Here is a 71,255-nt window from a genome sequence, read left to right as displayed (position 1 = left end):
TCCCTAACCCTCCTTTGTTTTCTAAGAGTTTGTATTTGACTTCAACTGGGTGGCCATTTTAAATTCCCAGGTTTTTTTTTCTTTAATTTTTTTCTTTTACCAGTGGTGGGGTAAACTCTGGTCACAGCATCAGTCCCTTGTATGGGTGGGTCTCCCAGTCCAACTGTGGCATTGTGTCTTCTGTGCAGTGTAGTTTTCCTGTCTGGATGTGAAGCCAGAATTCTGGTCACTGCTGCATGGGATTCTTTGGTTTTGTTGCTCAGGCTGTTTACAGGAACTGTACTGTATGCAGGCAAAAGCACAAACATTTTCACAGGCAGTCTCCGGGGCTCCTTTGAACTTCAAGGGCCACCTCTCATCCCAACTTCTGACACCATATGTAAGAGACGTGTGCAGAGGTACGCAATGGAGACCGTTTAAAGTGAAACTTAAATTAGGCTTTATTGCGCCTGTCTCTTTAACACAGCCAAATTCTTTCAAAATAAGTAAAAGATAACCTACTCCACTTTGAAGAATATCTACACATGAAGTCCAGCCCTCTTTAACTGGGTGGTTAGCTAAGCTATTTACCAGCCTAAATATATATACAGATATATAACAGTCCCATAAGAAAGTCTTATCTGTTTCTTGTAGCTGTAGGGGAAGGCCGCTCTGCTCTCCTGGGTCAGGACCCTTGTGTGCTAAGGCAATGTCTGTCCAGGTATACAGGTCTGGTCCCCTTTGTCTTGCTGTCAGCCTGCAGTCTCTTTGCAGCTCAAGACATCTGTTCTTCCTGGGTCAGCCCCAATTGTGAGACTAAGGAATCCTCTCCCTGTGTCTCACATGACACTATTTCACAGAGCTGTGAATAGGCAGGTGGAGTTGGTTGATTGCACACCAGCAATTAACCAGCAGACTGCTGGATAAGAGGCAATATCTGAACAGGGATAAGTCCCTGTTACATGGTCCTACTGTAGGTCTTCCCTCGTTGCGGCACCACAACCCCAAGATCGATTGGACAAGCAGTCAAGTGACAGCCTGGGGACAACATTGCCATGGATCTTGTCTGCCGGTGTCTCGCACCATCTCCGAGGTTTGGCTACCCACGGAGACTTTCTCATCATGCTTTCCAGGTCCCTACCCGGACTTTGCTGATGTATTCGACAAAAAGCAGGGAAATGAGTTACTACCATACCCGACCTTATGATTGTGCCATCGATCTGCTCCCAGGAGCCATCCCTCCTCAAGGTTGCACTTACCCCCTTTCAGAATCAGAAACCAGGGCAATGTGGGAATACATTTCGGGGAACCTCCAGCGAGGGTTTATTTGCAAATCAAGTTCCCCCGCTGTTGCAGGTTTCTTCTTCATTTCCACAAAGGACGCTTCTCTCAGGCCATGTATTGATTTATAGAGGCCTAAATAAAATCACTGTAAAAAAATCGGTATCCTCTTCCCCTCATCCCTGAACTTTTCGACCGCTTACACAAGGCTATGATCTTCAAACTGTATCTTCGAGGAGCTTACAATTTAATTAGGATCAGAAAAGGTGATGAGTGGAAGACAGCCTTTAATACCAGTGACGGTCACTACGAATACTTGGTCATGCCATTCGGGTTATACAACTGGCCGTATTTCAACATTTCATCAATGAGATTTTCCGGGATCTACTTGGTATATCTGGACAATATCCTTATTTTTTCCAGTTTCTTTGTCCAAACATCGGGCACAAGTTAGACAGGTACTCCAAAGACTTTGGGCTCACTCCTTTTTTGCAAAGCTGGAGAAGTGTCATTTTCAACAGAGAAAAATTCCTTCCTTGGATACTTCATCTCTTCCCTTGGATTTGAGATGGATCGTGCAAAAGTATTGACAGTGCTGGATTGGCCCCTACTGACAGGCCTCAAACCAACTCAACGATTTCTTGGGTTTGCCAACTATTACGGCGTTTCATCGGGAACTTCTCCAAGGTAGTTGCACCTATTACGGCTCTTACTAAGAAAAGGGCGAATCCCAAGATATGGCGCTCTGATGCTTTTCTGGCTTTCGAGACACTCAAGTCCGCCTTTTCTTCCTCACCTGTACTGATCCATCCAGATCCTACGAAACCCTTCGTGCTTGAAGTGGACGCATCTGATCTGGTAGCCGGAGCTGCTCTTTCTCAAAAGAAGGATTTTCATGGGTAACTCCACCCCTGTGCCTTCTTTTCTAAAAAAAAATACTCTGCCGCAGGAAGGAATTATGATGTTGGAAATCGGGAACTACTGGCTATGAAAATGGCTCTAGAAGAATGGAGACATTTACTTGAGGGGACAACTTCTCCCATAACAATTCTGACGGACCACAAAAACATCGAATACTTTGAAGGAGCAAAGAGACTCAGGACGCGTCAGGCGAGGTGGGCTCTCTTCTTCACTCGGTTCAACATTGTGATCTCTTATCATCCAGGATCTAAAAGCAGGGGACCATCATTCCATCTTCTCAGATCATCTCTACAGTTTCATCTTCACTACTGCAACAGATTTCACTGGCTCAGGCAGAGGATCCCAGTCAACATCCACTCGTTCGTCCAAACTATTTGTCCCCCCCTCAATTTCGAAGTGAGGTATTGCAATGGGGTCATAACTCCAAGACGGCTGGTTACCCGGGAGTCAGGAAGACGTGATTTCCTTGAATGGATCTTTTGGTGGCCACAGATCCACAAAGATGTGAAGGAGTTTTTGGTAGCTTGCATTGTATGCACACAGACTAAGGCCCTACAGTCTTCGCCCGTGCGGAGACGTGAGAAGGCTGTGATGTCACCTGCATGAAGCGGGTACATTTTGTGTCCATGGTAGACGCGCCATGGGGGGCATGCTTAGGGGCGTCACGGAGCTGGTTCACCCTCATTGGGCGAACCACTCACGTGACCTGCCTGTCGCGCCAAGAAATCAGTTTTCACTGATTTCTTGCGCATTGCGTTCCCCCTCCTGCAGGCGCCCGCACGCATCTACCCGGTCTATGCGCATGATCAATGCCTTTAGTCAATGTTATCATTTCCCCCCAATGTGACCAATAAGGAATAGAAAATAGCACACAATCTATTCCAACGCGTTTCGTAGCTGTTGCTACTTCATCAGGGAGATGATGAGCTACGAAACACATTGGAATACATTGTGTATTATTTGCTATTCCTTATTGGTCATCTTGACCATTTTCTAAGCTACATTTCTATCACTTTATTATAGCTGGTTAGCAGTATCAGGTATCACTTGCCTTTTTGGCTGCCGGCTGTCCAAGCAACGCTGTTGCCTTGAGCTATTCTATCTCCGCTGTTGAGGAAGTGCAGGCAATTTTGTCCACACCCCTCCATGCTCAGCTGACGGAGACGTGTAGATCTCACTGCGGAGGACAGGAAGCGGGTGCATTTCCTACCGGAGCTGATCTTCATCTGCCGCACTGTGAGTGCCTTCCCCGACGGAGTGATCGTGAGTGCGGGTCATGGGAGGCTGAACTTGCGCCTCTTTCCTCCAAATTTAACGGGACTGTTAATAATACTCAGCTATGCCATCTATATACAGTATGTGTGGACATATAATCCTCTGCTAAAGCTTGGCGTTCTTCTCCAGAAACCTTAATCCATCTGGTGGTATCTATGGGAGTCTGGTAACAATGTATCACTGCCATTTCTAATTGTAGCACTTGCCTAGGCGCTGTTTTATTATGTGTTTATGTTATAGCATTGTAAGAGATGTGTGCAGAGGTATGCAAAGGAGACCGTTTTTAAGGTGAAATTAAAATAAGGCTTTATTGCGCCTATTCCTTCATTACAGCAAAACATATGAAAACAACAAACGCCTATCCCTGTTTAAGGGCTAACCTACTTCCCCAGTCCATATCTCCAGGGCTGGAGGGATAATCCCATTACCACCCTATTCCCCAAAGTCTCAAGAGAGATACCTTAAAGCAGGTGGCCCTTCATGTCAGTCTCTGGTAGGTTCCTGGGTCCCCTGTGTCCAGGAATATAGGTCTTTGGGTGTCTTGATCTCAGCACAGCCTTTCTGCTCAAGACCTCTTTCCTCTTGTCAGCTCCCTTGTGTACTGAGGAAAATCTCCCCCCTGTTTCTGGGAACAGGCTTTTTCACAGAGCTGTGATTAGGCAGGTGAATGGTTGATTGCAGGTGTGCAATTAACCAGCACACTGCTGGATTAGAGGCAAGCCTGTTAACAGGGATAAGACCCTGTCACAAGCATACTAAATAATCATTTTTGAAGTTTGCGCCCTGGTATATTCCTTACATTGTATTGTATACTTTATTTCTGTACATCATACAAACATCATATAAATAAGTTTAAAATAGCATACATTTCACTTCTGTATTTTTATAATGTGTGTTGGATAATAGAATCATATCAATAATTATAATATAGTCATTTGTATACAGTAAACAAGATACAGCTCAACCCCGTTATAGCGCGATACGCTATAACGCAGGTCCAATTATAACGCGGTATGAGCATGGACCCCGAATTAAAAATAAAAATAAAAATTGCACACTCACTGCAACAGCACACACTGCAAACACTCACAGCACTCACAGCACACTGCATACACTCACAGCAACAGCACACACTGCAAACACTCACAGCACACTGCACACACTCACAGCAACAGCACACACACTGCAAACACTCACAGCACACTGCACACACACAGCACACTGCACACACTCACAGCACACTGCATACACTCACAGCATACACTCACTGAACACTGAACACACTCACAGCACACACAGCACACACAGCCCCAGCACACAGCACACACCACACAACACCACACACACAGCCCCCCCACTTCCTTTGGTGTCACAGCCCACCTTTGGGACTGCTGGGTGGGGTAGGAATGGTGCAGGGCTGGCGGATCAGTGCAAGGCTGGGGGGGGCACCTGCCACTGTGATGCTGGGCTAAGGGAGAGCCCCCCCTCTGCTGTCATTGTTGCTGTGGGGGAGGGGGGTTGCTGCTGTGGGGGGGTGCTGCTGTGTGGGGGGGCCTGCCACTGCAACGCTGGGCTCAGGGATTCTGCTGCCGTTGCTGCTGTGGGGGGGTGGGTGCTGCTGTGGGGGGGGGTGCTGCTGTAGGGGTGGGTGCTGCTGTGGGGGGGGGGTTGCTGCCGCTGTGATGCTAGGTTCAGGGAGACCCTCCCCTCTCCTGCCTGTATCTCTGCTGCTGTGGGGGAGGATTGAAGGGAGCTGATCCCTGGCCGGGAACTCAAAAACAGCTAGACATCCCATGAGCTCTCTTCACCCTCGCAGCTTCTCTGCACAGATCAACTGCTGTTGTTGTGCTGCTGTGGGGGGGGGTGCTGCTGTGGTTTGGGGGGGGGTGCGTGCTGCTGTCTGTGTTGCTGTGGGGGCAGATTCTGCTGCCGTTGCTGCTGTGGGGGGGGGGAGTGCTGCTGTAAGGGTGGGTGCTGCTATGGGGGGGGGCTGCTGCCGCTGCGACGCTGGGTTCAGGGAGAGCCTCCCTCTCCCTGCCTGTTTCTCTGCTGCTGTGGGGGAGGATTGAAAGGAGCTGATCCCTAGCCGGGAACTCAAAAACAGCTGACATCCCGTGAGCTCTCCTCCTCCTCGCAGGTACTCTGCACAGATCAACTGCTGCAGATGCTGGGTATGGTTAAGTGCTGCTGGGAGTGGGGGATGTAGGGGGCTTTCCACTGTGACGCTGGGCTATGGGAGAGTTATCTCAGCTCTCCCCCTTCGGCAGCGTGGAGTCCCTGATCACGGCGGCCATTTTTTTTTAAAATTAGCGCGACCCCATTTATAACGCGGTCTGAACTGGTGGCCCCCGAGGACCGCGTTATGACGGGGTTCAGCTGTATGTTAACAACTGTACTGTAATATAGTATTTATTTGTGTACTGTATACTGTATAAAGCATAATACAATTAAATTGAAGATAGTGGGCCTCATGCAGTAAGCCCCGATAAGGCTTTTTCGGCATTTTATAGCCGTTTTTTGCCCTCCTGATTCAGTAAGCCCCGATAAGTGGGAATTATCGGCAACTTTTCTTCCGAAAAAAAAAATTCGCCACCCGGCTGCCAATAAGCCACTTATCGGGACTTTTTTTTCCCGCCTGAATTCAGTAAGCCCCGATCAGCTTTTCGGTGCTGATCGGCAGGCCAGATTGGAGATTTTATGGCCAATCCAGCCCGCCAACTAAAGTTGGCAACTTGCTGAAGGAGAAGCATCGGCAAGGGCGACACTTAGGAAAAATCAGCCCTTTTTCCTGCCTGTGATTGATGCTGGGGGTCTCCGGAGCTGATACCAGCACCGGAGCCCCCCGGCATGCATCCGAGGCAGGAAAAAGGCATTTAAAAGCCACTTCATTACCTTAGCGGCTAACCGCTAAGGCAATGAAGGGGTTAACCCACCGTGCCAGCGTTATTGTGGGTAGCGGGGATGGGTGAGGGGGGTATTTGGCCCTGGGTGTGAGTTTAGGACTTGCGGGGGGATGCGGGGGCACTTAACCCCTTCACGACCGTAGCGGTTAATACCGCTACGGTCCTGAAGGGGTTAAGGCCTCCCGCTACCCACCCGCAAGCCCTAAACAACCACCGTTGGGGCTAATGCCCCCTTCACACACCCCCACTACCCACAATAATAAAAAACACACCCCAGCCCCACAATAACGAAATAAATAAATAATTAAATAATTATATATATATATATATATATATATATATATATATATATATATATATATACCCAACAACACCTATACCCCCCTAACATACAGTATAGTAATGGGCAGAATGACTATTATCCACAAATGGATAATAGTGCAGTTGTCCATTTAAAATACATACACAACAATAAAGACATTAAATACATTTAGCACTCACCCATGTCCCACTGCCACGATGAAGGCCATCCTCATCTTCATCCTGCCCATGCCCCATCCGCTTCTGCAAAACAAACACAAGAATTACAACATCCAAATTAATGTCCCCTAACCCCTTAATCACCATAGCGGTTATTAACCGCTACAGTTATTAAGGGGTTAAGCCACCATCACCCACATACCCTCCCCCACAAAGCCCCCCAACCACCCTCACCCAATACCCACAGGGGAGTCCTACCAAATACCCTTGGGCCTAATACCCCCTCCCCCAGCACATACAGTACAATAATGTGCCAAATAACTATTATCCACATAGGGATAATACATTATTTGGCCATTATTAAACACATTCAATACCGTTAAAATGTAAAGAAAATTGTACTAACCTCATCAATAAGAAGTCTCCGTCGCCAGCATCATCCTTGGGGTCCGTTGCCAACATTATAAATAGCCACAACATTTGAATATCATTAACATAACACTGAACCCCTTAATCACCTTATCGGGTACTAACCTGAAAGGTAATTAAGGGGTGAAGCCATCCTGCAATGCCTACAACAGTTATGCATAACATCCTCAGTGAAATAAATACCCATTGCCTAACCAAATTCCATTTAATCATTCAATCTGTAGGCTCACATGCCTCATAAAACATTGCATTTACAGTGTATACATGTAGCATAACATGTAAACTGCATGTACACGCTGCAAATCAATGTTAACAATACAATAATGCCACTCAAATCGCCATACATCACAAGAAGTATATTATTTAATCCAATAAACTCACCATCAATGAATTACCACACATCACTTACATCCCTAAACAATTAAAATACCATCCATACCAATTACACAATGAACTAAAGCTATCCTAACAGAGAACAACTTCAAAACATATAAAAAAGTACACCAACAATTACAATATACTAAAGCAAGGCTTTCCATATCCTACTGTACGGCCTGGAAGCCCAAAACTTACATCTGTCTAAAAATAAAATACATTTAGCACACATCAATGCATAGCCACAATGATTAACAATACAGAATAAGAAGCTTTAACAACACTATCATTTCTTACCCTGTATATATATCTGTACACATACATACAGACATACATACAGTGGGAAGAAATGATATGCATTATAAAAAATGAAAACATGAAAAAGCAACAAAAAAAACAGTTACATTAAGAATATTTCTTTATTTAACTTACCATTACTTGCCCCCACCGACTCCCGTTGATCAGCTTACTCACGAACCAATCCACGACACCATCCACGACACCATCCACGACACAATCCAGGAACAAATCCACGAACCAAACCAGGAACCAATCCAAGAACAAGTGCAGGAACCAATCCAGGAACCAAGCCACGAAGAAATCCACGAAACAATCCCCGACACGATCCAGGAACAGGAAACCATAAAAGAAAAAAACATAACAAATTAAACATTAAAATAATAAAACATGACAATCAAGGGTTGTACTAGTTTTATTCTTAGTGAATCTGTATTAAAATACCTTGTTCCGGGGTCTTCTTGACGTCCGGTGCCACGCCCTGGTCTTCAATCTTCAGGAGGAGGTCCGTCCTCCTCGGCGTCTGCCTTCAAGGAAACGTCATGAAATGACACATGGCCGGACTCACATGGTACTTGAACCAATCAGAGTAGGGATGGAGTTCCCACGCTCTGATTGGCTGGCTTACCATGTGAGTCCGGCCATGTGTCATTTCATGACGTTTTCTTAAAGGCAATAGCAGCAAAGCCATTCTGATTGGCTGTGCTGGCATTGCCTTTAAGTGACGTCATCAAATTTTTTTACATCGGCCAAAACACATGGTTTTCACGGCCCAATCAGGGCCGTGGGAACCATATGACGACAAATGTGACGTCATAGGCCTTTAAAACCTATGTCGTCTCATTTTGAAGGCAGACGCCGAGGAGGACGGACCTCCTCCTGAAGATTGAAGACCAGGGCGTGGCACCGGACGTCAAGAAGACCCCGGAACAAGGTATTTTATTACAGATTCACTAAGAATAAAACTAGTACAACCCTTGATTGTCATGTTTTAATATTTTAATGTTTAATTTGTTATGTTTTTTTCTTTTATGGTTTCCTGTTCCTGGATCGTGTCGGGGATTGTTTCGTAGATTTCTTCGTGGCTTGGTTCCTGGATTGGTTCCTGCACTTGTTCTTGGATTGGTTCCTGGTTTGGTTCGTGGATTTGTTCCTGGATTGTGTCGTGGATGGTGTCGTGGATGGTGTCGTGGATTGGTTCGTGAGTAAGCTGATCAACGGGAGTCGGTGGGGGCAAGTAATGGTAAGTTAAATAAAGAAATGTTCTTAATGTAACTGTTTTTTTTGTTGCTTTTTCATGTTTTCATTTTTTATAATGCATATCATTTCTTCCCACTGTATGTATGTCTGTATGTATGTGTACAGATATATATACAGGGTAAGAAATGATAGTGTTGTTAAAGCTTCTTATTCTGTATTGTTAATCATTGTGGCTATGCATTGATGTGTGCTAAATGTATTTTATTTTTAGACAGATGTAAGTTTTGGGCTTCCAGGCCGTACAGTAGGATATGGAAAGCCTTGCTTTAGTATATTGTAATTGTTGGTGTACTTTTTTATATGTTTTGAAGTTGTTCTCTGTTAGGATAGCTTTAGTTCATTGTGTAATTGGTATGGATGGTATTTTAATTGTTTAGGGATGTAAGTGATGTGTGGTAATTCATTGATGGTGAGTTTATTGGATTAAATAATATACTTCTTGTGATGTATGGCGATTTGAGTGGCATTATTGTATTGTTAACATTGATTTGCAGCGTGTACATGCAGTTTACATGTTATGCTACATGTATACACTGTAAATGCAATGTTTTATGAGGCATGTGAGCCTACAGATTGAATGATTAAATGGAATTTGGTTAGGCAATGGGTATTTATTTCACTGAGGATGTTATGCATAACTGTTGTAGGCATTGCAGGATGGCTTCACCCCTTAATTACCTTTCAGGTTAGTACCCGATAAGGTGATTAAAGGGTTCAGTGTTATGTTAATGATATTCAAATGTTGTGGCTATTTATAATGTTGGCAACGGACCCCAAGGATGATGCTGGCGACGGAGACTTCTTATTGATGAGGTTAGTACAATTTTCTTTACATTTTAACGGTATTGAATGTGTTTAATAATGGCCAAATAATGTATTATCCCTATGTGGATAATAGTTATTTGGCACATTATTGTACTGTATGTGCTGGGGGAGGGGGTATTAGGCCCAAGGGTATTTGGTAGGACTCCCCTGTGGGTATTGGGTGAGGGTGGTTGGGGGGCTTTGTGGGGGAGGGTATGTGGGTGATGGTGGCTTAACCCCTTAATAACTGTAGCGGTTAATAACCGCTATGGTGATTAAGGGGTTAGGGGACATTAATTTGGATGTTGTAATTCTTGTGTTTGTTTTGCATAAGCGGATGGGGCATGGGCAGGATGAAGATGAGGATGGCCTTCATCGTGGCAGTGGGACATGGGTGAGTGCTATATGTATTTAATGTCTTTATTGTTGTGTATGTATTTTAAATGGACAACTGCACTATTATCCATTTGTGGATAATAGTCATTCTGCCCATTACTATACTGTATGTTGTGTATTGCTGCTATGTTTATTGGGGGCATTTGTCCCCAATAAACATGCTACTATGCGTTAACCCCTTCATTGCCTTAGCGGCTATCCGCTATGGTAATGAAGCAGCATTAATGTATTTTAATAATATTGTGCGGAAGCAGGAGGCCCCCTGAGCTGAAGCGCATTTATTTGTGGCTCAGAGACCCCATGCCTCCCGAGTTACAGGCCCCGGTTTGGGCCATCGGTTACAGTGTGGACGCCATGTTTATTGCGGGGACGCTATAAACATGGCGGCGACACTGCCACCCGATGACCCATACCGGGGCCTGTAACTCGGGAAGCAGGGGGTCCCTGCTCCACAAAGCAATGCGGTTCAGCTCAGGGAACCCCCTGCTCACTGTACAGTATAATTAAAAAGACATTCATGCTGCTTCATTACCGTTGCACATAGCCGCCAAGGTAAGGAACGAGTCTTTATTGATGTGTGTGTGTTTTATTTATACTGTACATGTGCAGAGGGTCTCCGGAGCAGAACCGCGTTGGTTTGAGGTCCGGGGACCCCCTGCCCCCCGAGATACAGGCCCCTTTATGGGGTGCCGGTATCCCTCTGGTTTGTTTACAGGTCGCGGTCACGTGATCGGGACCTTGAAACGCCGAGGGATACCGGCACCTCATAAAGGGGCCTGTATCTCTGGGGGCAGGGGGTCCCCGGACCTCAAACCAACGCGGTTCAGCTCTGAAGACCCCCTGCACATGTACACTATGAGTAAAAGTTGTTTTTAAATACTTTTTTTGTTGCCGATGTTTGCGCTGAGAGAGCGGCTTGTCTCTCTCAGCTGCAAACATCTATCGGCACCAAAGGCCTATCGGAAGGCTTATCGGGAGCCAGGCTGTATCGCCACAGGTCATCGGCAGCTTTGCTTTCGCAGTGCTTCGGCAGGGATCGGAAGGATTCGGCCCTTACTGAATACTGCGAGGGCAAATCGGCAAAAAATGGCCTGTTAGCCACCAATCCGCAACCCTTACCGAAAATGTTGGAACGGGCCTTACTGCATGAGGCCCAGTGTGTCTATTGGTATACTTTGCACAGAGCACCAACTATAATACAGTAATCATTTGTATACTGTCTTTTTGGGAAGCACTTTGAGGGGGAAATGCATTAAATAAATCAGGGGAGGCCAGCTCTAGTTCTTAAGGGCCACCAAAAGGGCAGGTTTTTAGGATATCCCTGCTTCAGAAAAGGTAGCTCTATCACAATGATTGAGTCACTGATTGAGGCACCTGTGCTGAAGCAGGGATATCCTTAATTAAAACCTGACCTGTTGGGGTCCTTGAGGACTGGAGTTGGCCACCCCTGATATAAAGACAATAGGGAAGCCCTAATTTTAGCCTGGCTCTTGCACTCTGTGTATAGCACTGACCGAGGAGTCTGGAAACATATCTCTGCAGCACTCACTATACACAGAGCTTCCTAGGCTAGCAGGAACTATTGCAGATTGTATTCAACTATCATTTGTGTAATCTAAGTCGCTACACTGTGTGCCCATACAGGGTTATGCTACCTTAGGAACCGATATCTATGCTACTGGCCCCATATACCTACCGGCATAGCTGTGCACTATCCTGAGCACACACCCTTTGCAGACACCATAGAGGTTATTAAAGGCTACATCAGCACAGCTACGGTGCATACTTACCTATACCTTTACTTACAATCACACAGTGTGGACCCTAGTCATTTGGATTATACTTACACGGGAGGCTGGGTGTATACGTGGTGTGTCAATATACTATACACGTCACACCTCATACATTAACGGCAACTGTGTATCAGAATATCTATCAGGACAATTGATTCAGTGTTCTACAGTACATGCTACTTTGTCTGTTATACCTGTATGCATCCACTACACAGATCCCATCTGTGACTGTGATTTAGTGTACTATCAGTATATTCTGACAGTTCACACATATTATAGGATCCTGAGCCTGTACGGCTGTTAGCATTGGGATCCAATACGTACCCTCAGTATGTCATTTTAACACCCATTATATTATATATGTGTAAGAATAATAAAATTGATATTTTAATTCCTACATAAATCTCTGGAGGTTGAGCTTGAGTGCTAAAGCAGGGTTTCTCGTCTCTCATTTGCATCACCCCTGATATAAATAATTATAATTTTACAAGTCAAATATAATCTAGGTTACAATACCTTGTCCATTTTAATGAGGAATGTGTCAATGTAATGCCTAGGGCTGCTTGGGTCCAGCGTCCGTCTGCTCATCTCCACTCTCTTTTCTATTATTGCTAAGAGGATCTCAAAGTCACGGAATATTTGGCGATGTTTACCGGGAAGATGCTTCATGAGACCTGGGAGCATTTCATACAGCTATGAAGAATAACATGGAAATACAGGGTCAAGCTTCTAAAGTACAACAACTGCACATCGCTGTGCTATGTATCTGCTTCTCATAGGAACCTTCATTAAAGGATAAGGTGACTAAAGGCACAATTCCTCCCAGGACCGATATGGAGCAATGGCAGTGACATGTTTAGACTGTCAAATTCCTTACAAAAGGTTGTTTTCCCTTCGGCTACGTGGGACTGCATCTAGAACATATCTATGTAGTTGTCTTCCTTTAAAAAGATCCAATTCCTTCCTCAATGAAAATGTTCACTTATTTTCATCTTCTGCAGAAATGAATTAAATTCATATTTTCTAGAATTATAGTATAGACTAGTTGAGAGCCCCGGCGTTGCCCGGGATGTTTGTGGTGTGGGTGTGGCATTTGGGTGAGGAGTGGTCAACGCGGCCCATGTGCGGTGGTAGTGCTGCTGTGGCTGTACTGATGGTGATTGTATCGGTGTGCTGATTTGGGAGGGTTTGGTGCTGATGTGGGGGTGCGGATGTGGTTGTGCCGATGGGGGAGGTGCAAAGGTGCCGATGTGTGGGTGCTGATGGTGTTGATGGGGCTGAGAATGGCGGGGAGCCGAGAATGCCAGTGTGCTGGGGGGGGGGGCATGGGATAGCGGTGTGCTGATGTGGTGGTGCTGGGGATAGTGTGTGTGTGTGTGTGTGTATACACGTGTGTGTGTGTGTGTGTATACATGTGTGTGTATACACGTGTGTGTGTGTGTATACATGTGTGTGTGTATACATTATGTGTATGTATACGTGTGTGTGTATACGTGTGTGTGTATGTCTACATGTGTGTGTGTGTATGTCTCCATGTGTGTGTGTACGTGTACATGTGTGTGAGTGTACGTGTGTGTGTGTGTGTGTGTCTACGTGCGTGTGTGTCTACGTGTGTGTATGTGTCTACGTGTATGTGTCTATGTGTGTGTGTGTGTGTGTGTATACGTGTGTGTGTGTGTGTGTCTACGTGTGTGTGTCTACGTGTGCCTGTGTGTGTACACGTGTGTGTTTGTACGTGAGTCTACATGTGTGTGTGTATACGTGTGTCTACGTGTGTGTGTATGCGTGCGCCTACGTGTGTGTGTGTATACGTGTGTGTACGTGTGTATACGTGTGTGTATATACGTGTGTATACGTGTGTGTATACGTGTGTGTATGCGTGTGCGTGTGCGTGTGCGGCTGAGAGACCCGGCGTTGCCCGTGAGTTAAATTTCCCGCTAGGAGGAGGGGGAGAGCGGACGGAAGGAGCGGGAGGACGGACGGGAGGGCGGACGGAGGGCGGACGGAGAGCGGACGGAGAGCGGACGGGAGTGCGGACGGAAGGGCGGACGGGAGAGCGGACGGGAGAGCGGACGGAGAGCGGACGGGAGGGCGGACGGAGAGCGGACGGGAGGGCGGACGGGAGGGCGGACGGAGAGCGGACGGGAGGGCGGAGAGCGGACGGGAGGAGGAGGAGGGGGGGAGAGCGGACGGGAGGAGGAGGAGGGGGGGAGAGCGGACGGGAGGAGGAGGAGGGGGGGAGAGCGGACGGGAGGAGGAGGAGGGGGGGAGAGCGGACGGGAGGAGGAGGGGGGGAGAGCGGACGGGAGGAGGAGGGGGGGAGAGCGGGCGGGAGGCGGAGGGGGGGAGAGCGGGCGGGAGGAGGAGGGGGGGGAGAGCGGACGGGAGGAGGGGGGGAGGGGAGAGCGGACGGGAGGAGGGGGGGGAGGGGAGAGCGGACGGGAGGAGGGGGGGGAGGGGAGAGCGGACGGGAGGAGGAGGGGGGGTGGAGAGCGGACGGGAGGAGGAGGGGGGGGTGAGAGCGGACGGGAGGAGGAGGGGGGGGAGAGAGCGGACGGGAGGAGGAGGGGAGGGGGGAAAGAGCGGACGGGAGGAGGGGGGGGGGGAGAGAGCGGACGGGAGGAGGAGGGGGGGGAGAGCAGACGGGAGGAGGAGGGGGGGGGAGAGCGGACGGGAGGAGGAGGGGGGGGGAGAGCGGACGGGAGGAGGAGGGGGGGGAGAGAGCGGACGGGAGGAGGAGGGGGGGGGGAGAGAGCGGACGGGAGGAGGAGGGGGGGGGGAGAGAGCAGACGGGAGGAGGAGGGGGGGGAGAGCGGACGGGAGGAGGAGGGGGGGGAGAGCGGACGGGAGGAGGAGGGGGGGGGAGAGCGGACGGGAGGAGGAGGGGGGGAGAGCGGATGGGAGGAGGAGGGGGGGGAGAGCGGACGGGAGGAGGAGGGGGGGAGAGCGGACGGGAGGAGGGGGGGGAGAGCGGACGGGAGGAGGGGGGGGAGAGCGGACGGGAGGAGGAGGGGGGGGAGAGCGGACGGGAGGAGGAGGGAGGGGGAGAGCGGACGGGAGAGGGGGGGGAGAGCGGACGGGAGAGGGGGGGGAGAGCGGACGGGAGGAGGGGGGGGGAGAGCGGACGGGAGGAGGGGAAGGGGAGAGCGGACGGGAGGAGGGGGGGGAGAGTGGACGGGAGGAGGGGGGGGGAGAGCGGACGGGAGGAGGGGGGGGGAGAGCGGACGGGAGGAGGGGGGGGGAGAGCGGACGGGAGGAGGGGGGGGAGAGCGGACGGGAGGAGGGAGGGGGAGAGCGGACCGGAGGAGGGGGGGGAGAGCGGACGGGAGGAGGGGGGGTTGAGAGCGGACGGGAGGAGGGGGGGGGGGAGAGCGGACGGGAGGAGGGGGGGGGAGAGCGGACGGGAGGAGGGGGGGGGAGAGCGGACGGGAGGAGGGGGTGGGAGAGCGGACGGGAGGAGGGGGGGGGAGAGCGGACGGGAGGAGGGGGGGGGGAGAGCGGACGGGAGGAGGGGGGGGGAGAGCGGACGGGAGGAGGGGGGGAGAGCGGACGGGAGGAGGGGGGGGGGAGAGCGGACGGGAGGAGGGGGGGGAGAGCAGACGGGAGGGGGGGGAGAGTGCGGACGGGAGGAGGAGGAGGGGGGGGGGGGAGAGTGGACAGGAGGGGGGTGGGTTGGTTAAAATTTCCGGCTCTCTCCTCTCCACTCCCCCTGTATGTTTCTCCGCTCCCCCCCTCTCTCTCCCCTCCTGCCCCCCCCCCATGTGACACAGACACACACACACAGTGACACACACAGTGAGAGACACACACACAGTGTCACACACACACAGTGAGACACACACACAGTGTCACACACACACACACACACACACACACACACACACACACACACATATACACACACACACATATACACACACACACACACACACACACACACACAGTGAGAGACACACACAGTGTCACACACACACACAGTGAGACACACACACAGTGAGACACACACACACACAGTGACACACACACACACAGTGACACACACACAGTGACACACACACACACACACACACACACACACACGTCACCTCTCCTTCGGGGCGCCGCCATCTTAGGTGCCGCGTGTCCCCCCGCCGGGGAGGGAGGTGAGTGCGGGAGGGAGTAGAGCGTGAGTGAGGGAGTAGAGCGGGAGGGAGGTGAGTGCGGGAGGGAGTGGAGCGGCTTCCGGGCGCCTCTTAGGTGCCGCGTGTGCCAACCCCCACCAGGGAGGGAGTGGAGCGGGAGGGAGTGGAGTGGGAGGTGAGTGGAGTGGGAGGTGAGTGGAGCGGGAGGTGAGTGGAGCGGCTTCCGGGCGCCTCTTAGGTGGGCGCGTGTCCCCCCGCCGGGGAGGGACTGGGAGGGAATGGAGTGGGAGGTGAGTGGAGCGGGAGGGAATGGAGTGAGAGGGAGGTGAGTGGAGCGGGAGGGAGTGGAGCGGCTTCCGGGCGCCGCCGGGGAGGGAGTGGAGCGGGAGGGAATGGAGTGGGGGGGAGGTGAGTGTGATGGGGGGGGGGAGAGGACAGAGGTGTGTGTGTGTGTGTGTGTGTGTGTGTGTGTGTGTGTGTGTGTGTGTGTGTGTGTGTGTGTGTGTGTGTGTGTGTGTGTGTGTGTGTGTGTGTGTGTGTGTGTGTGTGTGACACTGTGTGTGTGTGACACTGTGTGTGTGTGACACTGTGTGTTTTTTTTTTTTTTTTTTTTGTGGACCTTTGGCCCGTCACTCCGCCTCAGGCCAATGCGAGGTGTGGGGGGCGGGCCAAGGGGGTGGTGTGAGTGTGTGAGGCCAATGAGAGGTGTGCGGGGGCGGGCGGCCCAAGGGACCAATGAGATTGCCGCTAGGGACACCGGACATCCAGGCAGGCAAACATACAGTGCTTTCACTAATATAGTATAAGATACAGTAGGTACATTTAAGAAATAATTGTCAAAGTAATTAACACATGGAGTATTGATCCAGGGAGATATCTGATTAATCAGGATAAAACATTTGCAGAGTTTTGATGCAGGGAGACTTTTGATTGATCAGGATAAAACATATGCAGAATATTGATCCATAAATGTGATTAATCAGGGTACCACATAGACAGAGCATTAATTATTTTATTTCTTTATATTCCTCCGGATTAGAATTTAACGTAACTTGAACTGGATGGTCATGGATGTTTTTGCAACCTAATTACTATGTTTTTATGTTATCACTAATCACAGTATAAATATCTCATCACCATTAAAAACTGTGATTAACAAACTTTTTACATTTGAGGCACGTTTTCTGTTGGTTAATTGCCAACAAGCAAATATATATAGTACATTACAATTCTGCCCCCACAAAATAGCACTTACCTGCCCGCAGGCAGAGCTTATGAGCTCAAATGACTCATGAATCACATGTACCATAGACAGTAGGTCCTTGTTGTCATATTCAAAGCGGTCACCGAACATGATCGAGCTCATGATGTTACAAGAGGCAAGGCTGAGATGAACACTTGGGTTGAACATTGTCCCTGGAAAAGATGTAGAGGATTAATCCAATAACAGTGCCTCAAAAACCTATGTTTAAAAGTAGCTATATTTTTATCATGTATATTGCCGTGTTCATGATGTAGGCATAACAAGATCCTCCATAACTCAGAGTTATCAATAATCTAAAACATGAGTATACAGTATAATCGGGGTTGTATAATGAAAGTTGGAGTATGCTCAAGTGTTAAGCTTGTATCCTGGCTGGCTCATTACTGAAAAGGTAAATGTTACACTCACATAAAGTAAGTGAGAAAACAAGCTCAGTCAGGGACAAAGCACATCCGATCTGCAGAAAATCTGTATACTTGTTTACTTTCCTCAGCAGGAAAGATGAGGGGAATGGGGGGAGGGGGTGGAATAGAAAAGAAACACAGTAGTACAATCGAGTAATACTCAGGATGTATTGGAAGTGAAATAAGACTCACAAACAAACAAACAAAGTGTTCAGTGGCTTTGGGTGTTATAACCTCAGAAATAGGCACACGGTCTATTCCTCTTCCAGTGTCTCTGCACAATCCTGCTTTCAGTAACTTAGGTCCCGAACCTGGTCCTGAACAAGGCAGCTGGGCAGAAGGATCCTCTCCCTTTCTTCTGTGGGGAGATGCTAGTTGCTTATTGTGACGGTGAGGGGGTAACCAGGCTTTATAATAAAGGTAAAGCCTACTTGTTTGCCCCTGAACTGTGTTTTGGGGGTCCTAGAGTGTCAGCTCTTGAACCCGTGTATTGTGCATGCATTACTGTACATGTAATAAAAAATGCGACACTTGCCATTTTTCATTTTTCACCCTTTCCAGGAGTGCTAGCAAGTGGTGACGGCCAGGCTGTGAGTTTCAGGGTAGGATTGACCGAGTAACATTTCAGATTGCGTCTATTTAGCGGGGTTCCAAAGTTACCGGAGACCCCAAAAACATACCCAGGGATCAGGTTAGATTCCCAGCTATGTTGAAGCGCAGTGCTCCGGTCAAAACTCTACCATGAAAGCGTTGTTGCAACTCATCACTAGGGGGTCCTGCTTCAGCATAGACCAGAAAAGGTAAATGGGGCATGAAGGGGTTAATGTGTCCCTGCAACATACACCGGTGTCCCCAGTGTAATGAGGGGGTGCCCAGTGTTTGCCCAGACCCCCTAAACCTAGTATAAAGGTTTGGGGTTTACGCCAGTCAAGAATAAGGCTGAGAGGGTTTTTATTAAGATAAGCCCGTGGGAGTTTTAAAAGTCAAGTTAAAATGTTTAAAGATCCAGTTGGCTGTGGGTAAGAAATAAAGACTAGTGTAAGGTCTAGGTCCATAGATGAAAGGGACACTTTTTGCCAGGGGTGTGAAAGCCATTTAAATAAGATGGTTGTGTAAATACAGGCCATCCTGGCAAACTGTCACCTCCCTAGACAGAGAGGCCCCAGCCCTGCAGGAGCTTAGCATGACAAATAAGCAAGATGGCGGTTTTGTCGCACATGCCCAGTGCCATTCTGAAGCCATAGGTGCCAGCTTTCACAAACCTGGCAAAGTGTGTGAGTGGCTTGAGATGAAGTTCCCTCTATACGGATTGACTGTAATACTGCAGGAATGACTTTGAAAAGTTATAAAAAAAGTGAGCAGCCAGCCCAGAGAGCAGGTTTTTTCCCCAGTGATTCAATGTGATTCCATGGTTTTGCCAAGATTTCCAAGTTCTCAAGATCCTAAATCCTAGGAGTTCTAAGTGACTCCAAGCCCATAGAAGCCTTGCGGAGACAGCAAGGAAACAGCTACAGGACTTTAAGCAGAAAAGTTCCTAAGTCAGACTTTCAGTACCCTTTGGAGTGGAAAGTGCAGGAGCTGCTGGAGGCTCATGCCGATTTGGGCTCCAGAACCTGTTGGGCTAAGTCCCGGTCAACCAACGGACTATTTACAGACGTTATTTCAACTAGAAAAGTCAGTGTTTCAACCCCAAACCTCCAGTAAGTGTATTTTTCTTCTGCCTATTCAATGTGTGTTTGCCTGTTCCTACGGAATAAAATACAGTTTATTTTACTTCTTGGCTTTGCTCAGTGATATGAACCCGGTTTTAAATGTGTAAGTGCCTGGTCCCCAGTGACACTTAGGCCGCGCTTAAAGTTATGGCGATGGCGCGCAGCTCCAAAACCAGTACCTGAAGTCCGTCGCGGGTGCCCAGAGTGGGGTGACCGTGACGACACTGCGTAGCGACGTGGAGACCAAAAGCATAGAAGACAAATGATTTTATGATACACAGCGATGGATGCATCACGTGACTGGTGGCAAGCCAATCACATCTCCATCTTGCCTTTTGTGCCTCCCCCCTTGCTGACGTCAGCGTGTGACGTCACATTGTCACGAGAAAGTAATGCACTGCTTACTATAATCGCAGCCTTAGAACAGAGCTTGCTACCTCCGAAGTCACTCGTCAGTGACGGTGCCTCACTTCTGAAACCCGGATATCTCCGCAATGTCAGAGGCAGAGGCAGGGAAATGAGAACGCACTGGAGGGATGCCATGGGTCACACAATGCAGTCAATCCACAATGCAGTTAATCCTACGCGTTTCTCTGTATGCATTACCTTCCTCAGGGATTATGGGATTATGAGAAACTTCAGATGATTTATATGATTTGGAATCAATTATGTAATGAGCATAAAAACATTAATATTAATAATAAATTCCAATAGTATATTACATATAAATATGACATAATATTCAATAATATTTAACCACTGTGTTCTTAATCTCTACCACCATTTTATGGTCATTCTACCTTGTTACACATGCCTAAATATTAGTTTTTTTGTATAACGTTTTAAATAATTTTTTATTTACATTTTTATTGTTTTGATTTAATTGATTGGCTGTGTAACATCTTTAGTGTCACATATAAAGTGTCTGTGGAGTTAATACTGGAGTTAGAATTTGAGGTGAAGAATACATGAAGATCTGGACTCTGCACAACAACAACAACAACTCTGCATCTGTGAGAACTTGACTTTCTAAATGCTCTGATAATTTGTACTCTTCATATCCTCCAACACCTGGGCATTCTCTCCTCCTGCAGCTCACTATACCACCCCTATTGCTTTTTCTGTTTACTGTTTTCTCACTCCTTTGTAAACGTTTCTGTTCCCCCCAACTTCCCTACTCCCCTCCTATCAACATTTCTTAATATCTCCTCTCCTCCACCTATGCCTGTGCCCATACCCTGTACCATTATTTATACACTTCTCTCCCAACAACTTCGTTACCCCTCAATATAAAGCACCCACACAAATCCTCTATTCACACCCTCATTCTATCTACTCCTTCCTGCTTCTGGGGATCTCTCCTAATCCCAGACCCAGCCATATACACACCTGCTACTTCTTCCCCTGCAAATGGTGTTAAACTATCTGAGTTAATACTGACTAACATTAAACCCTGCCTCACAAATCAAGCATCCCAATAGCCTGCACTCGTGGCTATTGTCCCACACCCACAGTCACTCCTGCCAACCATTGTGGACAAGCAATGCTGCCTTGAGCACTTATTTCCTCCCCTGCTGTCTCCATAAATCTCTCATCATAGTACCACTTAGATGGTAAAATCTTCAGGGCAGGGGTTTCCTTTCCTATTGTCTGATTTTGCTGCGCTCATTGTATTATTATAATTCCCTGTATTATTATAATTCCCCTAAAAAACGGTATTTTTTGTGAAGCGCTTAGTACACTTTTGGCGGTATTTAAATAAAGAGACACATACATACATTTATTTCAAATCATATAAATGGTCTGAATTCTCTCACAATCCAATAATCCCTGAGGAAGATCACGCCTAGAGCGAAACACATAGGATTGACTTCATTGTGTGACCCATGGCATCCCTCCAGTGCATTCTCATTTCCATGCCTCCGACTCTGATGGAGACAACCGGGTCCCAGACACGAGGCTCCGTCACTGAAAAGTGACGTCGGAGGTAGCAAGCTCCATTCTAAGGTCGCGCTTATAGTGTCGGTGATGGCGACAGCGACGTTGCATCAAAACAAATGTATTGCTTTACAATTAAGCCATGTTTGAAGTAGCAATGTTTCAAGTAGCTGGCAATGTTGGAGTTTAAAAGGGAGTTGGGAAGAGTATTGGACTACTGGATTGGTCATCTTTTTCTTCTATTTTCAGGTAAAAACTATATTTGAATTCTGTCTCTAAATCATCCCCAGCTGCCTATTTTAGTCAATTCAACTTGTTACAACTATCTGGTAAAAACTATATTTGAATTCTGTATCTAAATCAATCACCCCTTGATGTGTGTCTTAATTAAATTCAGCTTTGTCACTTAAGCAGGACAACACCCGGTTTAAAAAAACATCTGTTTGTAATGTGCCTCACATGTATTAATTAAGTTGTCTGGGCTGAATTTAATTTCAGTCAGGTGACATTTTAGACCTATAAATCTAAAAGCCCAGCAGCCTTATGCTGTTTTCAGCGATGTTTGAAGTAGCCAGGTTTCAAGTACCTTGTAAAGTTGTTTTTAAAAGGGAGTTCAAAAGGAGTGGACAACACCTACTGGCCCTGAATCCTGGATTTGATCTATGCTGGAAAGGAGGACATTATCTAGCCCAGACTGCACCTCAGCACTTTACTATTGCTGTGATGCCGCATTTACTATTTCTAGTTTCTCTGACCTCACTTGTTTTCAAATTATGCACTTCTTTTACCAGCCTCATGTCTCCAACTCTTTTCATATATCTCCATCTCTCCTGTCTTCACCACTTCTCAGTTCACATGAACTACTTTCTTACCTGCGACCTCTGTCACTACACAGCTATACCCCTGCCTTAAAACACACCCCTTGGATGTGTAACATCAAAGTGTAACATTTAAGTATGTGTGAGCTGGATTCCACTATCAATTGCTACAGATTTTAAAATGTATTAACATTGGTACTGTATGTGTGAGCTGGATTCTATCAATTGGCAAGATCCTAAAATGTAATTAACAATTTGGTGTGAGTTGATTAGGCAGACCCCTCCCTTAATTATTAGTCAATGTGGCTGTGTTTTAGAATACTTAAGGCAGGATACCTTGCCTGTTAGCCATATGGCTGTGTAACATCAAAGTGTAAGATTTAAGTGTGTGGCAGAGTTAATCTTGGAGTAGAAATTGGAGTTGAAGATTGGAGGAAGATCTGAACTCTGAACAACATCTTTACAACAGTGAGAACTTTAGTTTCTAAAAGCTGTGATTAATTGTACTATTACTATCCTCCAATAACTGGGCAGTCTCTCCTCCTGTATCTCACTATGCCCTCCTTATTGCTTTTTCTGTTTACTGTTTCCTCATTCCTTGGTGAATGTCCCTGTTATCTCCAACTTCCCCACTACCCACTGCACCATTATTTATACATCTCTCTCCCAACAATCCTAAATAAAAAACACCCACACAAATCCTCTATTCACACCCTCTATCTACTCCTTCCTGCTGCTGGGGATATCCCCTAAGCCTGAAGCCAGACATACACACCTGATCTCACCCACGCCTCCCTGCCATCTCTTCCCCAGTAAATTGTGTTAACCTTTTCATTTAACACTGACTAACCTTAACACTTGCCCCACTAATCAAGCATCCCAATAGCCTGCACTCATGGCTATTGTCCCACAGTCACTTATACCACCCATTGTGGCCAAGCACACCCATCTACAGCACTTATCCCCTACCTGCTGTCTCTGTAAGTTTCCCCTCAAATCTCTTCAGTTGTAAGCTCTTTGTGGCAGGGATTTCCTTTCCCATTGTCTGATTTTTGCTGCACTTATTGTATTTTTTAAATTTCCTGTACTGTATTCTTTGTGAAGCGCTGAGTACACTTTTGGCACTATATAAATAAAGACATACAATACAATACCCCTACAAAATCAGCCTCACACATTCTATTTCTATCCATGCTTCTCCTCCTTGCTTCTGGGGATATCTCTCATAATCCTGGTCCCTGCCTTATTTCTACATGCTCTCATCCTCGCCTGCCAAATTCAACTTCTACTCCTTCTAGTGTCAACCCCTCCAACCTCATACCCATCCCCTACCACCCTTCCTCCTCTCTCCCTTTCTCCTGTGCCCTTTGGAATACTCGCTTCCTTTCTAACAAGTTCCTCTCTCTGCATGATTTCTTTCTCTCTCACTCTCTGCTCCTATTTGCTATAACTGAGACCTGGCTTACTCAGTCTGACTTTGCTCTGGAAGCTGCCCTCTCTTATGGTGGCCTTTCCTTCTCCTACACTCTGCGCCCTGATGGCAGGGGTGGAGGCGTGGGGCTCCTCCTCTCCTCTCTCTGCCGTTACTGTACCCTTCTTATTCATCCCTCTCTTGCTTTTCCCTCCTTTGAGGCTCACACTGTCCAGATCTTCTCTCCCTGTTCACGTGGCGGTCATCTATCGCCCACCTGCATCTACTCATCCCCCTTCTGCCTTTCTCTCTCAATTTGAATCCTGGCTCTCTTTTTTTCTCTCCTCATGCTCCCCTGTTCTTCTCCTTGGGGACTTCAACTTCCACACTGATGACACCTCTCTCCCATGGGCTACCCGCTTTCTCTCGCTATCCTCTTCTTTGGTCTTCAACAGTGGACTGCAGCCAGCACCCACAAGGATGGCCACTACCTAGACCTGGTTTTCACTATAAACTTTTCTCTCTCTGATTTCTCCATTTCCCCCTTTCCTCTCTCTGACCATCACCTCATCTCATTTTCTCTCTCTATCTTCTCCCCTTCTCCATCTCCATCTCCCCCTCATTTCTGCAGAAACCCGTACTCTATTAAGCTACCAGCCTTTGATTCATAGTTACATAGTTACATAGTTACATAGTTACATAGTAGATGAGGTTGAAAAAAGACGTACGTCCATCAAGTTCAACCTATGCTAAATTTAGACAACAGATACTTTATTCTATATCTATACTTACTTATTGATCCAGAGGAAGGCAAACAAAAAACCCCATTAAGGGGAAAAATTAATTCCTTCCTGACTCCAATAATTGGCAGTCGGATTAATCCCTGGATCAACATCCTTCCCATGTATACTTATTTGGTATATCCCTGTATACCTTTCCCATCTAAAAAGATGTCCATCCTTTTTTTGAACAAATCTATTGTATCTGCCATCACAGTTTCCATGGGTAATGAATTCCACATTTTAACTGCCCTTACTGTAAAGAGGTAAATGGAGTATAGGCGGTCACTGCGTGAATGGAACTCAGTCAAGAAATGGATTAAAATCAGCTTTATTAAACGATGGTGCTGTACATCACAGAGAGACCTCTGACGCATTTCACCCCGTCGTGGGACTTTATCAAAGAGTGCTTTACTGTAAAGAACCCTTTCCTTTGTTGCTGGTGAAATTTCCTTTCCTCCAACCTTAAGGGATGGCCCCGAGTCCTTTGTACTGCCCGTGGGATGAATAGTTCTTTTGAAAGCTCCTTGTATTGTCCCTGAATATATTTGTATATAGTTATCATATCCCCTCTTAGACACCTCTTTTCTAATGTAAATAAATCTAATTTAGCTAGCCTCTCCTCATAAGTTAGAATGTCCATCCCCTTTATTAATTTGGTGGCTCTTCTCTGCACTCTCTCTAGTTCCATAATGTCTTTTCTAAGGATTGGTGCCCAAAATTGTACTCCATATTCAAGGTGTGGTCTTACTAATGCTTTGTAAAGGGGCATAATTCTGTTTACTTCCCTTCCATCCATTGCCCGTTTGATGCAAGATAAGATCTTGTTTGCCTTTGCAGCTACTGTATGACATTGGGCACTATTGCTAAGCCTGCTGTCTACAAGCACTCCTAAATCCTTCTCCATTTATATCTCATTTAATTTGTAAGTCACCTTTTTATTCTTGCATCCCAAATGCATAACCTTACATTTATCTGTATTAAACCTCATTTGCCATTTACCTGCCCACGTTTCCAGTCTCTCCAAGTCCTTCTGAAGAGAAATTACATCCTGCTCTGATTCTATTACCTTACACAATTTAGTATCATCAGCAAAGATGGAGACTTTGCTCTCGATCCCAACCTCAAGGTCATTAATAAACAAGTTAAAAAGCAGGGGTCCCAGTACCGATCCTTGAGGTACTCCACTCACGACTTTGTCACACACTCATTTGTCTTACAGTATATGTTATACGTGTATATTCTGTCTTCTTCTTTGTAATTGGTTTTGTTTAAAAATTCAGTAAACATTGAGTCTAAAAAAACAATAAACTGTTGGGGGTCTTGAGGACTGGTGTTGAGCACCCCTTTTCCATAGGTTCATTTTGCATAAGACGGTCCATGCTGGAAGATAACTTACAGCCCATTCATTTGAATCGGCTGTAAAGGACCATATATACTACTGTACGTGGTCTTATAGAAAAGCACTGCTTAGAGAATATGGCCCACTATGAATTACAATCTTTGTATATGCGACGCAATGCCAGCTCTAATTATTAGCCATTTATCTTAGAAACAGACTAGTTTTGTCACGAGAACTGCAGCTACAGTATTTTTTTGCATTGATATTTAATATTGAATACGGTGAAAACTCCAGATTTGTATTGCTACTAACAGTGTTCTTTTGGGGAGATACTACACTTGATTGGGTCCCATTGTGTCTGCAAAAATTCTACATGCAGTGTTGTATAATTTGCAAAAAATATATATTTTAATTATGTTAGGTGACAACACCGCTATTGAGGTTTGGGATATGCCCCATATCATATATTGTTGCAATATTATTGAAAGCCAAACCACTGTAAGAGTATTATTTTTACATACAACAGTATAGTTCATAGATTAAATGATAGTGTACAGAGCTTCCCAAAAACAGAGCTTTCTTCTTCAAGTGTAGAATAAACATTGAGATTTAGAAAGCTCTGGGTGAGATATCACAACTGGGAATAAATCTACAGTTCTTCAGGACCAATACTACTAGAACTTTGAAATATGTACATACCTGTAGGATAAATGAGTTTGGGTTCTACAACGTTACAATATATTTTTAAGGGATTTCATGGAGTCACTATACGGATGTGAAGGGTTCACAGGTCTTGAAGGGTTGAAGACCACAGGCTTACACTATACCTTTTGACAACCTTTGAACAATGTACCAACCTTTGGTCTTTCTCAAATCAGATATGAGATACTGAATCTCCTCTTTGATTCGATCCTCAATCCCTCTCTTCCCCATGCCGAAATCCCTCAATGTGACAAGAGTGAAACGGCGCAACTGCCTCCAGCGTTCCATGTTGTTGGTGAAGGCAACCCCTAGAAAAGTATGAACCCCAAGTTACAATTCAATATGTTTTCTACTTGATAGGACAGGATATTAACCTCTTGTAGGAGCACTGCTCATGCTTCACTTAGTCAAATTGATTCAAGAGCTACACAGTCTACAAGAGAGGCCACGTCAGGTACAACATATGAAAGCTTCTATAATGATGGGAATATGAATGGCTCAGTGGAAATGTTGCTGTCATGAAGCGGATGATACTGGTTCAAATCCCAGTGTCAGCTCGTACGGACCTTACAGCTCACGTTTGCTCCCTGTACATAAGACATCAAAATGGGATTAATAAATGACAAACTTGTGGCCTAATCATTAATCTGCAATAAATGCATTTATGGGTGAAAACATCTGTTTTTGCATGGTCTTGCATATTGGTATTCTGTAAAGCAGGTATCGCCTACGTTAATCTATTTGGAGGTATGTGAGTAAATGGACCCCCACCTAAATTGGTGTATCTCGCTCTCCAGCAAAAGCCTTATTTTGAGTACCTCAGGAAAGTGGGATTTTCAGACGGTACTGCAGCAAATTGGGCAAACGTGCATGCAAATGAAATGGTAGAGGGAGTGGCTCAGTGAGTAAAGAGACTGACCGGCACTGAGAGTTTGAAGCAGGGGAACCTGGTTCAATTCCCGGTGTCGGCTCCTTGTGATCTTGGGCAAGTCACTTTATCTCCCTGTGCCTCAGGCCCCAAAAACATAGATTATGTGATGTGATGTTATGTGATTATGTGATGCTCCACGGGGCAGGGACCTGTGCCTGCAAAATGTCTCTGTAAAGCGCTACGTAAAACTAGCAGCGCTATACAAGAACATGCTATTATTATTATTATGTCAAACCGTGGGATTTTATGCACAGAAGATTATTAATCAGTACAGTGAAAAAGGTACAATGTGATTGCAGGTAGATTTTGCCCTCATAGTTTCACTATTATTACCCTTTAAGAATTGATTTATTTTCTAGGACATTTCTCTTAAAAACTACATCAGGAATCAAATTGTTTACAAATGTGCAGCATGTACAGTAGGTTCTTTCTGACTAACGATGCTCTTTTAGATGATGGTTTTACAGTGTTCTAAATTGTTTTAGATTGGGGTATATTTTAATGGGCAAACATACAATTTATTTATAGATGTAGTTGGTTTTTATATTGCCTTATAACCTCACAAGTTTCTACTTCATGTGTGTAGTCAGGACCACTCTTACCTCCAGGATGCGGGAAGGGGACGGCTGTGTGGTTGCTGCACGGAGATTGTGAGCTGGTGAGTGGGGCTCAGGGGCTGCAGACCCTGGTACTGAGGTGGGATAGCATGAAACTGCACTCCCACAACAGCGCAGGCATGCCTGGAGGGTGGATAGTCAAGATCGCCGGGTCTGGGCTGGAGAGAGTGGGTTAGTCTTAATACTTGCCGAGGTCATAGGTGCCAGGAGAGTAGACAGTGTCTGGAGTGCCGTGGTCTGGGGTTGGAGCCAGTAGGAAGGTAGTTGGTCCGATAGCCATGGTCAGGGATGGAGAATAGCGGATGGTTAGAGGCAAGCCGGGGTCAGTAATCCAGAGAGAGGTCCTAAAGTCAAGCCGGGTCAGTACACAGAACAGATAAGCAGCAGAGGGTTAAAGCACAACAGGAACAAGGCAGGGACGTGGGAACACAAGGCTACCATGAACTACGCTCAGCCAAAGAATGGAAGGAAAGGCTGAGCATATATAGGAGAGCTGGACAAATGGGACCGAGGGGAGGAGTGGAGGCGCGGCCTCTGTGGAAGCAGGGATAGGCTGCAAGGTGCAGGAGACAGGTGGGAGAGAGATTAGTGTTGACACAGCTGGGGAGCGGTAGACGCGCGTTATGTGTACGCGCCGCACAGGACGGCCGCAAGCTACCAGCGGAGGGGCATAGCCAGCATCCGTGTGATCCTTGAAAGCCCTCCGTGGGCACGCTTGCTCTGTAAGGTGTGCAGGAGGCTGTACAGCAGGAAGCAAGGAGGAAAAACACCGCAGTGGGCATGATTCTTTACAGTACCCCCCGCTTGAGGAGCGGCCTCAGGACAACTCCAATATGGCTTGTGGGAGTACCTGGCGTGAAAGCGCCTAGCAAACTGGGAGCATGTATTTGGTGATGGGGTATCCAGGACCTCTCTTCGGGTCCAAACCCTTTCCAGTGGACCAAGTACATGACTGATCTCCTCGATCTTCTAGAGTCGATGATGTACTGTATCTCATACTCTTCTTGTCCTTATACGATCACTGGCTTAGGAGTAGAAGAAGTGTTAGGAAATTGAGAACTCTGAAAAACAGGCTTGAGGAGAGAAACATGAAAGACTGAAGGTATTTTCATAGGAGGCAGTTGTAACCGGTACGCGACCGGATTGATTTGCTCAAAAATGGAAAATGGGGGCCTGTTTGAGGGTCAGTGTCTTCAGCCTGATATTTTTGGAAGACAGCCACACCCTTTCTCCTGGTTTGAAGTTGGACACCTTGCACCGATGACGGTTCACTTGAACGTTTTGTCTACGAGTTGCTTCCACAAGAGTCCTCTGAATCCTCCTCCATGATTCTTGTAAAGAATTGATTCTGTTTTCCGCTACTGGGACCCCGGAGGGAGAAGAGGAAATGGGAAGCTGTGCCAGGTGAAACCCATAATTGATGAAGAATGGTGATTCTTGTGTAGATTTGTTCCTTAAAGAATTGTGGGCAAACTCTGCCCATGGGAGAAGGTCCACCCAATCATCTTGGGCGTCGGAAATGAAGCACCGTAAATAATGTTCCAAAGTTTGGTTAGTTCATTTGGTCTATCCATTGGTCTGGGGATGATACCCTGAAGAAAAATATCAGGATGACCGGCAAACTTAGATGAATGACCCGAGTCTAGAATCTTCTTTCGAAATTGAGGAGCAGCATATAGACAACCATTCGGCACCTCAAGACCATCGGGAAAGCGTGTTTGAGTAGCCAAAATGTCATCCAGGACATCAAAAGATTTTGGCGAAAATAACGTATTTGGAAGGAAGGATAGTCTCCGATATATCTTCAGACTTGGCTTCGACCACAAACTGACGGGACAGTGCATAAGCTTTCAAGATTTTAGACCCGGGAATATAAGAAATAAGATACTTGAATCTAAAGAAGAAGAGAGACCAACGGGCCTGACGAGCTCCAAGACGACGGGCGTTTTCTATGTACAGCAAGTTTTTATGATCTGTGAGAATTGAAATGGGATTTTCAGTACCTTCCAAGAGGTGCCTCCATTATTGTAGTGCGAGTTTGATAGCGAGGAGCTCTCTGATGCCAACATCATAATTCTGTTCCGCCGAGGAAAACTTCTTAGAAAAAAAACCGCAGGGGTGAAGCTTGGCCTGAGGGGATTGCCTTTGAGAAAGAATAGCGCCTGTGCCAACGTCAGATGCATCTACCTCAAGAGTAAAAGTCGTTTGGGATCTGGGTGACAGAATAGAGTCAAAAGCTTCTTTGACAGATTTGAAGGCTTGAAGTGCCGCAGGTGGCCAGGAATAGGTGTTTGCTCTTTTCTTTGTCAAGGCCGTGATAGGAGCTACAGTAGAAGAACATTTTTTTTATGAATTTGTGATAATAATGAGCAAATCCTAAGAATCGTTGAATTGATTTCAAAGAGGTCGGCTGTGGCCATTCTAGCACTGCCTTGAGTTTGGCAGGGTCCATGGAGAATCCGGTGTCTGAAATAATATAGCCCAGGAAAGAAATGGAATTCTGGTGAAATAGGCACTTCTCTAGTTTGGCGTATAGGAGATCCTCCCGAAGGCGAGGAAGACCAGCTTAGTGTGATGTATGTTTTCTGAGAGAGATTTAGAGAAGATGAGAATGTTGTCAAGATAGACTATGACAAAAAGATTGAGAAGATCTTGAAAAATCTCTTTTACGAATTCATGGAATATTGCTGGACCATTACAAAGGCCAAAGGGCATGACTAAATATTCGTAATGCCCAACACAACTGTTGACGGCCGTCTTCTACTCATCGCCTTGGCGTATACGGACAAGATTATATGCTCCTCGAAGGTCCAATTTGGAAAAGATAGTGGACCCTTGTAAGCGATCAAAAAGCTCAGAGATGAGTGGTAGGGTAACGGTTCTTCACAGTTATCTTATTAAGCCCCCTGTAGTCTACACAAGGGTAGAGAGACCCGTCTTTCTTTATAACAAAGAAAAAGCCAGCCCCAGCTGGGGATGAAGAATTCTGAATAAATCCCCTCTTCATGTTTTCTTGAATGTATTCGGACATAGCTTTGGTCTCAGGAAGAGAAAGAGGGTAAGATCTGGCTTTGGGAAGAACTGAGCCTGGCAAAAGATCAATCGGGCAATCAAACGGCTGATGAGGGGGAAGAACTTCGGAGCGAACCTTGTGAAAGACATCTTTGAATTCAGCATAAACTTCAGGAAGAGTAATTTTGTCTTCTTCAGGAGTCTTTAAACCGCATATTTGTTGTCTCGGACTGATACAAGACTTGGTACATTGAGGGCTCAACTTTATGGGTCCTTTGTTGGTCCAATCCAACTATGGGTTGTGTCGTTAAAGCCAGAGGAGGCCCAAGATTACCTCAATGGATGGTGTATAAATTACGTCCAGAACGATCTCCTCCTTATTGCCGTCTTCAGTTATGAGAGAGAGTTCGCAAGTTTTCAGAGAGATGAAGGCTGGCTGGAGGGGGTGTCCGTTGATGTCTTCCAACCCGACAGGCACAGATTTATAGAGAAGCGGGATCCTGTTCCTTAAAGCAAAGTCTTGGTCAATAAATTAACTCCTGAACCGGAGTCAATGAAGGCGGATGTAGAGACCTGGAACTTGTCACCCTTGAGCAGAATGGGGAGCACCCACAGCAGTGGAGGCCCGCCTGGATGGTGGATAGTCAAGATCGCCGGGTCTGGGCTGGAGAGAGTGGGTTAGTCTTAATACTTGTCGATGTCGTAGGTAGGTGCCAGGAGAGTAGTCAGTGTCCGGGGCTACATTTGGAGGCGCTGCTGAGATCCAGACCTGGGATGCCCTATTTAAATTTAAGATATTCTCATCCAGAGTGAAAATGTCCTTACCCTCAAGCCACAGTGTTCACAAGTGGTCCCTATGATGCCAAATGACGCCCAGCCACTTGGTTGCCATTAGCCAGGTTCCGGCATCCCTAACCTTGCCTGACCTGCGCGCCACCTTGAGACAGAAACCGGGGTTTGCTAAAGCCAATATCATAGATATCAAATGGGATGCATCCAAACAGTGGAGTAAACTGTTACCTGACTGTCAAAAGGATGTCCCAAAGGACACTGCGCCCCAATTTCTGCTACTCCCCAAAGCTCCACCAGGGGGAATCCCGCTCATATACCCCAAACGCTGCGCGCAAACTGAAATGCTTAGATTCCTTCCCAGCATAGCCGAATGTCGGTTCTCTTCACCTGCTTCCTCCCCAGAGAACTCTCGCCAGAGCCAGGATAACAGTCTGAAGTCCGAAGCAAGCCACCTCAGTGCCCGCAGTACAGATGGCCCACGGTTACTTGTAGGAGCCCTGCAGAACTGACCAACTGTTACGCCGGTGCTGCCTGCAGACAGACCCGTCCCTTGGGCTGAATGGGGAGGTAGGAATATATGAACCCGCAGCAAAGGGAGCGTGTCCGGAGTGTGGTATTAAGCATTGCCAGGCCAGATGTAAGTAATGTAGACAATACTTGCCGGTACCGGGTATAGGAGTAGAATAGTGATTGCCTTGCCGAGTTCAGGGAGCAGAGAGATGAGGAAGGTTGAAGTCCAAGCCGTGATCGTGGGATGGCAGAGAATACGTAGTCCAAGGAAAGCCGAAGTCGAGAGCCAAAGGGGGAAGTCGTACGAGCCATGTCAAAACCTGTAGTAACCGAGAGTACACCAAACACTTCCATACAGAGACTATATCGAGCGATGAGTGAGGGCTCAGAGATGCTAGATAAGGCTGGGCTGACCAATCAGGGATGGATGCGGGTCAGGAGGACTGCAGGGAGCCTCTCTGGATTGGTGTGGCTGATACAACCCAGGTGAACACTGGTAGTTCTCTGATTACACCCGTGCGGTGTACGGGGGAGGAGCCTCACAGCAGGAGTGGAAGTAGAAGGGTGGATGCTGGGTGTGCGCTCTGTAAGCTGCGTGTGCACGCAAGCGATGTTGGGAGAGAACACACGTGTGCGCGGGACTGAGGACTCGCGCCTGCCACTGAGAAGGAGGGGAAGCGAGGGGAGGGACCCTGCGGCGATGGAGGAGCTGACGGCCTGTGGAGGCAAATAAGTGGAGGTTTGTGCTGCGTGCCCTGAGTCTCCCTGAGGGTAGTAAGTGTGTTGCGCAGACGGCGCAGAGAAATCAGATTCCTAACACTAACAAGATAGAAAAGCTGGCTCCGGTGAAACCGTACCGGAAGTTGAAGGCCTTTTCTGGGCTGCGGTCCACACCGCTCTGGGAAGAAGCCTTGGAAGAATGGCGTGATCAAGCAGTTCAAGTTCTGCCCGAATGGTCATGCACGGAAGCAGTCAAGAGGCAAAGAATCATGGAGTGTCTACGGCCACCAGCCTCCAATCTTTTACGATTGTATCGTGAGACTCATGAAAAAGCTGAAGCTAAAGACCTGATACATGCCCTAACCAAGGCCTATGGGCTGAAGGACTATCCAAGTGTGTTGTTAGTACAGTTCTATGCCCTCAAGCAGATGGGGGGAGAAGACTTATCTGACTTCTTGTGTCGACTACAGATGATGTTGCGAACACTGTTCAACAAAATGGTCATTCAGAAGACCGACCTACAGTAGATCACTATAGAACCCGGCAATTCTTGTGAGGAGCGTCACTCACACACCCCCTGGTGGCCAGGATTTGCTGTGCGATCTCTACCTTAAATCATCCCAATTTTGAGGATCTAATGGACCAAATTCAGGACCAAGAGGCCACCCTGAGGTTCCAGGCCCCCAACCTGTCCCGTGACCCCTCAAAAGGAGAGAGCGATGCAACTCCAGAGAAACAACCAAGTACCAAGGAAAAGTCTGAGGCGGCTAACCGCCAAAAGCCATACTGACAGACTGCCACTTTCCCCATAAGATTAGCTCTCACCTACAGTGCCTTAAAAGATCTCACTAATGCCTGCTTCAACTGTCACCAACGCGGACACTTTGCCAAGGAATGTCCGAACCCCAAGGTTTCCAACCCTAGGGTCATGACCCTCACAGTACCACTGACTAACACTCCACCTCTGTCGACGGTGGACCCCGTCCCAGCGGATAACTCTGAGGAAGCACCCCAACCGGATGCCCACAGTCAGGTGGGGCCGTCCACCATTGTAAGAGTTATCGTGGAAGCCATATACTCATCGGCCTTGCTGGACACTGGGTCTCAGGTGACTATCATCTACCGGCCATTCTATGAACAGCACCTGACTCACCTGCCTATGCGATCAAGCAAGAGGATGAAGCTTTGGGGACTGAGTAATGAGACTTATCCCGTCGAAGGTGTGGTGTCTGTACAGCTGCCCATATCGCAGCTGAACACTGGCAAGATCCACACTATGGAAGTGGAGGCTCTGATATGTCCCGAGCCCAGGGAAACTCCTGGATACCCGATCATCTTGGGGACCAACACTGATGTGGTGCGGGAAGTTATTCGGAATTATTTGAGGGAGACTGGCGAAACACCACTATCCTTGGCCAGAGTATACCCACAGGTCCCAGCTAGGCCCCGACCATCTCTAGCCTGTGGTGCTACAGGCAAGGCCCCTCAGATAGAGACGTGCCCCTTAGCCTTTTAGTGTTAGTAACCTTGTACTGGTGATGGACGCACACGGTGCGCGTGGCCTGCATCAGGGAACAGTAGAGGCCCTCATCTAAGAGACTATCTAAAGGTGGGACACTCCGGCTGGAGGCAACCCGACACGGAGGCGGATCTTCGGTGGAACAGACTGACCGTAACTTGGCCTTACACAGCGACCCCCGAGGCTAGAGCTCTGGGCATGTATTTTCCACAAGTGCACCAACACATCGTGGGACAGCACTGTCTCACACTTGGGGTGTGTGACAGAGTGAAGTCAACTCCTATCAGTTATGCCTGGGAGACATATGTCTGAGTGCTTCATCCAGCACTCATAAGGGTTAACTCAGGATGTAAGCTTACACCTGTTAGCCAGGAAGGTAGAAAAGGATCTTGTGACTGGCAGTAGCTGGCTCTCTCAGACCAGAGCACACGGATATATGTGCTGCTAGCGAGACAGATACATCAAACTTCTTACTGCAACCAAAGTAAGACTTTTTCATTTGTTTTTCTAACTGCTTAAAAGACTCTTACGGTTTGGTTCTGGTTTAGCCAGCCAGCCTGCTAGCTAGGCCAGCTGTGTTAGTCAGTTTCTCCCAATGTGGAGTAGGATTTGTTTGTTTAAAGGGACAGTGTACCGACATGTTATGTTGCTGTGGAGAAATAAAGCCACTGAACGTTTTCATTTACCCTGAAACTACACGTGTGGACTGTTCCCTGACCTCGGCTACAGGCCGTTCTGCCACAGGTGGTGTCAGAAGTGGGATGTTGGACGGCCCCTGTATCTGAAGGGCCACACAGAAAAAGAAATGGAGAAAATTTTTTCTCAGTTCCTTGAGAAACAGCTCCAGCTGGCAGAGAAACAAGCTGAATAACAGGCCCAGCAAGATGAGCGACAGGCCCAGCAAGATGAGCAACAGGCCCGGCGGGAAGAAAAGCTACTCCAACTGCTAGTTGAAGGCCCGGCCCCAGGCAGACCAGCTATTTCAAATAACCCACCAGTGATGCTGCCTAAAATGAAGCAAACCGAAGACCCAGAGACATTTCTCCTCACTTTTGAAAGGGTAGCCACGGCCCATGGCTGGACAGTTGATCGCCGGGTAACGACTCTGGCTCCACTCCTCATAGGGGAAGCTCAGGCAGCCTACCAGGCTCTTCCAGCAGACGAGGCCATAGACTATCAGAAACTAAAGGCTGCTATTCTGGATCGCCTAGGCCTCACTCCAGAGACCTACCGACAGCGGTTCCGGACAGTCAAATATGCAAACAAAGACCGACCCCGGGTCGTAGCCCACCGCTTAGTAGACTTATGTACCAGGTGGATACAACCAGAGAAGCATACCAAGACAGAGATCCTTGAACAGTTTGTGCTCGAGCAGTTCATACAGATACTGCCCCCTCCTCCCGCTCCTGGGTAAAAAGGCACGCTGCATTTTCCCTGGATTCAGCGGTCAGCTTGGTGGAAAACTTCCTTGGCGACGACACCCAAGAGGATAGCTGGGAACGGTCTGTGCAAACACCAGTTGCTTCCGGTGATGCTAGAGGCAGGAGAGCAGACAATCGAGGGGTCTACAACACGCCAGCTCGGGAGATCCAGTCAACCTGATCGGAAGAACCTTTCCCATCTCGGAGGGTTCCTGGTACAAACTCCCACAGAGACGCCCGTCCCGGGTCCGAGCCCATTGGATCACTCAAGGGAGGCCGCAACCCACAGTATTCCCCGAGAACCTGGACTCCTGTCACCCATCCGGTGGAGAGGGTACCCCCACCAACCAGAAGGGAGGATCCCATCCAACAGCGGAGAGGTCCAAACACCGAGCCCCGTCGAGAGCTTCCGCTGACGACCGAGTTTGCGGCCTCTGGAGATGAGGAGATGGACTGTTCATATGGCAGAACCACTGCCACAGCTTGCCTCAGAGGGGACCACAATCCGTGGGTAGTCCCAGCATCTCTGGAGGGGAAAATAGTAAAAGCCATGCTGGACTCGGGATCTGGAAAAACCCTGATCCTAGAGGGCCTAATTCCAAGCAACAGACTATCCTATGACTCTCCTTGGAATATCGAATGTATCCATGGGGATACAAAGAGATACCCGACGGCGAACGTTTTACTGCGTATCCAGGATCAAGAGGCTAGCCTGCTAGTGGGAGTTGCTCCCTGGCTACCTGCTCCTGTTCTACTTGGCCGAGACTGGCCCTACTTTGAAACATTGTTGGCCCCTACTGTACTCCTACGGAGCCTACTTCTCTGGTACCGGAGAAGCCCGGAGACTTGTTTCTTTTTTCCCCAGAGATTTTCCCCCGTAGACACCACGTCCAAAAGACACGTAAACAGAGACATGCGGAAAAAGATGACTGGTTAAAAAAGGCTGGGACTCTTGGTAACATTAGTCAGCCCAAAAGACTGCAGGTCATGGCCGGGGATGACCAGGGTGGGGAACAGATAGATACGGGAATTTTGCCAGACCTGGATCTTCCTGACTTCCGTCAGAGGCAGAGGGAAGACCCAGCTCTGGCTAGACAATATGAGAAGGTGGTACAGGTAAACAACAAGATAATGGATGAACAAGGTGTAAGAGTGTTTCCACATTTTGAACTGTTGAATGACATCCTATATCGTGTGAATAAGGTTACACAAACAGGGGAGGTCATTCGACAGATGCTAGTCCCTAAGGGGTTGATTTAAACAGTGTTCACCCTAGCCTATACTCTCCCATGGGGTGGTCATTTGGGCAGAGATAAGACCACGGACCGCATCTCGTCCCGGTTTTACTGGCCAGGCATACATGGTGACATCATGAAACTATGTGAGACATGTCCTGAATGCCAGTTAACTAGCCAAAAGGGACAGAAGCCGGCTCCCTTGGTCCCTCTACCCTTGGTAGCCGTCCCATTCGAGAGAATTGGGGTAGATCTGGTTGGACCTTTAGAACCCTCTGCGAAGGGACATAAATTTATACTCGTTGTTGTAGATTATGCCACCAGATATCCTGAGGCCTTCCCTCTGAGATCAGTCACTGCTAAACAGGTTGCTCACAGGCTGTTAGAACTGTTCTCTAGGGTAGGACTTCCCCAAGTAATGTTAACTGACCAGGGAACAAATTTCATGGCAAAATTAATGCAGGATGTCCTGAAGTTATTGGAGGTAAAATCCGTCCGGACCTCAGACTACCATCCTCAGACTGATGGATTGGTAGAGAGATTTAACCGTACTTTAAAAACCATGATTAGGAATTTTGTGGACATTGAAAAGCGAGCTTGGGATGAACTTCTTCCTTTCCTGTTGTTTGCGGTACGAGAAGTTCCCCAATCATCCACAGGCTTCTCCCCGTTTGAGCTCCTATATGGACGCCAACCTCGGGGTATTCTTGACCTACTGAAGGAATCCTGGGAGGAGGAGCCCTCCCCCTCCAAGAATACTCTTCAGTATGTCATAGACCTTAGAAACCGCCTAGACATGATAGGTCGGTTTGCTAAGGAAAACCTCAAATCTGCTCAAGAACGTCAAGAGAGGCAGTACAACCAAAATGCTCGCTTGACGGTCTTCCAACCTGGGGACCAAGTGATGCTACTACTACCAACATCAGAGAGTAAACTCCTTGCGAAGTGGCAGGGTCCTTTCCAAGTTCTCCGCCGCACCGGGGAGGTGAACTATGAGATCTCTCAACCAGGGTCCAGGAAGGGTAAACAAATCTACCACGTGAACCTCCTGAAACCCTGGAAAAAGATGAGATCGCTGTTCATTCACCCTCGGGAAGGAGAGACGGATTTGGGTCCACAGCTTCCAAAGGGTAGTACGTACAATGACCATCAGGTTCCCATGGGAGGGCAGTTAACAACAGAACAAACGTCAGACCTACTAGAATTATGTGACCAGTTCCCAGATGTTTTTTTGGAGCTGCCAGGGCAGACTGATTTAGTGTCCCATAGGATTGAGACAGAACCTGGCGTAAAAGTATGGTCCCGTCCCTATAGATTGCCAGAGGGCTGAAAAGACCTGGTAGAGAGGAAGATAATAGACATGTTGGAATTGGGCGTGATCGAGGAGTCCCACAGCGAATGGTGTAGTCCTATAGTGTTGGTCCCTAAACCAGATGGGAAGGTGAGGTTTTGCGTGGATCTGCGAAAGGTAAATGCTGTATCCAGATTATGCATACCCAATGCATAGGGTGGATGAATTGCTTGACTCTCTTGGTAAAGCAGAGTATATCTCCACCCTAGATCTCACGAAAGGATATTGGCAGATACCTCTAGCGGAAGAATCCAAATGCAAAACTGCCTTCGCCACCCCTCTCGGTTTATACCAATTCGTCACTATGCCATTTGGGTTACATGGGGCTCCAGCCACGTTCCAAAGGTTAATGGACAAGGTACTTCGACCCCATAGGGCATGTGCCGCGGCCTACTTGGATGACATTGTCATCTATAGCAGACACTGGCAGTCTCATATAAAAAGGTTAAGGGCAGTCCTAACGTCCTTAAGAGAAGCAGGGCTCACTGCAAATCCAAAAAAATGTGCCCTGGGTAAATCCACTACAAAATACTTGGGCTATGCCATTGGGGGAGGGATAGTAAGGCCACTAGCTAGCAAGGTGGCCGCCATAAAGGAAGTCCCCACCCCACAGACAAAGACACAGGTCCGCGCCCTTTTGGGGTTAGCATGGTATTACAGGCGGTTTATCCCCAATTTTTCAGAAATTTCTGCACCCCTAACAGATCTGACAAAAAAGAGTGCCCCGACCCAAGTTAAATGGTCTTGGGAGTGCCAAGACGCCTTTGACATGCTTAAAAAGTGCCTGTCAGAGGGCCCCGCTCTTCGGAGCCCAGATTTTAAAGAGCCCTTCATCATCCAGACGGATGCGTCAGAGGTAGGACTGGGAGCAGTGCTGTCCCAGCAATTTGATGGTGTTGAACACCCCATACTGTTCATCAGCCAGAAGCTGTTCCCAAGGGAAGTAAGGTATTCCGTCATTGAGAAGGAGTGCCTCACTGTAAAATGGGCAATTGAGGCCTTGAGACATTATGTCGCCGGAGTACACTTCACCCTGGTCACTGACCATGCGCCCTTGAAATGGTTAAACACCATGAAGGACACAAACTCAAGGTTGACCAGGTGGTATATGGCCTTCCAACCCTTCTCTTTTGATATTCAGCATAGACCTGGAAAGGACCATGGAAATGCTGATTTTTTGTCAAGAGAAGGAGTGGAGGGTCGGGCTTCAGCCATGTGGGACACTAGCCACACACAAACAGGGGATGTATGTGACAGAGTGAAGTCAACTCCTATCAGATATGCCTGGGAGACATATGTCTGAGTGCTTCATCCAGCACTCATAAGGGTTAACTCAGGGTGTAAGCTGACACCTGTTAGCCAGGAAGGTAGAAAAGGATCTTGTGACTGGCAGTAGCTGGCTCTCTCAGACCAGAGCACACGGATATATGTGCTGCTAGCCAGACAGATACATCAAACTTCTTACTGCAACCAAAGTAAGACTTTTTCATTTGTTTTTCTAACTGCTTAAAAGACTCTTACGGTTTGGTTCTGTTTTAGCCAGCCAGCCTGCTAGCTAGGCCTGCTGTGTTAGTCAGTTTCTCCCAATGTGGAGCAGGATTTGTTTGTTTAAAGGGACAGTGTACCGACATGTTATGTTGCTGTGGAGAAATAAAGCCACTGAATGTTTTCATTTACCCTGAACACACTGTTCCCTGACCTCGGCTACAGGCCGTTCTGCTACAGGGTGGGAAAGGCCTTCATGGCTTGGACACTGAGACACTGGTGCCCCTGCACCCAAGTACTGTGGGGAATACACCACGGGTATACTGTACATGTATATTGTGTGTTCATGGTCAGTGGTTGACAAATCACCAAAAAATCTACTCGCCACACAAAAAAATCTACTCGCCACCTAGTACCAAACGTGTGCTGCTTGGGCCAATATTTACTCGCCCGGGGGTTAAATCCACTCGCCCGGGGCGAGCAAATGTATAGGTTTGTCGAACACTGTTCATGGTTATTGTTTAGTACCTTCCAAAAATACTGTTACCCATAATTTGTGTGTGTATTACTGGGCATATTGTCTTGGGAGGGGCCATCCTACCGCATAAGGATCCCTCTCAGGTGGAGGCGCTGTTAGTAGATACTGATACACACACCTTAGGCTCCCCATCAGGCCTCCTGTTTGTCACACAGGTATAGCAGCACACATAGTCGCCCTGACACATTGGGACAGGGGGCTACACGTGTACATTGTTTTATAAACCTTACAGGTCTCTTTTTTTAGAGGTTTCTCGGTCTTTGACATTTCGTTGCAGTCGTTTTGCCGTGACCAGGTTGCAGTTGCCGTTTAACCGCCACTTACCTTGCCGCAGTGACATCTCTCCACTGGCCCCTTTGCCGCAAAGGTAAGACACTAACCTTATCCCTTACCGTAAAAATCCCTAATGTTTACCACTAGTACTAACGCAACCCCTTACCCTAAAACCCCTTACCCTAAAACCCCTTATCCTAACCACTTACGCTAAAACACCCTTGTAGAGAGTGAAAGGGGGTGGCCCGGTATTAAAGGGGTTGCACCCCATATGGCCATCCCCTGACCTCACCAGAGAGACAGGGGGTTAACTGGACTGCGGTCCAGGGATGAGGTTTGCACCTTGTTATACCTTGAAAATGTATGTTCCCCTGTTCCCATGTTTTCATTATAAGCATATATTTTAATGTTTTCAAGTGCATTTCTGTATCTCCAGTTCGAGAGGTCGCAGAGAGTTCATATTTGGCCAATATGTGGAGTCACTGTAGGCATTAAAAACTGGCAAAGGTCGACCCACTGAGTCCACCAGAATGGCACTTATTAATATGTGTAGATATTAAAGTGTATATGTATTTTATTTTTGGATCTGTTCTGAAAATGCAGATGCCATTTGCTAGGCTAATATGTCATGAAGGCCAGATGGCTGAGTAGCCTAAGCACGGTGATCAAAAAGTAACTGCCTTGATTGTTACCCAATGTCTAGGGATTAAGTATTAGTCAATCAACAAACTCTGTTACCTGAGGGCATGGATTAGTCTGTTAGTCTGTTAGTCTCCACGTTAGAGAATTGTTCACCAATAGGCTGTGTTCAATGTTAAGAATAGGGTTGCACAGGTATATAAACTGTGTCAACCCTACAGTTTTTAGTTGAGCTTCTGATACCATCTTGAATGTCACTGGATTGCTGGAGTTGTGCTGGAGTTATGCTTCTGATACCATCTTGAAAGTCACTGGACTGTTGGAGAATTGCTATTGGATACTTCTCCATCCCCCAACCCTGAGTAAGTGTTATCTTCTTGTCTGTTAATTGTACTTTATTGATGTGTTCACCTTATTTAAGGAATAAATTATATTTTATTTAATCTAAGCCTCGTTCAGTTCAACCCAGATATTTGGTGTTCATTATATCTTGTCATAAGCTACCGTGACAAGCTCTATAATTAACTGGTGGCAAGCGGCGGGTTTGAACTGGACCTGTGTTACAGTATACTGCGGGATACTGTAACATATTAGGAACTTGATCGTAATTGCAAGTTCCTGGGACTAAAGATATTGAACACGCAGTAGTGCAACAGTTAACACAAGTTGAACACCACCTCACTGCTGTGACTGAACCATGAGCGAGGCTGAAGGCTCATTCAACATGTGGACCCGAGCTCAGCTGAAGGACAAGTGCCGTGAATATGGACTGCCCTATGAGAACCAGGAGGTCACAGACATGGTTGATGCAAATGGTGACTATGAAGCCAGGCTTGCAGAGTCTCAGTATACAGCTCAGCTTGCCTTTATACAGCCACCCAGAGATCAGGGAAGGAACCCAGTGCCGGGGCGGCGGAATCTCAGGGAGGGAACAAGTGCACCTCCCGGGAGCAGTGCAACAGGAGGGGTACTTGTTGCTGCGGCTACCAGTCCGTTCACCCCTGAAATGTTGGCACTGATTACTGCGTGGGGAGACAGAGGGACACCGGAGGAGCGGCGGCAGTTTATCACTATGGCAGTGAATAGACCCGCTTATTGCCCCCCCTGTCAAACCCAACACAGATGAACTCAAGCTGGACCAGCACAGTCTCACCAAGTTCGTGGAAGGCACTGACCAGATTGACAGTTTCTTAAAGAACTTTGAAACGCAGTGCCGGCGGTACAAAGTGCTTCCCCAGCATAGGGTTGCACGTTTGGACCTCTTTCTGTCCGGCTTGGCTAAGCAGACAATGATGGCGCTTCCAGATGAGTATGCTGATGACTACGAACACCTGAAAGAACTGTTATTGTTTCAGTACGGTTTTACCCCTGAAGCCTACTGGGGTAAATTCCGGCAGGAGGAGAGGCAGCCCCAGGAGTCCTATGTTACCTACGTGACCCGCATGCTTTATACGGGATACGCTGGGTGGAGGGCTATGAGGCACGGACTTACCAACGCCTGCTCGACCTCATCTTTCAGGAGCAGCTCATGGAGCAGTGCCCGCCGGCGGTGAGGGCTTGGGTGTACGACAAGAAGCCCAAGACTTACCTGGAGGCGGCGAGACTTGCAGACGACTATGTGGCCAGCCAAGCCCTGATGACCGCCAAAACAGTAGCCAAGGCGGCGGTGGCGGCGGCACCGGCCAGAAAGTCTGCCAATACCCCCCAATGGACTCAGAGGCCGCCTGCGGGCAGCAGTCCACCGAAGGCGGGGGAGCTCCGGCATGAGCGCCGGTGCTACAACTGCAACGCCCTGGTCACATCAGACCAGATTGCCTGGAACCCCGGCGTTCCAGCGGACCCCATCAGGGGCAACGCACTCCAGCTGCGAAGCCGGTAGCCCGCGTGCGGGTGGCTTCCACCACAGACTCCGGACCGTTCCTGGAGACAACGCCCAGCGAGACGTCCCATGCAGCACCTGTCCCAGTTTCATCGGTGCCAACAGCCAGGAGCGAAGGACATCTCAGTGCGGACCTGCAGCAGGTGGACGGCCGGAGCAGACATCTCACCCCGGTCACAGGCTGTTGGCTTGCTGGATTCAGGAGCTGCAGTGACCCTGGTCCGACCTGATATGGTCCGGCCAGAGGAATTGATCCCAGGCCCTGGGATACAGATCACTGTGGCCGACGGAGAGCCACGTTTCCTGCAAGTGGCCAGAATCTTTTTGGATTGGGGGAGGGCCAGGGTGTGCGGGAGGTGTGGGTTTTACCCGGTTTGGATGCCGATGTTCTTCTTGGCAATGATCTGGGTCCGATGACCTGCACCTACGACCGAGTGCCCAAACCCGCTGCAGTGGCGGCGGTTACCCAGAGCCAGACAGCGGCAATGGCGGCGGCGCCAGTCTCCCAGCCTTTGGGACCAACGTTAGCGGAGGGCGCAGAGGAGCCCGGGGAGGTAAGCCAGGATCAGTTGCAACCACAAACTGACTTACTGTTTCCCCTCACCCTTCCCTATTCTCCGGACAATGACATGACTGGGGGGTGGCCAGAATTAGGAGCCCAGTTTAGGGAGGCAGTAAAGGCAGACCCTACCCTGGCCGGCGTGAGAATTCGGGCGTCCGAATCTCAGGCAGGGGAGGGCACTGAGCGCTGCCTATGGTATAAGGGACTCCTGTATAGAGAAGAAGGGAACTCTGGGATAGAGGAGGGATTGACCGGTAAGCGACAGCTAGTAGTGCCCCAGGGGTACCGACAGCAATTGTTATGAGTAGCTCACTCTATTCCGTTAGCGGGACATCAGGGTGTCAACAGAACGCGAGCCCGGTTATTACAGCGTTACTACTGGCCGGGGGCATCTCGAGATGTGGGCAATCAACTCGAGATGTGGGCAATTTCTGCTGCTCTTGTGATGCCTGCCAGCGAGTGGGTAAGGCGGGCGACCGTGTGAAGGCACCCCTGAAACCCCTACCGATAATAGGGGAACCCTTCCAGAAAGTAGCGATGGATCTTATAGGACCCCTTATGATTCCTAGCAGGTCAGGGAAGCGCTACATCCTCACGGTGGTGGATTTGGCCACCCGGTACCCTGAGGTGGTAGCGCTTGGCAACATAGATGCCAAGACAGTGGCAGCAGCTTTGCTGAACATTTTTTCCAGGGTAGGATTCCCTAGTTAGGTCCTAACCGATGAGGGGTCGCAGTTCATGAGTGAACTGTTACATTGTCTCTGGGAGGCATGCAGTGTACAGCACCGGCGCACTACCCCTTACCACCCCCAGACAAACGGATTATGTGAGAGGTTTAACGGTACCCTGAAGCAGATGCTTCGGACCTTAATAGTGCCGGAGGGGAAAGACTGGGAGATTCACCTGCAGCACTTGCTGTTTGCATACCGAGAGGTACCGCAAGAATCTACAGGCTTCTCCCCCTTCGAGCTACTATATGGCCGCAGGGTACGTGGACCTCTGGACCTATTCCGTGAGGGATGGGAAGGGGAGACTACTGCTACTGATGCTTCAGTGATCCACTATGTAGTAGATCTCCGAGACCGGTTAGAGATGCTCATGGGGCTGGCCCAGGACCACCTCAGGGCCGCTCAGACCAAGCAGAAGCAATGGTATGACTGGCATGCCCGTAACAGAGAATTCATCCCAGGACAGCAGGTGCTTGTTCTCAAACCCACTCGGGAGAACAAGTTAATGGCTGCCTGGTCGGGACCGTACCCGGTCATCCGAAAGGTGAATGAGTGCAACTATGTTGTACAGTTAGAGCCTGAGAGGCACAAGACATATCACATTAACATGTTGAAAGAGTACAAGCCACCGAGTATGGGAGCAGTAATGGCCATTTGTAGCCCACTGCTGGAGGATCCGGCGAGCAATGCTCTGCCTGATCTCCTAGGGGATGCTAGGCAGGGAAACACTGTGGAGCAGGTGGAGATAGGGGCACAGTTGAGTGCTAGGCAGAAGGGAGAAGCCAGGGACATGCTAGCTAAGTATAGGGCCCTCTTCACTGACATGCCAGGGACCACACATCTCACAAAACACCCAGTGCACACAGGGGTTCTGCAGCCTGTGCATAAGCATGCTTATAGAGTGTCAGCAGAGGTCAAGACAAGTATGGAGAGGGAGATAGAGGAGATGCTGACCCTAGGGGTTATTACTCCATCCCAGAGTCCTTGGGCAAGCCCGGTAGTTCTAGTCCCTAAGAAGGACAAGACCACCCGGTTTTGTGTGGACTACCACTTGCTCAACGCTGGGACGGTGTCAGATGCCTACCCCATGCCCCGCATGGATGAGTTACTGGATGAACTCGCGGGAGCAAGGTATCTGACCACTATGGATTTGAGCAAAGGCTATTGGCAAATCCCACTGACCCTGGAGGCTAGGGAGAAGTCAGCATTCATCACTCCAAGTGGCCTCTATGAGTTTTTCGTGATGCCATTTGGGATGAAGAATGCCCCGGCTACCTTCCAACGCCTGGTCAATAGGTTACTGGGAGGGATGCAGAGCTATGCCAGGGCTTACTTAGATGACATTGCTTTCTTTAGTAATTCCTAGGACTCCCATTTAGGACATGTAGCTGCGGTGCTAGATAGGATCAGGGAGGCTGGGCTTACCTTGAAACCCACTAAGTGTATGGTAGGGATGGCAGAGGTCCTGTACTTAGGGCACAGGGTGGGTGGAGGGCACCTCAAACCAGAGCCAGCCGAGGTAGAAGCCATAGTTCAGTGGCCTGTTCCAAAAACCAAGAAACAGGCCATGGCATTTTTGGGCACCGCAGGGTACTATAGGAAGTTTGTCCCACAGTACAGCGCCGTGGCCAAACCCCTGACTGATTTGACTAAAAAGCAACAGCCTGCGCTTATCACCTAGACTCCTGCCTGTGAAACTGCTTTCCAGGCACTGAAAACTGCGCTTGCTAGGGCCCCCATTCTGGCTGCCCCAGACTATACCAAACATTTCCTCATACATACTGATGCCTCGGACTATGGCATTGGGGCTTGTTGAGCCAAGTGGGGGACGACGGTAGAGAGCACCCTGTTGTGTACCTCAGCCGAAAACTACTCCCCAGAGAGGTGGCCTATGCCACCATTGAGAAAGAGTGCTTGGCAATTGTGTGGGCACTAAAAAAACTCCAGCCCTATGTGTATGGAAGGGCTTTCACGGTCCTCACAGACCACAACCCCCTGAGTTGGTTTCAGAGGGCATCAGGGGAGAATGCCAAGTTGCTAAGGTGGAGCTTGGCCTTGCAAGAGTTTGAGTTTACTATTCAGCACAAAAAGGGTAGTGAAAACAGCAATGCTGATGGACTTTCATGTCAGGACTATCCCTCTGAGACTGAGTTCGTTAAGGGTGCCAGCAGTGCCCCACTCCCCGTTAGGGCCAGTGGGACACAGGTCACCCATTAAGAAGGGGAGGTTTAGAGGGAGAAAGGGGGTGGCCTGGTATTAAAGGGTTTGCACCCCATATGGCCATCCCCTGACCTCACCAGAGAGACAAGGGGTTAACTGGACTGCGGTCAAGGGATGAGGTTTGCACCTTGTTATACCTTGAAAATGTATGTTCCCCTGTTCCCATGTTTTCATTATAAGAATGTATTTTAATGTTTTAAAGTGCATTTCTGTATCTCCAGTTCGGGAGGTCGCAGAGAGTTCATATTTGGCCAATATGTGGAGTCACTGTAGGCATTAAAAACTGGCAAAGGTCGACCCACTGAGTCCACCAGAATGGCACTTATTAATATGTGTAGATATTAAAGTGTATATGTATTTTATTTTTGAATCTGTTCTGAAAATGCAGACGCCATTTGCTAGGCTAATAGGTCATGAAGGCCAGATGGCTGAGTAGCCTAAGCACGGTGATCAAAAAGTAACTGCCTTGATTGTTACCCAATGTCTAGGGATTAAGTATTAGTCAATCAACAAACTCTGTTACCTGAGGGCATGGATTAGTCTGTTAGTCTCCATGTTAGATAATTGTTCACCAATAGGCTGTGTTCAATGTTAAGAATAGGGTTGCACAGGTATATAAACTATGTCAACCCTACAGTTTTTAGTTGAGCTTCTGATACCATCTTGAATGTCACTGGATTGCTGGAGTTGTGCTGGAGCTATGCTTCTGATACCATCTTGAAAGTCACTGGACTGTTGGAGAATTGCTATTGGATACTTCTCCATCCCCAAACCCTGAGTAAGTGTTATATTCTTGTCTGTTAATTGTACTATATTGATGTGTTCACCTTATTTAAGGAATAAATTATATTTTATTATATCTAAGCCTCGTTCAGTTCAACCCAGATATTTGGTGTTCATTATATCTTGTCATAAGCTACCGTGACACCCCTCTCCTTATTCCCCAAACTTGACCGCTAGCTAACTTATTTTATTGGCGATACAGCCGGCAGCTGAGTGTCCAGCAGCTGCGGCGAAGGGTCCCTCGTGGCCAAATGTAGAATCTACATTAAGTTTTTGGCCTCCAGAGCTAACCAAAGCTCCCCTCCTCACAAGATTCTCCCCCACATGCTCCCCTCTTCACCAGATTCTCCCCCACATCCTCCCCTCCCCCCCACATGCTCCCCTGCTCAGCAGCTTCTCAACCACATGTTCCCCTCTTCACCAGCTTCTCACCCACATGCTCCCCTCCTCACCAGCTTCTCACCCACATGCTCACCTCTTCACCAGCTTCTCACCCACATATTCCTCTCCTCACCAGCTTCTAACCCGCATGCTCTTCTCCTCACCAGCTTCTAACCCGCATGCTCTTCTCCTCACCATCTTCTCCCCCGCATGCTCCCCTCCTCACCAGCTTCTCACCCACATGCTCCCCTCCTCACCAGCTTCTCCCCAAGATGCTCCCCTCCTCACCAGCTTCTCACCCACATATTTCCATCTTCACCAGCTTCTCTCCTGCATTCTCCCCTCCTCACCAGCTTCTCCCCGCATGCTTCCCTCCTCACCATCTTCTCACCCACAAGCTCCTCTCTCACTCCCTCTCCACACCTGCATCTCTATCACTCTTCTCTCTCTGCCCAACTGCATATCTCTCTCTTCTCTCTCTCCCCACCTGCATATCTCTCCCTATTCTCTCTCTCCCCACCTGAATTTCTCTCACTCTTCTCTCTCCTTCTTCTCTATCTTCCCCCCCCGGCATCTCTCTCCCTCTTCTCTCTCACCCCACCTGCATGTCTCTCATCGTCTCTCTATCCCCACCTGCTTGCTCTGCTCCTGCCCCCGCTTCCTCCTTTGCCCTCCCTGCTGCAGACGCCACCAAACCCCAAAATGCACCGTGGGCCGCAGGTAACCACCCCTTAGACCACAGTTTTCCCACTCCTGGTTCAGAGGATTCCAAACCTCACGCATCTGGTCTCCATATGTACAGGACTTTTTATGTCCCACAGGTCTCTTCTTCATAAATTTTTCCAAAATCTCACAGGTCTCTTTTTCATGTGTGCTGAGCTTCCCAAATCTCACAGGTCTCTTCTTTGTCGCTCCATTAATAGGTGACACAAGTTACAACAAACTCACATATCTCAAGGACCAATACACCTACTGGAACTATCCACTACTAGGTGATGTTTAATCATTGGGGTTGAGGCTGATTTCTTACCATAGTTTTTGTAGGTTCTGTCTATGGTGGGAATTTCACCTCGACCACTGAAATCATCCGCTTGATGCACCAGGGCTTCTTTCACTGTTTGGTAACCTTTCAGCACCACCACTCGCCGCATCCCCAAGTAGACCGTAAACACACTGCCATAGGTTTCACTCAACTGTAATAACATTGTCAAAGAGCGGCAAAATTAGATTGTAACCTCTGCAGGGTAGGGACCCATTGGATCGGCACTCAAAGAGTGTATGTTAAAGAATAAAAGATACAGCAAAATCTTATAGTACAGTGTAGCTGGACTCTATTCACTTTCATTGTGCAATCCGTATGGATAATTTTTTCATCCTTATGGAGGATTTCACTGATACTGTAAGTTTTGGCTTTATCTTTTATTCTGTTACATATATTCTTTGAGTGCTGATCCAGCCCCTTGTTGTTCCTGTACTGTCTGAAAGCCTGCTGGTGGAGGCAGTGGATCTGGGCACCAATCCATAAGAAATAAGAACATTTTAAGGAAATGCTATTGGTGAGTTCTTTTTATTGTTTTTTTGTATATTATATTTTTTAAGCAAATGTGATTGAGGACTATACAGTTCATGGAAATACTCTGCTGAATTAAGGGTTGTAGCTACTCTGTACGCAATTCTAATTACAACGCCAGCAGAATGGGTGTGCATGTTCAGATGGGAGAATGAGTGACTCAGTGAGTGAAGACACTGACTAGCACAGAGTTTGAAGCAGGGGAACATGGTTCAATTCCTGTTGTTGGCTCCTTGTGACCTTGGGCAAGTCACTTTATCTCCCTGTGCCTCAAGCACCAAAACATAGATTGTAAGCTCCATGGGGCAGGGACCTGTGTCTGCAAAATGTCTCTGTAAAGTGCTATGTATATATAGCAGCGCTATACAAGCACATATTATTATCTGAGTATTTCGTTCTATATGTATGTGCAAGAAGAGCAATAACATTATTGATGTGGCTCTAATAAGGTTCTCCATCTTTGCCCCTTAGAGCGTGTGTGTGTGCATAATTGTGTTATTGTGTGTGCTGGTTGTGCATCATTTTTCTTTATGTGTGTTAAGGTGTATGTACTATGTGTGCATCAATGTGCTTGTGTATTAATGAACTTGTGCAGTGGTTAAAAAGCATCAGCTGCTGGCATTAGGGGTCAAATGGCAGAGGACACCATTAATACCGGTAAATGCACCTACTGTACAATTTTCCTGCCTGACTCCTCCATATAACACAACTCACCTCTAATAATGACTGCACCAGCTCCCCTCTCCTGAGCTGTAATAAATTCCCCAAAAATGGAAGAGGTGTCGGTCCTGGGGGCAGATTTCCTCTCCTTCCCCGTGTCTTCAGAGCTGAGTAGAAGAGCAGACAGGAGATGCAGATGACTATGGTCAGCGTTACAGATCCAGTGATATCCATTGCTAACCATGAGCTGAACAATACTCTTCAGGTCTTTTAGACGTGTTAACTGTAAGTCTGAGCTGTGAAAAATAGAACCAGTTTAAAGCACACGGTGTATCTTGAAATGCTTCCAATGCTAATACAGTTTCTGGCTTGACCTATTATTCTTGTCTGACTCAGCCCTCATTTTAAAATGTACTGTTTTGTGTTTGTTTAGACACAAAATAAAGTAAGCATCCAAATAAAAAATATTCAGTACAGTTCAACATAAAATCACATGTGTGTGTGTGTCTGTGTACAGATGCCGTGTTATTTAAGTTCATTTTGGGCGCAAGGAAACTGCAGCTGAACAGAGGGTTAAGTGTATTTGTGGGGGAGGGGGGGGTTGGGTTGGTAAGTGTATTTGTAGGGGAGTGGTAAGTGTATTTGTGGGGGAGTGGTAAGTTTATTTATGAGGGGGTGGTAAGTGTACTTGTGGAGGGGTGGTGGTAAGTGTATTTGTGGGGGAGGGGGGGTTGGGTTGGTAAGTGTATTTGTAGGGGAGTGGTAAGTGTATTTTGTGGGGGTGTTGGTAAGTGTATTTGTGGGGGAGTGGTAAGTTTATTTATGAGGGGGTGGTAAGTGTACTTGTGGAGGGGTGGTGGTAAGTGTATTTGTGTGGCAGTGTATTTGTGGGAGGTAATACGTATTTGTGGAGGTGGGGAATTGTATTTGTTGAGGGGGAATTATATTTAGGGGGTGGTGGTGTTTGTTTCTGGGGGGTGTAGTGGTGTCTGTATTTGCAGGGGGTATTTTTGTGTGTTGGGAGGGAGTTGTGGGGTGCGTTCCAGCTGGAGTGTCTCACCTGAATGTCTCAAGATCCGGTGGCCTGATACTGCTATTGTACTAAAGGGGAAGGGATCCGGTCCTGGGTTTAGCTGGAACTCACCATTACAGGGCTATAGAGGTTCCAGGCAAAGCTCTCCCTGAACAGCTATTGGAATCGCCTGGTTCTGAACTCAGACTCCTGTTTATCTTGATGCTGCTTGCCGTGCTGCTCTTCCCCTATTGGCTGTCTATGCTATTTAAGGTCAGCCCTTCCCCCCAGGAAGTGGCGGAGCATAGATCTTCTTGTATGTAACTGTGCTTGCCCTTACTTGGCCTTCTTGTGCTGTCTTGAAGCTTTTCTTATCCTGAAACCTCCTGCATCCAAAGGCCGTTCCTATGCTGTAAATCCTGTGCTAAAGCTTCCTATCCCTGGCAGACTTCGCCTTCATCACGCTGAAGCACTTTGCTGAATCGGGACACACAGATCCACTTCTAGTCTTGTGCTTCCAAAGTGGCCACGTCCGGATGTGACGTGATATGTGGAGTCAAGCAGAAAGATAAATCATAGTGCAAACTGATGACAAAAGGGACAAACACTAAACAAACAACAGATAAAACATAGTGCTAATTAACATCCCTCACATGTGCTAATTAAGTTTGTTGTACCAACCAGGTGACTTTCTAAATGTATATAAGTAAACTTACAACAGCCATTGCTGCTTGCAGCCTTTGCTCTTAAGCAGAAATGCTTTTAAGTAGAAATCTTTAAAGTAGTATGGAAGTTTAAAAAGGAAGTTCAAAAAGAAGTGGAAAAAGTGGACACAATCTACTGCTGCTGATTCCTGCATTTGAACTACGCTGGAAAGGAGGTTATCATCCCACACTGCACATCTCAACACATTGCTATTGCTGTGATGCCACCTTTACTTTTTATATTTACTGTAACCTCACTTATTTTCAAATTATGCACTTCCTTCCACCAGCCTCATCATGTCTCTAACTCTATTCATATTTCGCCATCTCTCCTTACTTCACCACTTCTCAGTTCACATGAACTCCTCTCTTACCTGCGCCCTCTGTCACCACACAGTTATGCCGCCTGCACTAAAACACACCCCTACAAATCATCCTCACACATCCTCTTTCTATCCATGCTTCTCCTCCTTGCTTCTGGGGATATCTCTCCCAATCCTGGTCCCTGCCTTATTTCTACTTGCTCTCGTCCTCGCCTTCCACATGCAATTTCTACTCCTTCTGGTGTCAACACCTCCAACCTCATACCCATCCCCTGCCACCCTCCCTCCTCTCTCCCTTTCTCCTGTGCCCTTTGGAATGCTCGCTCCCTCTCTAACAAGTTCCTCTCTGTACATGACTTCTTTCTCTCTCACTCCCTGCTTCTCTTTGCTATAACTGAGACCTGGCTCACTCAGTCTGACTCTGCTCTGGAAGCTGCCCTCTCCTATGGTGGCCTTTCCTTCTCCCACACTCCACGCCCTGGTGGCAGGGGTGGAGGCGTGGGGCTCCTGCTCTCCTCTCTCTGCCGTTACAGAACAGTTTCTATTCCCCCCTCTCTTGCTTTTCCCTCCTTCGAGGCTCACACAGTCCAGATCTTCTCTCCTCTCCCAGTCCATGTGGCGGTCATCTATCGCCCACCTTCCTCTACTCATCCCCCTTCTGCCTTTCTCTCTCACTTTGAATCCTGGCTCTCTTTCTTTCTCTCCTCAGACTCCCCTGTTCTTCTCCTTGGGGACTTCAAGTGCCACATTGATGACCCCTCTCTCCCTTGGGCTTCCCGCTTTCTTTCTCTAACCTCTTCTTTTGGCCTTCAACAGTGGACTGCTGCCAGCACCCACAAGGATGGCCACTACTTAGACCTGGTTTTCACTAAAAACTTCTCTCTCTCTGATTTCTCCATTTCCCCTTTTCCTCTCTCTGACCATCACCTCATCTCATTTTCTCTCTCTCGCTTCTCTCCATCTCCATCTCCATCTCGCCCTCGTTTTTGCAGAAACCTGCGCTCTATTAACCTCCCAGCTCTTGATTCCACTTTACGCTCCTCCCTCTCCTCTCTCAGTTCTGCTTCAGACCCTGACAACTTGGTCAGGAACTACAACTCTGCCTTATCTTCCTCTCTTGATCTTCATGCCCCACTTTCTCTCTGCCGTCCTCGCCCTTCTAACCCCAGACCCTGGCTAAACTCCCACACATGCATGCTGCGTTCCTCCACTCGTTCCTCTGAACGCCTCTGGAGGAAATCTCATACGCTCGCAGACTTCATTCACTACAAATTTATGCTATCCTGTTTCAACTCTGCCCTCTTTCAGGCTAAACAAACCTACTTTTCATCACTAATCAACACACACAAGTCTAACACACGCCGTCTCTTTTCTGTCTTTGACTCTCTACTCAGACCACCCTCAGCTGCCTCCTCTTCTTCCTCCATCTCACCTCAGGACTTTGCTGACTTTTTTAAGAAAAAGGTGGAGTCCATACGGCAGAACATCCCATCTGTTGCCTCCTCCCATCCCACAATGCTTCCCAACTCTCCTCCTGTCTTTCTTGACTCTTTTTCTGCTATCTCGGAGGAGGATGTGTCACTGCTGATCTCCTCTTCTCCCTCTACCACTTGCCCTCTTGATCCCATTCCCTCCCATCTCCTAAAACCTCTTGCTCCTTCTATAATCCCTACGCTCACACAGATCTTTAACTCTTCCCTCTACTCTGGTACCTTTCCTTCATCCTTCAAGCATGCAACCGTTATACCATTACTCAAAAACAGCAAGCTTGACCCTACCTGTCCTTCTAACTATCGACCTGTCTCCCTCCTGCCTTTTGCCTCCAAACTCCTTGAACGTCTTGTATTCTCTCGATTGCTACACTTTCTCAACACCTATTCTGTCCTAGACCCTTTACAAACTGGCTTCCGCACTGCTCATTCTACTGAAACAGCCCTCACTAAAATAACTGACGACCTCCACGCTGCCAAAGACAGAGGTCATTACACTCTGCTCATATTACTCGACCTCTCTGCAGCATTCGACACCGTGGACCACCCTCTTCTCCTTCACATTCTCCATACTCTTGGTATTCGGAACAAAGCTTTATCCTGGATCTCCTCTTACCTCTCCCGTCGTACCTTCAGTGTCTCTTTTGCTAACACCTCCTCCTCCTCTATTGATCTCTCTGTGGGGGTACCCCAGGGCTCTGTCCTTGGACCCCTTCTCTTTTCTCTCTACACACTCTCTCTAGGTGACCTAATCACATCTTTTGGGTTTAAATATCACCTCTATGCTGACGACACACAAATTTACCTTTCAACCCCTGACCTTACACCTGCTATACAGACCAAAGTTTCTGAATGCCTCTCTGGAATATCATCCTGGATGGCCATCCGCCGACTGAAACTTAACATGGCAAAAACAGAGCTCCTTATACTACCTCCCAAACCTGGCCCTACTACATCCTTCCACATTGCTATTGGAAATACGATCATTCACCCAGTAGCCCAAGCACGCTGCCTAGGGATCACACTTGATTCCTCTCTCTCATTCTCCTCTCATATTCAAAACGTTTCTAAAACTTGTTGCTTTTTCCTCCGCAATATCACAAAGATACGCCCTTTCCTCTGTTACTCAACAGCCAAAACTCTGACTCAGGCCCTCATTCTCTCACGTCTCGATTACTGCAACCTCCTGCTGTCCGGCCTTCCTACCTCTCACCTGTCTCCCCTACAATCTATCCTAAACACTGCTGCCAGAATCACTCTACTCTTTCCTAAATCTGTCTCAGCGTCTCCCCTGCTGAAATCCCTCTCCTGGCTTCCGATTAAATCGCGTATCTCACACTCAATTCTACTGCTCACTTTTAAAGCTTTACATTCTTCTGCCCCTCATTACATCTCAGCCCTAATTTCTCGCTATGCACCATCACGACTCTTGCGTTCTTCTCAAGGATGTCTTCTTTCTACCCCCTTTGTATCTAAAGCTTTCTCCCGCCTTAAACCTTTCTCACTTTCTGCCCCACACCTCTGGAATGCCCTTCCCCTCAATACCCGACTAGCCCCCTCGCTATCCACCTTTAAGACCCACCTTAAGACACATCTGCTTAAAGAAGCATATGAGTAGCACTGGATAATCATGGACACATGACACAAAGCTTGGCCCCCTGCAGACGCACTTACTAGTATTCCCTCCTACTGTCTCTGTACGTTCTCCCTACCTACCAATTAGATTGTAAGCTCCTCGGAGCAGGGACTCCTTCCTTAATGTTACTTTTACAGTATGTCTGAAGCACTTATTCCCATGATCTGTTATTTATATTTGTTATTTATATGACATGTATTACTACTGTGAAGCGCTATGTACATTTTATGGCGCTATACAAATAAAGACATACATACATACATACATACATACATAGTGCAACCTGCTACTATGGGGACATACAGTACAAACACTAGACAAACAACAAAGACAAATACAGGCAAGGCTCCCAGTTGAAGGCATCTGGCCGAAACGTGTACTGTAGGAGTGGGTGCTGTAGGCTGGATTCCCTGGTCTGTCCCCTCTTAGAGACACGTAATTATACTTTGAGCAGCTGCTCCATGCTTTTTCTTTGACACTGTGTTTTTCATGCCTAGGTGGAATGTGTTTCATGTCAGACAGTTTCTGGTGTATGCTTAACCCAGTCCTTCACCCACAGCTTTTGATTGCTGTATTGCTGTGTTCAGCCTTCTAGTGACCATTTTATATTATTCCCATGAATTGTGTAGTGGGTGATTTGATAGGTTGGATATAGCTTTTTTCTCCATACTGCAGCTATTTGCTACATTTGTAGTATAATCTCCCCCTTTGCTTGAGACCCTATTGGGTTGTGATTTTCTCATCTGAGATATTGTGTCCTAATTGATTTGCATGTTAGAGAGCGATTGCCATGTTTTACGTACAGGGGATCTATGCCTGATTTTAAATATTCTATGCTTTCTTTTATATTTGTTCTGTGACAGTTAATAAATAAATTGTGTATTTTTTTATATTCATATGGTATACTAGAGTGCTATAATTTTGGGCTCCTTTCTCTTCTTCTGTTTAACACATTACTAGGCCCAGGTAGCACCACTGACATACTATTAAGTATCTATATTATTGCAGTCAGTATTTAGTTACCTTTATCAGTCTTGTGGATGCGGGGTCCGCCCTCTCGCTTAGCATATATATATAAATATAAATATATATCAATATCTATATTTCTCAACCCGTTGTATGTATGTATGTCTTCCTGTCTGTCCTGTCCCTAGGGGCAATCACATTGGACCTTTGGCCCGTCACTCCGCCTCAGGCCAATGAGATGGCTCCTTTGGCCCGCCCGCCCCGCACACCTCTCATTGGCCGGTGTGGGCTAACACACACACACACACAGGCAGGGGAGGGGGGAATGAGGGACGGGGTTCTGCAGAATGTATCACCTCCCCCTCACTTCCCCAGGCAACCTACCCCACTCACTTCCCACCCCCTTCCCCCCCTCACCTCCCCCCTTCACCTCCCCACCCCCTTCCCCCCCCCTCACCTCCCCTCCTCACCTCCCTAACCTCCCCCCTCCCCCTCTCCCCTCCCCCCCACACCTTCACCTCCTCACCCTCCCCCCTCGACTCCCCCCCTCACCCCCTCCCCTCCCTCCCATCCCCCCCTCCCCTCCTCCCCTTCCTCCCTCCCCTCCCCCCCTTTCCCCCCCTTTCCCCTTCCTCCCCCCTTTCCCCTTCCTCCCCCTCCCCCCTCCCCTTCTCCCTCCCCCTTCCCCCCCTCATCCATTCCCCCTTCCCCCTCCCCTTTCCCCCTTTCAACTTCCCCCCTTCACCTCCCTTAACCCCCCCTTGACCTCCCCTCACCCCCCTTCACCTCTCCTCACCCCATCTCCACCTCTCCTCGCCCCCCCTACACCTCCTGTCACCCCTCCACCTCCTGTCACCCCCCTCCACCTCCTGTCACCCCCCCCCCCACCTCCTATCACCTTCCCCCCTCCACCTCCTGTTACCTTCCCCCCTCCACCTCCTGTCACCTCCCCCCCTCCACCTCCTGTCACCTCCCCCCCTCCACCTCCTGTCACCTCCCCACCTCCACCTCCTGACACCTCCCCCCCTCCACCTCCTGTCACCTCCCCCCTCCACTTGTCATCTCCCGCCCTCCACCTCCTGTCACCTCCCCCCCTCCACCTCCTGTCACTGCCCCCCTCCACCTCCTGTCACCTCCACCTCCTGTCACCTCCCCCCTCCACCTCCTGTCACCTCTCCCATCACTTCCCTTCACCCCACCTCCCCCCTTCCCCCCCACCTCCCCTCACCCCCTACCTCCCCTCCCCCCCGCCCCCCCCACCTCCCCCACCTCCCCTCCCCCCTGCCCCCCCACCTCCCCTCCCCCACTCACCTCCCCTCCCCCCTTCACCTCCCCCCCTTCACCTCCCCCCCTTCACCTCCCCTCCCCCCTTCACCTCCCCTCCCCCTTCACCTCCCCTCCCCCCCTTCACTTCCCTCCCCCTTCACCTCCCCCCTTTCACTTCCCTCCCCCCTTCACTTCCCTCCCCCCTTCATCTCCCCCACCTTCACTTCCCTCCCCCCTTCACCTCCCCCACCTTCACTTCCCTCCCCCCTTCACCTCGCCTCCCCCCCTTCATCTCCCCTCCCCCCTTCACCTCCCCTCCCCCCCTTCACCTCCCCCCTTCACTTCCATCCCCCCTTCATCTCCCCCACCTTCACTTCCCTCCCCCCTTCACCTCCCCCACCTTCACTTCCCTCCCCCCTTCACCTCTCCCACTTCACTTGCCTCCCCCCTTCACCTCCCTCCCTTCACTTCCCTCCCCCCTTCACCTCCCCCCCTTTACTTCCCTCCCCCCTTCACCTTCCCTCCACCCCCTTCACCTCCCCCCTCCACCTCCCGTCACCCCCCTCCATCTCCCGTCACCCCCCCTCCACCTCCCTTCCACTCCCCCTTCACCTACCCCCTTCACTTCCCTCCCCCCTTCACCTACCCTCTTCACTTCCCTCCCCCCTTCACCTCCCCCCCTTCACTTCCCTCCCCCTTCACCTCCCCCCCTTCACTTCCCTCACCCCTTCACCTCCCTCCCTTCACTTCCCTCCCCCCTTCACCTCCCCCCTTCACTTCCCTCCCCACTTCACCTTCCCTCCACCCCCCCTTCACCTCCCCCTCCAGCTCCCGTCACCCCCTCTCCACCTCCTGTCACCCCCCCTCCACCTCCCTTCCACTCCCCCTTCACCTACCCCTCCTTCACCTCCCCCCCTCTACCTACGCCCCTTCACCTCCCTGTACCCCCCCACCTCCACCGATCCCCCATCTCCCCCTTCCCCCAACTACCCCCCTTCCCCCACCTTCCCACCTTCCCCCACCTTCCCACCTTCCCCCACCTCCCCCCTTCCCCCACCTCCCCCTTCCACTTCCTCCCTCCCCCTTCAACTACTCCTTCCCCCTTCACCTTCCCTCCCTCTACCCCCCCTTCACCTCCACCCCTTCACCTCCCCCCTTCACATCCCTGTCCCCCCCACACCTCCACCCTTCCCCCACCTCCCCCACCTCCCCCTTCCCCCACCTGCTCCCTTCCCCCACCTCCACTTCCCCTACCTCCCCCTTCCCTTTCCTCCCCCCTTCCCCTTCCCCCACCTCCCCCCTTCCCCCACCTCCCCCCTTCCGCCACCTCCCCCCTTCCCCTTCCCCCACCTCCCCTTTCCCCACCTCCCCCCTTCCCCTTCCCCCACCTCCCCCCTTCCCCCACCTCCCCCCTTCACCTTCCCCCACCTCCCCCCTTCACCTTCCCCTTTCCCCACCTCCCCCTTTCCCCTTCCCACACCTCCCCCCTTCCCCCACCTCCCCCTTCACCTTCCCCCACCTCCCCCTTCACCTTCCCCTTCCCCCACCTCCCCCCTTCCCCTTCCCACACCTCCCCCCTTCCCCTTCCCTCAACTCCCCCTTCCCCCACCTCCCCCCTTCCCCTTCCCCCACCTCCGCCCTTCCCTCTTTCCCCACCTCCCCATTCCCCCACCTCCCCCCTTCCCCACCTCCCCCCTTCCCCTTCCCCCACCTCCCCCCACCTCCCCCCTTCCCCTTCCCCCACCTCCCCCCACCTCCCCCCTTCCCCCACCTCCCCCCACCTCCCCACTTCCCCCTTTCCCCACCTCCCCCCTTCCCCCACCTCTGCCCTTCCCCTTCCTCCCCCCTTCCCCACCTCCCCCCTTCCCCCACTCCCCCCTTCCCCTTCCCCCACCTCCCCCCACCTCCCCCCTTCCCCCACCTCCCCCCACCTCCCCACTTCCCCCTTTCCCCACCTCCCCCCTTCCCCCACCTCTGCCCTTCCCCTTCCTCCCCCCTTCCCCACCTCCCCCCTTCCCCCACTCCCCCCTTCCCCTTCCCCCACCTCCCCCCTTCCCCTTCCCCTTCCTCCCCCCTTCCCCACATCCCCCCTTCCCCCACTCCCCCCTTCCCCCACCTCCCCCCTTCCCCTTCCCCTTCCCCTTCCCCCACCTCCCCCCTTCCCCTTCCTCCCCCCACCTCCACCCTTCCCCTTCCTCCCCCCACCTCCCCCCTTCCCCTTCCTCCCCCCTTCCCCTTCCCCCACCTCCCCCCACCTCCCCCCTTCCCCCACCTCCCCCCACCTCCCCACTTCCCCCTTTCCCCACCTCCCCCCTTCCCCCACCTCTGCCCTTCCCCTTCCTCCCCCCTTCCCCACCTCCCCCCTTCCCCCACTCCCCCCTTCCCCTTCCCCCACCTCCCCCCTACCCCCACTCCCCCCTTCCCCTTCCCCCACCTCCCCCCTTCCCCTTCCCCTTCCCCCACCTCCCCCTTCCCCTTCCCCTTCCCCCACCTCCACCCTTCCCCTTCCTCCCCCCACCTCCACCCTTCCCCTTCCTCCCCCCACCTCCCCCTTCCCTTCCTCCCCCCTTCCCTTCCTTCCCCTTCCCCCAACTCCCCCCACCTCCCCCCTTCCCCCACCTCCCCCCACCTCCCCACTTCCCCCTTTCCCCACCTCCCCCCTTCCCCCACCTCTGCCCTTCCCCTTCCTCCCCCCTTCCCCACCTCCCCCCTTCCCCCACTCCCCCCTTCCCCACCTCCCCCCTTCCCCCACTCCCCCCTTCCCCTTCCCCCACCTCCCCCCTTCCCCTTCCCCCACCTCCCCCCTTCCCCTTCCTCCCCCCCACCTCCACCCTTCCCCTTCCTCCCCCCACCTCCCCCCTTCCCCTTCCTCCCCCCACCTCCCCCCTTCCCCTTCCTCCCCCCTTCCCCTTCCTTCCCCTTCCCCCAACTCCCCCCACCTCCCCCCTTCCCCCACCTCCCCCCACATCCCCCCTTTCCCCTTCCCCCCTTCACGCGCCCGCCCTTCTGCCTTTCGATGTGCCACACAGCCACCGCACGCACTGAGCAGACACCCGCCACACTCGACACACACCCGCCGCCTCTCACCCACCCCACACACTCGACACACACCTGCCGCCTCCTGCCCCTATGCACCAACATCACTGACCAGCTGTCGCCCTCACTCGCCACACACCCGCCGCCTCACACCCTAGCGGGACCCCCACCCACAGCCAGCACTCACTACCCACACCCCACCCGTACTGAACACCCACCCGCCGCCTCACACATGCTCACACCCTAGCAGGACACATGCCTCACATTTTCACATCACTTATGTCACCAAAATCTACATTGTACTGTGGTGTGTTTACAATAAACCATTTTTACACAACATCGTATTACATTTTATTCCATCTTTCTTTTCAACATTATTCTCCAACCTTTACAACAAATACTCAATCTATTGTTCCACCATTTATAAATAATACTACCTATTACGCATTTACATCCCGGGCAACGCCGGGTATATCAGCTAGTATATATATATATATATATATATATATATATATATATGTATAGAAGAGAGAGGAGAGTGCGCACGCCCCATAGTATAAAACTGTAAATCTATTGAGGGGAAGGGGAAGAGGGGGGGGTAAAAAATGCACTCACAAAGGTACAGAGTAAAAAAGCATGTCGTGATAATAATCACCACCATCCAGTAGCTGCGCTTCGTTCTTGAGATACCCCCGATCACGAACGGGATAAGCCACAGTCCTAACAGATGTCCAGGGCAAGTGGATAGTGCCAGTGATAACTCCGATACAACACAAATATTTACCAGATGTTGGTCCGGAAAACAGAGACAGCACACAGCCAGGAAAGTACAAAAAAACTGTATTCATAAGAAGTACATTCTTATGAATACAGTTTTTTTGTACTTTCCTGGCTGTGTGCTGTCACTGTTTCCCGGACCAACATCTGGTAAATATTTCTGTTCATGTGTGCATATGAGATAAACATCAGTGGATCATCAGTTTACAGTGTGCCAACTGCCCTTGTTTTTTGTATATATATATATATATATATATATATATATATATATATATATATATATATATATATATATTGTGAAAACGGCTTACTCCGGGGCTCCGCCGTCTGTCCGAGACTGTTAGAACACGGTCTTTTAGGGTAGGTTAAATGATGAGGCGTCACGTGCTGTTCCTTTAAACAGGCTATGCCTGGTTTATTCAGTCCCAGGCACTGAGACTGCCACAGTGCATACAATAGAAACACAGCAAAACAAAAAGCTGCTCACCTGAGCGATAACTTAACTTAGATATTCCCTGACTCAGGGTTGGAAGTGGCTTGTCCACTTCCACCAACAAAATAAGTAACTTTGCAGTCTTAGACAAAACGAACAGAATGATTAAACCTGTTTGGGGAGAGGCTTCTTCCCCTCTCTACTTCAGCAGCCTTCCTGTCTCCAGGCTCTTGGGGGAGAGGGGAGAGGAAACAGGAAATAGGTCTTAAGTACCTGATTTCTAATTAGCATGACAGGTGACAGAAATCAGGCAGCAGACAAACTGTGGAATGGAGTGCATGTATTATGAGGCTGCACTGTTCAGCATAGACAGGATAGAAACTGTTCAGTATCCTAGGAGCCCTATATATGGAATTTATTACCATCCCCTGGTTTCTGTCACATATCCTCCCCCCCAGCTCAGACCTCGAGGGATGAGCGACCATGGATATTAGGGAGTGCATGCTTGACAACCCGTCGGCATTGCCATGTTTGTGCCCTGACCTGTGTTCCACAGAAAATTTAAAGGGTTGTAGGCTTAGTAACCACCTGGTCACTCTAGCATTCTTCTCTCTGTTTTGACACATTCAGGTAAGGGGTGCATGAACTGTGACCAACCGGAATTTTCTCCCCAACAGATAGTATTTGAGCGTCTCTACATCCCACTTTATTGCGAGACACTCTTTCTCGACTATGGAGTAATTTTTCTCCTGGGGATTTAGTTTCCTACTTAAATAAAGGATGGGGTGCTCCTCACCTTGAGACTCCTGGGAGAGTACCGCCCCCAGCCCTACCTCAGATGCGTCGGTTTGGACTATGAACTCTTTGGAGAAGTCAGGTGTGACCAACACTGGTTGGGCACAGAGAGCTTCTTTCAGGCTTCTAAAGGCCTGTTCGGTTTCGGGGGACCACTTTACCATTAGCGGTCCTCTTGCTTTTGTGAGGTCGGTTAGTGGGGTTGCCTTAGTTGAAAAATTGGGAATAAACCTGCTATAGTAGCCAATGAATCCCAAAAAGGTCCTTACTTGTTTTTTTGTAACTGGCCTTGGCCAATTTTGTATTGCCTCTACTTTGAGTGTTTGGGGTTTGCGTAACCCTCTGCCAATAGAATACCCCAGATACTTGGCCTCCTCCAAACCAATAGTGCATTTAGCGGGGTTAGCAGTTAGTCCGGCAGACCGAACTGCGTCGAGCACAGCTTGGACCTTTGGAAGGTGGGATTGCCAATCTTCACTATGGATTACCACATCATCCAGGTAGGCAGCAGCATACCGAGCATGTGGTTTTAAAATTTTATCCATCATTCTTTGGAATGTGGCGGGAGCTCCATGTAAGCCAAAAGGCAGCACCTTATACTGAAAGAGGCCGTCTGGGGTTGAGAAGGCTGTCTTTTCTTTTGCCCTTTCTGTGAGGGGAACCTGCCAGTACCCTTTTGTTTGGTCTAGGGTTGTGAAATATCGGGCTTTGCCCAGTCTCTCTACAAGTTCATCCACCCTGGGCATAGGATAAGTATCAAATTTTGACACCGCGTTTAGTTTCCGGTAGTCATTACAAAACCTTGTTGTACCGTCTGGCTTAAAAATATAGGGCTGTTCCACCCACTTTGGGATTCCTCAATTACGCCTAGTTTTAGCATTTTTTTAACCTCTAAACTTATAGCCTCTCTTTTGGCCTCTGGGATTCGGTACGGTTTAAGGTTAACTCGGACCCCCGGTTCAGAGACTAGGTCATGTTCAATTACGCTAGTTCTACCTGGCTGTGTAGAGAAGACTTCTTTGTTTCTTCTCACTAAATTCTGGACCTCTCGTTTCTGATGAACGGACAGGGTTTCAGCTATGCTAACCTCTGGGTCAGTTTCTTAATTCTCTGACGGACCTGGGGGTACTAGGGTTAACAAGACCTCTCTATCTTTCCAGGGCTTAAGTAGGTTTATATGGTAAATTTGCTCAGGTTTCCTCCTACCTGGCTGTCTTATCTTATAATTTACTTCTCCCACTCTTTCCAAGACCTCATATGGCCCATGCCACTTAGCAAGGAATTTACTCTCTACGGTGGGAACCAGAACTAGTACTCTATCACCTGGAAAAAAAAATCTGACCCTAGCACCCTTTATTATACGTATTCCTCTGTGCTTCTTGAGCTTTTTCCATGTGTTCCCTCACTATAGGTAGGACTGCAGCAATGCGGTCCTGCATCTGGGCAAGATGCTTTATTACACTTCTGTAAGGGGTAACCTCGTGTTCCCAAGTCTCTTTGGCTATATCCAGTAAGCCCCTTGGGTGTCGGCCATACAATAGTTCAAATGGGGAGAAGCCTGTGGATGATTGGGGAACTTCCCTAATGGCAAATAACAGGTATGGCAACAAACAATCCCAGTTTTTCCCATCCTTATCGACCGCCCGGCGTAACATGCTCTTTAAGGTTTTATTGAACCGTTCCACTAAACCATCTGTTTGTGGATGATAGACTGAGGTTCTGAGATGCTTGATTTTTAGGAGTTTACATAGCTATTTTGTTACTTGGGACATAAATGGTGTTCCCTGGTCAGATAAGATCTCTTTAGGAATTCCAACCCGGGAAAACAGAACTACTAACTCTTTTGCTATGTTTTTAGCAGAGGTGCTACGTAGGGGAACTGCCTCCGGATATTCGGTGGCATAATCTAATATTACCAATATATGCTTATGTCCCCTAGCAGACTTTATTAGGGGTGCTACTAGATCCATAGCAATCCGGTCAAATGGTACATCAATTATGGGAAGGGGTACCAATGGGCTGCGGTACGCTTTGAACGGGGCGGTGATCTGACATTCTGGGCATGAGGAGCAATAGTTTGTAATTTCTGCCAGAACCCCAGGCCAATAGAAGCTTCGGAGAACCTTTTCTTTTGTCTTTTCCACCCCTAGGTGTCCCTCCAATGGGTGACTATGTGCGAGGTGTAATACTACATTACGGAATGTCCGTGGTACCAAAATTGTTTAGTTGTAACTGATTTCCTTTTATCAACCCGATATACTAGGTCATTCTCTACCTCGAAGTAGGGGTAGGCAAGTGACCTATCTGGTTGGCCAGGAGTACTATTCTGGTCCCGTATATTCCCCCTTGCTGCCGCTAATGTGGGGTCTTCCCACTGGGCCTTCTTAAAACTCCCAGGACTGACCTCTAGGTCAGCGAGGGTCTTATCCTGTTCTGGGGTGGTAAGTGCCTGTTCAACATCTTGATTTGGGGTATTCCCTACCAAGGTAGCCATGGGGAAGGGAATTTTACAGCACTCCTCCTTTTCCCCTTTCTTATTTGGGCCCTCGTCAACCTCTATTTCTGAAAAAGGGAATGGATTTGTTTCTTCTGTTACTTTGTTATGGCCCGCTATTGAACTCTGGGCGCTATTCTGAGAGGAGGACCACATTTTTAGAAAATGGGGAAAAACGGTCCCTATTAACACATCATGTGCCAGTTTGGGTACAATACCCACTTTGAAATCTAAAGAACCAAACTCTGTTTAAAAAAAAACATCAACAGTGGAATATTCATGATTATCCCCATGTATACAACAAATTGCCACTCTTTGTGAACTGTTTACCTGTTTCTTCTTAATGGGCAACAGGTATTCGGACACTAGTGTGACCATGCTCCCAGAGTCAAGAAGTGCCCGAACCCTCTTACCATTAACCTTTACAAATGCCCACAAATGGTTATTCAAGGGGTCCTCTGGGCTAGGGCCCATACATTGGGACCACAGCGAATAAGGTTCAACGCTGTTGCATTGCATGGGTTCAGCATTTAGTGGGCAGACTTTCGCGGTGTGGCCCCTCTCATAACAATTTACACATTTAGGTACATAGTCTGTGTCCCACTTAGAGCCTTTTTTCGGCTCCCCATGTTGGCTGTTGCCCTTAGTGTGCGAGCCACTGTTGCTGGTGCTGTGTGCAGGCGGTCGTCGCTCTTCAGCCCCCCTTAACCCCGGTACCCTTTTACCGTCTCTGGAAGAGTCCTGGAACCTTGGGTAGTGGGGTTGCGGGTGCTCTTCTGCTGCATTGTACCTTTCTACGAGGGCCACAAGCTCATCTGCATTGTGGGGGTCACTCTGACTGACCCAACGGTGTCGGGCAGAGGGAAGTTTCCTCAAGAACTGGTTCATGACCAACCGTTCCACGATGTGGCTTGCTGAGTTGATCTCGGGTTGTAGCCACTTCCGGGCGAGGTGGATGAGGTCATACATCTGGCTTCGGGTAGCTTTATCCATCTTGAAGGACCTTTGGGCACGAACAGCCGTGGTTACGCTGAGGCGGGCGAGGATCTCGAACTTCACTTTTGCATAGACGTAAGCTTCGGCTGGCTCTAGATCAAAGTAAGCCTTCTGGGATTCGCCGCTTAAGAAGGGTGCGATTAGACTGGCCCACTCAGCTTCTGGCCATCCCTCTCTCTGTGCCGTGCGTTCAAACGTGAGAAGATAGGTTTCCACATCATCCGAGGGCCCCATCTTCTGAAGGTAGTGGCTTGCCCTGATCATTTTCGGGACCGGGGCTGCCTCTGCCAGTGGAAGGTTACTGATAGTCTCCCTCAGGATCTCGAGTTCCTGCTGTAAGCCCTGGGCGAACCGTTGTTGCTCCACTCTCAGCAAGCGGTTTGTCTCTTGCTGGTTTGCATTCGAGTTTTGCAGAGCCGCATTCGCCTGTTGTTGGTTTGCATTAGTCTCTTGCTGGGCTATTAACAGCTGTTGCTGGGTTTCATTTGCCTGTTGCAGGGCTGCATTAATCTTTTGCAGGGCTTCATTCGCGTCTTTCTGGACAGCGACATTGCGTACCAGCGCACTCACCACGTCTTCCATCTTGTTTGGAGAGGAAAAAAAACTTTTTTTTTCAATGTTTTTTAACCTGCAGAACTTTTAGTGTTCTGCCCACATTCTCCACCATATGTGACAAACGGCTTACTCCGGAACTCCGCCGTCTGTCCGGGACTGTTAGAACACGGTCTTTTAGGGTACGTTAAATGATGAGGCATCACATGCTGTTCCTTTAAACAGGCTATGCCTGGTTTATTCAGTCCCAGGCACTGAGACTGCCACAGTGCATAAAATAGAAACACAGCAAAACAAAAAGCTGCTCACCTGAGCGATAACTTAACTTAGATATTCCCTGACTCAGGGTTGGAAGTGGCTTGTCCACTTCCACCAACAAAGTAAGTAACTTTGCAGTCTTAGACAAAACGAACAGAATGATTAAACCTGTTTGGGGAGAGGCTTCTTCCCCTCTCTACTTCAGCAGCCTTCCTGTCTCCAGGCTCTTGGGGGAGAGGGGAGAGGAAACAGGAAATAGGTCTTAAGTACCAGATTTCTAATTAGCATGACAGGTGACAGAAATCAGGCAGCAGACAAACTGTGGAATGGAGTGCATGTATTATGAGGCTGCACTGTTCAGCCTAGACAGGACAGAAACTGTTCAGTATCCTAGGAGCCCTATATATGGAATTTATTACCATCCCCTGGTTTTTGTCACAATATATATATAGTGACGTCTCAGTCCCAGCGTCGGATCTTTTGTCCAGATCAAAGGCAGGAAACACTGTACTTTCTAAGCAGGGGTTTATTTACAGGGTACAAAGCAGGTACAGGGTTAATTCATAAAACAAAACAGAAACAAAAGACTAACTCCTTCTAGGAGTACTGACTAATACTGCTTAGTCCCTAACTAATCATGGGAGAACTAAACTCTTTCCCCACTTTACCCAGTGTACCTGCAGCAGGTCCCCTTTCAGTCTCTCACAGGGCTGTCTGTGTGTGCCTTCAGATTAGTATAGCAGCAGCGTCTCTCACCCTTTCTGTGTCACTCTCAACAGTGGGTTTCTGGCAGCATGGGGGGGTGGGAGGGGGAATCTCTGTATCACTTCCTGACTATACAGGCTAGGCTAATTAGCTCATTAACTCGCAGCTGAACAGACCTTTCCAGAAGGATTAACTCTATGAGAGCTATAAAGTCCACAACTGCCCCATTCTTGCCCTTAGAGGGCAGTGATCAAATATCCCTCCCCCCAGCGAAATATTGTCCTGTGAGCGGCCCATGCACTATCCCGTGCACCAACCTCTTTGTCAGACATGTCTGACATCCACCTCTTCTTAAAGGTTTTCTTCATATTAGTCCTCCTGCTTAGCAGTAATAGAGTCCAGCATAGTGTCCCACTCAATCTTCAGAGCTTCGAGCTCTTCTCCTACAGTGGCGATCAGCTTTAATCTAAAGCGGCCGCCACCGCGGTATTTTAAAAACACGGGCTTTTTTTTTTTTTTTGGCGCCGCAGGCTCTTCCATTGTTCAGCACCATTAGCGCTGAATGGAGAAACGGCCGGGCGCACGGCCGCAAGATGCGGCTGGCACGCGGCCAAGTTCGGTGGCTTTAAAAAAAAGCCCCGAACAATTGCGGGAAAAATGGCGAATAAACTTGATCGCTACAGTAGGTCACGCTGTTGTTTCTCTGCCTTCTTGCGGCCAGCACGCTCAGACTCCAGTTCCTTCCTCAGGTCTTGAAGCTGTCCTTCTATACTTCTTTTCTGGCTCAAGGCAGCTGCCAGTTCAATTCCTCTCAGGGCCTTCATCTTTTCCCGGTGCTTGCTCTGGGTTTGTGTCAGCGCATCCTTCAGATTTTGGATCTCTGTAGTTTTTGTCGCTAGGATTGCCGCTGCTTCTGTTTTCCATGCCTCTTTCTCCTGGGTTTACTGATTGTTGGTGATGGAGCAGGCTCTCTGCTTCTCCAGCTCTTTCTGCAGCTTGAGGTTGTCCTCCTTTATAGCTGTGAGTTGCTGGGACGTGTGTTCAGTTATCCACTTTAGCTCTAGAAGCCTTTTTATCCAACTTCAGTTTTTCAGATTCCAAGGTTTGGACATTTTTAGTTTTTTCGTATTCTGCTTCCAGTGATGCTCGGGTAAGGCTCAGGGTGGCCTTCAGCTCATCCTGCTGCTCGGCGGGGACCCACTGGGTACTCAGTCGCTCCTGTAGCACTTGCTGCTTTACTTTACCCAGCTCTGTTTTTAACGTGCAGACCTTTCGCTGAGAAACTTCTAGCTTGCCGATGAGGCGATGAACGTCTTGTTGGGACACCTCATAGAACCGTTTCCAGTCAACACACTTTTGGTCTGACTCACTTAGATTTCTGCTTATGGCGGTATCGGTAGCCTTTGTCATACCAAGGCTAGTAGTCACTCCTGTGACGATTGCGCCAAGCGCTCTGTGTTGTAGTCCACCTCTGGTCCTTTCTGATGCCACGGGGTAAACTTTCCCTGCAGCTTCTGTTACACACGGAGGTTGTCCTTTACGCGGGCCCACATAGGAGTCCTCATCGTCCTCTTCTGAATTGCAAGAACTGTGCTGAACCGTAGAAACCCAGTGCGAACCATGCCCCACAGAAAAGTTACATTCCATTGGTTCCGCGTTCCGAGGGCAAACTGCGGCCACATGTCCAAGTTTATGGCATTTGTAGCACTCTATATACCTTCCAAAACTGGGTCGGTGTTTTGTCTCCAGTCTACCGAGAACAACGAGACCAGAGTCCCTCCTAGGTGCTGTGGGCTTCCTACTCCTTTACGCAAGTCAATGAGTCCTTGGGGATTCCTTTTCGGATGAACAGTCTTATCGGACCTCCTGGAGCACAGGAAGCGAGAACCGGAGCACTCATCTGGAATTGAACTCTTGAACATCTCCTCGGCAGTCAAGTAACATTCGACTAAAGCGACCAACTGTTCGGCATCTTTGGGGTCACTCTGGCTCACCCACTTCTGTATGGTGCGGGGGAGACCCCTCAGGAACCGGTCTATATATATATACCAATCCTAGTCCCTGCCTTATTTCTACATGCTCTTGTCCTTGCCTCCCACATGCAACTTCTACTCCTTCTGGTGTCAACCCCTCCAACCTCATACCCATCCCCTGCCACCCTCCCTCCTCTCTCCCTTTCTCCTGTGCCCTTTGGAATGCTCGCTACCCCTCTAACAAGTTTCTCTCCGTGCATGACTTCTGTCTCTTTCACTCTCTGCTCCTATTCGCTATAACTGAGACCTGGCTCACTCAGTCTGACTCTGCTCTGGAAGCTGCCCTCTCCTATGGTGGCCTTTCCTTCTCCCACACTCCGTGCCATGATGGCAGAGGTGGAGGCGTGGGGCTCCTGCTCTCCTCTCTCTGCCGCTATCGAACCCTTCCTATTCCCCCTTTTTTGCTTTTCCCTTCTTTGAGGTTCACACAGTCCAGATCTTCTCACCTCTCCCTTTCCACGTGGCAGTCATCTATCTCCCACCTACCTCTACTCATCCCCCTTCTGCCTTTCTCTCTCACTTTGAATCCTGGCTCTCTTTCTTCCTCTCTTCAGACTCCCCTGTTCTTCTCCTTGGGGACTTCAACTGCCACATTGATGACCCCTCTCTCCCTTGGGCTTCCCGCTTTCTCTCTCTAACCTCTTCTTTTGGCCTTCAACAGTGTACTGCAGCCAGCACCCACAAAGATGGCCACTACCTAGACCTGGTTTTCACTAAAAACTTTTCTCTCACCGATTTCTCTTTTCTCCTTTTCCTCTCTCTGACCATCACCTAATCTCATTTTCTCTCTCCCGCTTCTCCCCCTCTCCGTCTCCATCTAGCCCTCGTTTTTGCAAAAACCTGTGCTCTATTAATCTAAGGGCTTTTGATTCCACTTTACGCTCCTCCCTCTCCTCTCTCAGTTCTGCTTCAGACCCTGACAACCTTGTCAGGAACTACAATTCTGCCTTATCCTCCTCTCTTGATCTACATGCCCTGCTTTCTCTCTGCCGTCCTCGCCTTTCTAACCCCAGATCCTGGCTAAATTCCCACTCACGCATGCCGAGTTCCTCCACTCGCTCCTCTGAACGCCTCTGGAGGAAATCTTATACGCTAGCAGACTTCCTTCACTACAAATCTATGCTGTCCTGTTTCAATTCTGCCCTCTCTTAGGCTAAACAAACCTACTTTTCATCACTAATCAACACGTACAAGTCTTACCCACCCTGACTATTTTCTGTCTTTGACTCTCTACTCAGACCAACCTCGGCTGCCTCCTCTTCTTCCTCC

At 48.8% G+C, this 71,255-nt stretch overlaps 1 protein-coding gene across 1 annotated transcript; it reads right to left on the bottom strand.

Moving 5' to 3' along the window:
• Positions 1-12,700: 12,700 nt before the first annotated feature.
• LOC142475682 (cytochrome P450 2G1-like) lies at positions 12,701-51,813 on the bottom strand. The gene is made up of 6 exons (XM_075581456.1): positions 51,655-51,813; positions 50,565-50,806; positions 49,311-49,473; positions 26,840-26,992; positions 17,570-17,730; positions 12,701-12,886 (listed from the first exon to the last, which is right to left on the bottom strand). Exons 2-6 carry the CDS (start codon positions 50,742-50,744, stop codon positions 12,701-12,703), a joined length of 843 nt encoding a protein of 280 aa, XP_075437571.1. The 5' UTR covers positions 50,745-50,806; positions 51,655-51,813.
• Between the last annotated feature and the right edge of the window lie 19,442 nt (positions 51,814-71,255).

The sequence above is a fragment of the Ascaphus truei genome, unplaced genomic scaffold (genome assembly GCF_040206685.1).
Source record: "Ascaphus truei isolate aAscTru1 unplaced genomic scaffold, aAscTru1.hap1 HAP1_SCAFFOLD_1328, whole genome shotgun sequence".
Classification (NCBI taxonomy): domain Eukaryota; kingdom Metazoa; phylum Chordata; class Amphibia; order Anura; family Ascaphidae; genus Ascaphus; species Ascaphus truei.
The sequence above is the reverse complement of the archived record's forward strand: the minus strand, read 5'-3'. Positions and strand labels throughout refer to the sequence as shown.

Coding starts and splice junctions, on each gene's coding strand:
- LOC142475682 (XM_075581456.1), bottom strand. CDS start 50,744: ATGGATATCACTGGATCTGTAACGCTGACCATAGTCATCTGCATCTCC. Junction 49,474..50,564: donor TGGTGCAGTCATTATTAGAG/GTGAGTTGTGTT, acceptor ATGTTATTACAG/TTGAGTGAAACCTATGGCAG. Junction 12,887..17,569: donor TAAGCTCTGCCTGCGGGCAG/GTAAGTGCTATT, acceptor TATTCTTCATAG/CTGTATGAAATGCTCCCAGG.